The sequence below is a fragment of the Pseudonaja textilis genome, chromosome 11, assembly GCF_049901715.1.
Source record: "Pseudonaja textilis isolate UNSWEBS1 chromosome 11, rPseTex1.2, whole genome shotgun sequence".
Lineage (NCBI taxonomy): Eukaryota > Metazoa > Chordata > Lepidosauria > Squamata > Elapidae > Pseudonaja > Pseudonaja textilis.
The window spans coordinates 20205451-20264832 of NC_142000.1; the positions used below are offsets into that span (position 1 = coordinate 20205451).

General features: G+C 40.9%; 1 protein-coding gene and 1 long non-coding RNA gene across 3 annotated transcripts in view; one reads left to right on the forward strand and one right to left on the reverse strand.

The window, feature by feature from the left end:
• Positions 1-929: 929 nt before the first annotated feature.
• On the forward strand, positions 930-30618 carry CRISPLD2 (cysteine rich secretory protein LCCL domain containing 2). The gene is made up of 15 exons (XM_087940721.1): positions 930-1069; positions 10054-10377; positions 15048-15166; positions 16254-16386; positions 16535-16650; positions 18098-18198; positions 19212-19340; positions 20096-20156; positions 21679-21745; positions 22220-22350; positions 22578-22621; positions 24800-24872; positions 25461-25536; positions 28501-28634; positions 29579-30618. The coding sequence occupies exons 2-15, from the start codon at positions 10129-10131 to the stop codon at positions 29631-29633; spliced, it is 1488 nt and encodes a 495-aa protein (XP_087796847.1). The 5' UTR covers positions 930-1069; positions 10054-10128; the 3' UTR covers positions 29634-30618.
• A 20122-nt stretch (positions 30619-50740) lies between these two features.
• The window catches only part of LOC148124857 (uncharacterized), a 14447-nt gene continuing 5805 nt past the window's right edge, over positions 50741-59382 (reverse strand). The window contains exons 2-3 of one of the 2 annotated variants that reach the window (XR_015744989.1): positions 58168-59382; positions 50741-51336 (exon numbers count right to left, since the gene is read on the reverse strand). The exon at positions 58168-59382 is cut by the window's right edge and continues 17 nt beyond it. This is a non-coding gene — a long non-coding RNA (uncharacterized LOC148124857). Of the gene's footprint in view, positions 51337-55254; positions 57578-58167 lie in introns of those variants that run through there. The other variant, XR_015744990.1, reaches the window with a different exon arrangement.

The window sequence follows — 59382 nt, forward strand, 5'->3', positions numbered from 1 at the left end:
CATTAGTGCTAGAACTTTTAACTAGATTGGCTGGCTGGGAAGCTCTTGTGGACGAGAGTTTAACCAGAATGTGAAATGTTTCAATTGATTTTATGAAATGTTTTTGATGTGAGAACTCAAGAATGGAACACCGGACGCAGAATGAGGAGGAACAGAGATCCGTTTGACTTGGATGACCTCCATGAGAGTTTGGGTTTAGAGTAGTCCAAAAGAGCCGGCTTTACTCCTATTTGCCTGCCTCTCTCTCTCTCTCTCTCTCTCTCTCTCCCTCTCTCTCTCTCTCTCTCTCTCCTTCCAACTCCGTTATTCTATTATATTCTTTCTTTTTCTTTCTTTCTCTCTTTCTCTTTCTCTCTTCCCTTCCAACTCTGTTATTCTATTCTTTTCCCTTCCTTCCTTCCTTTCTTTCCCCCTCTCTCTTCCCTTCCAACTCTGTTATTATATCCTTTCTTTCTTTTTTCTTTTTCAATCTTTCTTCTCTCTCTCTCTCTCCCCTTCCAACTCTGTTATTCTTTTATATTGTTTCTTTTTCTTTCTTTCTCTCTTTCTCTTTCTCTCTTCCCTTCCAACTCTGTTATTCTATTCTTTTCCTTTCTTTCCTTCCTTCCTTCCTTTCTTTCCTTCTTTCCCCCTTCTCTCTTCCCTTCCAACTCTGTTATTATATCCTTTCTTTCTTTTCTTTCTTTCTTCTTTCTCTCTCTCTCTCTCTCTCTCCTTCCAACTCTGTTATTCCATTCTATTCTTTTCTTTCTTTTCTTTATCCTGGCAGACTGAAGGGAAGGGAAGGGTTAAAGAAACTTCTCTCGAGGCTATCTCGGCATCCTCGACCCCTTTGGCTTGTCTCCAGGGATATCTGATGAAAAAAAAGGGGGGTGGGGAAAAAGCAGAAAGAGAGGGCTATATAAAGGCGGAAGAGTCGGCGATCTCCTGCAGTCTTCCACCCAGAGGTTTTTTCGCCCGTCGCCCGCCTCTTCTCCCCGGCTGAGCAGAGAGACGGACGCGCGTTTCTTTCGCCCCGAGCGGAATTCCGAGGATCCGATCAAAGCAAGTTTTCCCTTTCTTTGCAGAGGTGAGCGCCCCGTTTCATTCCTCTGGCCGGGTGTAGCTGAGCGGAGCTACTTATTTCGAGCAAGATTTGCGTTTTCCTAATGCAAAAGATCAACCATAGGGATGCTGTTAGATGCATCTCTCTCTCTCTCTCGCCCCCCCTCTCTCCCTCCCTCCCCTTTCTTTCTTTCTTTCTTTCTTTCTTTCTTTCTTTCTTTCTTTCTTTCTTTCTTTCTTTCTTCTCTCTCTCTCTCTCTCCCTCCTCCCTCCCTCCACCCTCTTTCTTTCTTTCTTTCTTTCTTTCTTTCTTTCTTTCTTTCTTTCTTTCTTTCTTTCTTTCTCTCTCTCTCTCCCTCCCTCCCCCTTTCTTTCTTTCTTTCTTTCTTTCTTTCTTTCTTTCTTTCTTTCTTTCTTTCTTTCTTTCTCTCTCTCTCTCTCTCTCTCTCCCCTCCCTTCCTCTTTCTTTCTTTCTTTCTTTCTTTCTCTCTCTCTCTCCCTCCCTCCCTCCTCCCTCCCTCCTCCTCTTTCTTTCTTTCTCTCTCTCTCTCTCTCTCTCTCTCTCCCTCCTCCCCCTCCCTCCCTCCTCCCTTCTTTCTTTCTTTCTTTCTTTCTTTCTTTCTTTCTTTCTTTCTTTCTTTCTTTCTTTTTTCTTTCTTTCTTTCTTTCTGTTGCAGGAGAGAAAGCAGACAAGGCAAGGTTTGCGGATAGAAGCCCCCTTACCAAACCCCACATTTTAGAATCATACCGAAGATTCAGGAATGTGTTGACTTTAAAAGGAGGATGCACAAGGTCTCTTTCCATGGGGCAACTCGACAGTACAGCCGAATTGCAGCTTGCTTAATGAGGTCGAGTAACAAAGCCAGGGTCTCTGCATCCAAGCAACTTCCAGTCCTGTTTCAGCTTTGCTTAAAGTTTCTTTCATTTGGTTTGGCGGCTGCCAGGTCGATGTGTTTGCTTATTTTCTAATTAGCAAGGCACGCCCAGAAAATAGGTTAATTCAGTCAACGGGTGGAGCATCTTCTGTGGACCTATCTTGAGCCAGTGGAAAGAGTGTGGCAGTTTTATGCACAAGTATCAAGTTATAACAGAACAAGGATCAGATCTTTGCCTGCTTTGAATGGACCCATTTTAACCTAGTGGGCTGTAGAGCAAAATATAGAATTGTCAGTCTTCATGATCATTTTAATTTTTCCAATTTCCTTCTTCAACTCGAGAAAACAGTGCTTGCTTTGTCTGTCCGTTGCATTGGCCTAATCCTAGACTAATGTACTTATTATAGAAAGCCTATTCCATTCAATGGGACTCAAATTTACTCAGTAATTGCAATTTACATCAAATAGTGGTTGAAGTACTTTATAAGAGGTCCTTGGCGCTCTCTGAGCTTGATTGCTTTCTTGCAGATGTCTCATTACCCAAACTAGGTTACTTCATCAGGGAGCCATAAATATTTCCTTTAAAAGTATTTTATGGTTGGAGAGGATCTGAAGTGAAGGAAAAGTTGGAGAAGATTGCCCAAGAATTTAAACATTTTAATGGAAAAACTGAAGCTACAACCCCAAGTAGATTGTTCTGTGAGTTTGGATGGGTAAGAACCTGATTTCTTTTGTAAGACCTTCTTCTCTTCCTGATTATCTAAGCAGTTCAATCAGTTGGTCATTAAAGAAACATTTGGATCTATGTTGTTTGCTTTATGTACCAATTTCAAACCTTGAGAGCAATTTATCCAGCCGTTTAGTCCAACGTTGAAAAAGAGTCAGTGTTGTACAGCTACTGAAGACAAATCGGTGTTTCCTGTTTATCAGCCCATAGAGACAAACAATCTGTTTAAAATAGAAGTTTAGAATTCCCCAAATTAATGCTTCTTCTATCTCTGTCTCACACACAAACACAAAATTTTAAGGACAACGTAGACCCAAAATGTACATTGCTTTGATGACAATGGATTGACCTGATTAGATGAGATTAGAATCAGAAGAAAATCTTACAAATGAAACCAGGTTCTTGCCCATCCAAACTCACTGGCATCTCCTTTTGGCTTTGCCAACTCCATGGGAATCATTCAGAAGGCCACTTCAGGCTTTGTCCTTGAGCACTTTCCCTTCCCCTGCTGGTGAGTCACAAGCATGATATGTTTCTTAGCATGTTCTGTCTCCTCTAACTGTCCTAACCAAGAATGAGGATGATCACATCTGTTAATAAATCTCTCTGAAATATTTTTTCATCCCTCCCATCCAACCCCCAAATGTTGTTTGAGGCTTGTTACCTACTTACTGCCATGGGGAGGAGTGAGAGAAATAGAGAAGGCCAAACCATGACATTTCCAAGCAAGATTTCCTTTGATTTCCAAATGGAAAAGAGCTTCAGCACTGATTGACCACAACAAGGATTTCCCCCTTTGATTAGACCTTCTTGATTAGTTTTCCACTTGAGCTCCATATTCTGCCTCAGGGGGCATTTTATTCCCCCCTCCCCCCCATGGATTCATGGATTGCTGATCAGTCCCAGATGTTAAGAGAGCATCTGTAGCAAGAACTCCTTAAAACAAATACAGCTGGACTAGAATGCAGCATGTTCCTTCAGAAGGAACTTAAGGTCCACCTTTCCAAATTCCAAATCAAACAAACATTTGTTGGAGTTTTTATTTTTTAAAGAGATGCTTTAAATCTGGTAACAATCTGTGCAAAATCTAAAAGCTGTAGATTTTCCAGTATTGTTGAATATGACATTGTCACCTTGTCTTTGGTTATGGTTACTGTTCATTTGACCTCTTTTTTCTGGGCCTAATCCACATGGAGGAAAGTAAGGACCTTCATTTCTGAATAGCAATAGCACCTAGACTTATATACCGCTTCACAGTGCTTTACAGCCCTCTCTAAGCAGTTTACAGAGTCAGCCTCTTGCCCCCAATAATCTGGGTCCTCATTTTGCCCACCTTGGAAGGATGGAAGGCTGAGTCAACCTTGACCCTGGTGGGATTTGGTCTGCCAAATTGCAGGCAGCCAGCAGTCAGCAGAAGTAGCCTGCAGTACTGCATTCTCACCACTGCGCCACCGAGGCAGAAGAAAATGGGGAAAAAAATGAAATCTAGAAGGGGCCAGAATGACCAGCAAGGGCCCTCACCAAAACAAAACAGGTATCTTGGCAAAAGACCCAGCGATTCCATTTGCCAATATTGGCCTTGTCTGAGACTCAGGTTTGTGGGCACTGACCCATCTAAATTGTCCCACAAGGGAGTAGAATGCCATCTAAGGGAATAAAATGGACAGTCCTATGCATCTGAAGGACTGTCACCAGGCTGGAGTAGATTGAGTTGAGGTTGATGGGTCAATAGTCTGATTTGGTACAATCCAATCTCCTGAATTTCTGGACAGTTGTGAACTATCTTGGCAAGAAAGAAGGAAGCACAGCCAAGCTGGGGACGTCCTTCTCCTGAGGGCTGAATATTGAGATCATCCTTCTCACTATGTCTGTAATGCTAGAGTCAACCCTGCCTATGATGCAGGGCACTTGACATGATGCAGCAAATAGGGACTCCATCTGGATATGTTGGGTGTATGACCCCCGTATTGTGCTACATATTTGGCAAACCAAAAACCCTGCTGGGGCTCGGTGACCCAGAAACTTAAGAGCATCTTTGGACTCTCCAGCTCTTCTACAGACAGACATTCCTGCAAATCTGAGAGCCAAGAGCACTCAGTGCCTGTTCTCCTTTATCATGAGATACAAGGCGGGGCTCCAAATCTCAGCTTGAAGCTAGTTAGTGGCGTTATCTTAAGCTGCCAAGAGAACAAGTGATTCCTTCCTTGCCAGGTTGAAATAAGTTGGCAGGTAGATATGTCTGCATGCTTTTCAAGGCCCCACTCATGAAGTTCAGTGACAGGAGATTTAGCTCCAATAAATCCAAGCCTTTCTTGACAGAGAGGACTGTCTAACCATAGAATTTTCTAACGCAAGTCGTTACTGTGGCTCAGGAGGAATTTTGCAAGGGAAGTCCTCTTCGGTTCTTCGAACCCTATGGTGGTCATCCTCTTTGGAGAATTCTGGGAGTTGAAGTCCACATATCTTCAAATTTTCAAGGTTCTTTGGCTTCAACTTTGGTGGTTGAAAAATTCTGGGAATTGAGGTCCACAGAACTTCCAAGTTGCCAAGGTTGGGAAATCCTGCTCTAGGAGACTGAGCGTACTATAAGAAAGGAGTGGAGCTACAAGTCAAAAGGGGAGGAATTTGCCTGAATCAAAGGCAAAACAAATCCCATACTTTGGGTCTAACAATGAAAAAGTCCATAGAGTGACCTCAGTTTGATCCTCTGATCCTTTGGACTCTTGGCTATGCCAAGGAATGTGGGCCTGGCTGATGAAGCATCCTTTGCTTGGCAAGTAATCTTACCCTTACATTTAAATCATCTGGTGGCCAAAACATCTGGTTTTGACCACTGTCAGTGACAGGTCCTGGATGAGAATGAAGCTTGCAGTCGTCCTGGCTGACCCCAGTGTTTACAAGTCCTTTTCCGCTGATTTTTATTAGTGGAGCCCAAATGACTCCCTTGTGCAGCATGGTATTTGGTGCATTGTGTAAATTACACACTTGGGAAACAGCTACTCACTGGGTGCTCATTCATGGAGAGCACGTTGTCTTCTGGAGCGTTCCTGCTCTGACGTGGAATGATTTCCATTTCGAGGTTGCTTGAAATTGGTCCACCTGGAAGACATCGACAGGTGGAAGGAAGCACATTTCAACGCAACCAGAGACATTTCCTTCTCCTGAGAGGTTTAACCGAAGATGATGCCAAAGAGGGGCTGATCCAGCCCCTGGGAAGGGAAAGGAATTAAAATTTGCCTTCCAATTTCCTGAAAATGTTCTTCTCCAAAGAGTTTCAACTGTTTCTTCCTTAGCAGATCTCCAACAGGCTTATCCAGCAGTTTCAGTGATAGGCAGCCTTGCCAGGGTGCCAGGATATCACTATCGTCACACTGAAGCATTGTGGGAAATTAAGACAATCCCTTCCATCCTTGCTTTCGTTCGCCAGGGTGGATAGGATCATTGATGGGAAATATCTCTGAACTGGGAAAGAGGGAGAGAGAAATAATTCTCCTCTGAGGGTTTGCTCCATCAGATACACAGCTGACCTGCCCCTGATAATATGGGGGGATCTGGATCCTTTGGGGCCTCTAAGAAGTCATTAAGGACTTGATTTCTAAAGGCTCATGTACCTTATATATATAGAGAAAGACAGAGAGAGGGGGGAAAGAGAGAGAGAGGGAGGGAGGGACAGAGGGAGAGGGGGAGGGGGAGAGGGAGAAGGAGAGAGGGAGAGAGCGCTAATATGTTTTGTGTATGTATGCATATCGTATTTATGTGTGTATGTATAGTGTCTGTATGCATATATAATGTGTATGATATGTATTATTTTATACACTGCATATATGTGTGTGTGTGTATGTATAGAGTATGTGTGTGTATATATGTGTGTGTGTGTGTATATATATATATATATATACACACACACACACATACAAATTGTGTGTGTGTGTGTGTGTGTATTAAAAGCAAAACTATAATGACGTGGGAAAATACCTGAACAAAACTGAATACCATACATGTAAGTACCCGCAAAAACTTAAGAATATATAAGAATATATACATACATACATACATACATACATACATACATACATATTGCATATAGATATATATTGCATATAGATATATATTGCATATAGATATATATTGTGTATGTGTGTGTAAATGCTGTAAACGCAGGGAACCTGTGAGCAGATTAGGCCACAAGGCAGCCTTGTGGGTGCTTGGCATAAGAGCATCTATTTATAAGCCCCCTAACTCTGAAAGTCAGAACTGTTCCCCAAAGTGGGTCAGACTGTCTACCAACAGAGCGGCTTGAGGTTAGCCACAGAACATTTGCCTCTTGCTAGGCAGGAGCTGACTGGGTGGGAAGGGTTGAAGAAGAGTGGAGAAGTTACAAGAACAAAAGAGAGAGGGAGAGAGGGAGAGAGAAATAGAACTAATTTCTTTTTTAAAATGAGGTTAAGACAGTACTTCATCATTTGAGAAAGTAGGCTGGGTAGTTTGGGTGGGTGGGTGGGAGATCAAATGTCAGCTGCCTAGATTTATATGTACTTTTTGGATTTTGGAGACAATCATTGGGAATCATGCTGAAAGTCGCCACACAGCGTGTAGAAGCCAGGAGGCCCCTGCAGGGAACCAGTTTTAAAAAGGTTTACTCAATGGGGCTTGGGTTGGTGGTGGAGGAATATTCCACTTTCTTTTTTTTTTTTTCTTCCTTTAAAAAACTCCTGCTCTTTTAAATACGTCACTTAGCAAGAAATGTTTCTTGCTAATGTTTGCTTTGAATGTACAAAAATGCCAGCCTTGATCATAGCCAGCCAGCTGGGAAAGGCTCAGATTTAAAACAAAACTATCTTCATATTCAAAATATTCTCAGCCAGCAGAGGAAGGCGGGGGGGCGGGAAACCCCATTTCATGGCTGCATAGTAGAAGTAAGTTGAATTCTCTGCTCAGAAGACCAAGAAAGAAGAAGATTCAATAAAAGTTGGGGTTTCTATCACAACATGATTTATGAGTCTTACCCAAAATCTAAGTGAAGTTTTCTTATGAACACGCACAGGGGTTGCAAAGTGTCACTTTTCTCTAAAGGAGGAGTGTCTAATCTTGGTCATGGCTGGCCAGGGAATTCTGGAACTTGAAGTCCTGAAATCCACAAGTCTTAAAAGAGGCCCAGGTTGGACACACCTTCTCTAAAGCATGACTGCCTGGAGAATTCTGGGACTTGAGCCCCTTCCTGAAGTTGCCAGGATTCATGGTTATAAAAGAAGTCCCTTACACGAGATCATTCATTGGTTGACCTTCTCTGTTAAACTTGTTTGCTATAATCTTTGGTAGATTTTTCTCCTGGCTTGGACTCAACACAGGGACTAACGCCATGCTGAAAAGTGTTTCGCAGCTGTTTTCTACTCACCTCACTCAACTTGATGGAAAATAAAATTTATTTCCCCCTCTTCCCAAGAATGAACTGCACATAAATGCTAGATGGGAGTTAGTCTCTGATGTTAATTGGAAAGTGGCTGCTGAGAGGAGAATAGGAGTGTCTGGTCTTCCAGACCACATTCTCCTGGCGTTCTCCTGCATCTTCCTGACTGATCATGTCTTGATTTAGAAGATATTCCTCTGCACCCACGTTCCAAGTGACTAACCGTGCTTTCGTTAAAAGAGGATGGAATTATTCCCAAGATCTCTTTTCCAAGCAGGGCACAAAAAAGGCCGCAAAGGCATTCATGGCTTGAGGGTGGGAGGGAGTCTTTGTAAAACAACCCCCCAAAACTAAGATGAGGGCAATGACTATGTGAATAGAACCCTGCCCCTTTGTGTCACATGGATCTGCTTCACAGTGATGAAGATCAAGGTACCAAGAGAAGGGAATATTGGTAGCTCGGGGTTGAATTGTGGAGTCCTTAGTCCTTGATTTTTGAAGAGCAAGGGGTCTGAAAACTCAAACCCAATCAGAAATGTAGACTATATCTCAAAAAAAAAAAAAAATTAGCTCAGAAATGCCACTCCCAGAATGTCTAATGCCTGGAACATTCTTAAGAAGAGGAAGAGAAGCTTTGGGGAAATCAAAGATAGTTTTGGATGCTGAATGACTTGAGGCTGAACATTGTAGAGCCCTCATCAAGAATGGAGCTAGGATGAATGTTTTGAAGATGTTTGAGCTAGAACTTCTGTGCTACCTCCACTGATTTTCCACAAGTTCCACCCATTGCACCGGGGACAAATGGAACCTCAACTCCCGTCATCTTCAACCACATGCCAAACATCTGGATGACCATGAATGGCTAGGAGACCATGCTGCTCTTCCTGGAGGGACAAGATAGGGGAAAGGGGGCTGCAACATCACTTTAGCTCAGAAGACAGGGTCTTCTCTTCTCTTCTCTTCTCTTCTCTTCTCTTCTCTTCTCTTCTCTTCTCTTCTCTTCTCTTCTCTTCTCCAACAAAGGAGCCTATATAAAAACTTGTGCAGAGAGCTGTGACACACCCTCTTCAGACTGAAATTTCTGGTGACATCTTGCTTATGCAGTCAGGGATCCCTGGGAGCTGGCAAGGTCTCTGTTCTCCTTTGCTGCCGAGAAGACACAGCTCACAGCTCATAGTTGACCCCTCCTAACTTCTATTTGGGAAGGTCCAATGTGCCATTAATTAGGATTCTGGGGACACAGTAATATTTAGCAAGCTCGTTCTCCAGTGGGTGCCCGCTTGCAAACCAGCAAGATTGAGACTAAGTATTATTCAAAATGAGTATAGATCTACCTTGTCCTTGTCCTTATGGGCTGGACCCTTAGACCAGTGCTTCCCAAACGTTTTTCTTCATTACTTCAAATCGCTTATCAGAAAGTCATTTTTACTCAACGTAGGTAAATCCCTTTTGTATCAATGTAAGTGTCCCTGTTGAAATTGGGTTGGTTGGTTGCTAACCAAAGAAAAACTACCTTTTATCCAATTTGGGGTATAATTTACCCTAGTTTAGGAAGTTCTGTATTAGACCAGTCAGTTCTTTCTTCCCCACTCACCTGTGAAATGTATTATGAAGGTAAATGTTTCATATTTGTTTAAGAAGGAATCTTCTACCTATCTCTTGTCTAACTGTCCCAGAGACATAGAGCTGCAAGGTTCATCTTCCTGAAACACAGTATTCTAAGACAGGATTCTTCAAACTTGGAAGCTTTAAGACTTGTGGACTTCAGCCTCCAGAATTCCTCAGCAAGCCATGGCTGGTTGATGAATTCTGGGAGTTGAAGTCCACAAGTCTTAAAATTAGAACCCCACCCACACCCCACCCCTGTTTTAAGCTTTTTGTTTGAATGAGTAGGAAACAGGAATAACTTGAAGGAACACCATTCATCGTTTGAAAAGCTTGCTCGTTGCAGGACTCAAAATAATCACATTTTTTTTTCATTCTCTCTTCTTGTATTACAGGTCTATAAAAATACTGCAGAAGTGTTCCCTTGGAAGAGTATTGTTTGCACACCTCTTATTTCCACCGAGCAGAAAATGGCTAAGAATCCTAGCATTCCTTGGCTCATCCCACCAACTCTCCTCCTCTTCCTGACTCCTGGCATCCACTCTTTCTTCTTGCCTAATGCCACCCTTTTGGAAAACATCCTTAATCAATACCAAGGTGGGCAACCCCACGCAAGGGGAAAGAGATCCATTTCCAGAAGTGACCAAGATGAAATCCTGATGCTTCATAATAAATTGAGAGGGGAAGTCTACCCTTCAGCATCCAACATGGAATACATGGTGAGTTCGAAAGGCTGGAGGTGCATAAATCCATAGCCATCGGTGATACACTGATTCTGTGCAGCATTTTGGGAAAATCAGATGGAACAAGAAAGGGAGATGCGGATGAAGTTAGCATGGTGTATTGGGGATGAGAGCACCCAAGCTTTGTTCATAGATTTTTTTATTCTTTCTAATCATTCTATCTATTTGGTTTCAATATCTCTGTTTTTTTTTGTTTGATTTTATGGTAAACTAACAGAACACCTCAACAGCTAACAGCATAATAAATTAGAAAGAAAATAGACAGAAAGACAGTGCACAGATTAGAGTGATAGATAGATAAATAAAGATTGATAGATGATAGATAGATGACAGGTAGATAGATAAATAGGATATATTTAAATAGAGAGGTAGAGAGAGAGGAAGGTAGACAGGTAGAGAGATGATAGATAGATAGATAGATAGATAGATAGATAGATAGATAGATAGATAGATAGATACTGTAAATAGATAGACAGACAGACAGATGGATGGATGACAGCAGCTAGCCAGCCAGCCAGCCAGCCAGCCAGCCAGCCAGCCAGCCAGCCAGAGATGATAACCAGACAAATGTAATTTTCTTACATGATTGGAAAATTTCTCATGAGTAACTCTTTTGGGACCCCCATATAGCATTTTAGGTCCTTCCATCTGTGAGAAGAAGAGATTTCTCAAGAAGAAATGCTTGTGAATCATTCCATTCCATTCCATCTGTCAATGTAGCCTAGAGTTTAACCTTGTTCCACTCTCCTTTGAGGACACTTACTCATCCCAAATTCCAGAGCAAGAAATCTTCCCTCTAAGCCTTTCCTAAAATCAACTCAGGTTGTAGTTACTTGAGTCATTTCAATGAGAAAGAAACCATCTGTCCAGAAGCAGCTCTTTCTAGGGTTGAACGCTCAACCTTGATCCTTAGGAAAAGATCCTAGGAACATTAATATCTATATTTTGTTCATGGTTGCATTCTGGGAGTTGAAGTCTACCCATCTTAAAAGTTGCTGAAGTTGAGAAATATGGCCTCTACTGTCCTGCCCCCATCGGAGTCTGAATTTGAGGAGGAAGACGAACAGCTGACAGGGAGTGGGAGTGTGGCTCCGTTGGCTGTGGAGGAAGGACAAAGTCCGGCTGGGCAGCACAGGGGAGAGGGAGTTCAGACGAAGACCCAGGTCCACCCCCTCTTCATACTAGGGCATGCAGAGAGGAATGGAGAAAAGAGCAACATGGGTTGCATGGCTTATGGAAGAGGAAAGGGTCCTGATCCCCTTCATTAGCCACACCTGGGAAGAGAGTTTAAAACAGATGCATGCTGAGTGCGGTATCTGCTGGGAACAAACGAGAGTTTATCTAGTGTTGACTTTGGTTATCTGTTTTCCTGGCATCCTCCCAACCATGTTGAGTTATTGCCGTGACTTCATGTCTGGAATTTTACCTCATCTTGCTTTGATTGGACTTATAGTTACAGTTTTTGTTGACCATGTTTTGGACTTGATTCTCTGCAGCCAAAGGCTGTTCCTGGGAGAGTTTTTTTTCTAGCCCAGAAGGTAACCAGGACATTGGGAGCAAAGTTGGAGCTAAGAAAGGGACTCCTACTGATTATCTGACTGTGTTGCCCATGTGCCACGCCCCGGGTCATCACATCTACAGTATACGTTTGTATTTTTCATTTATTCATCCTTGTCCAGTTAACCAGGGAACCAACCCTGTGAGATGATGCTGACCCCTCTTTCTCATGCTTCTCTTGTGAGAATTGGGAATGGAAAAATGGCAAACGTACGGAGAACATTTTACTATAAAAAGAGCTCCTATCTTTACAAATAGCAACTTAAAAATCTAGAGACTGGAAGGAGAGAGAGAGAGAGAGAAAAGAGAAAGAGAGAGAAAGAGAGAGAAACCCCACACACTTCTAGCTTCAAAATATTTCCAGTCTTTTGCTATTTATCATTCTAGGTTTGTCAGCAAGAGAAGAATGCAGGAACCCTTTTTCAGAAGTTTGTGTATGTTGTTCCTGGCGATTATTATTATTTTTTAAGAAAAACAAAGATTTTCACATGTTTATGTGACCATGCAAAGGCTTTTGATGGAACATTCTTCTGACGTAGGCCCACTTCTCCAGACGCCAATAAAAAGATGATTAAAGATGATTTCTGTGTGAGATTGCAACCAAATACTGCAGGCGTGTGTGTGTGTGTGTGTGTGTGTGTGTGTGTGTGTGTAAGGAAAGAACAGAATGTTTTCTCTGCCTGTACAAGATATCAGATCCATTCTAAATATATAGGAGGGATCCCACAGAGCTAAGATTGATTATCCCCCTTCTGCATTGATAAATGGCCTGCTATGAGTCAAACTATTGGAGCCAGTTATTCTAGCAATTCGCAGTCTTAAGCAAGGGACTTTATAGCTCTCTGAGGGCTGAACCAAAGAAATGAAGTTGCTTTTCTATCCTTGGGTTATAGGACCTTAAATGATTTTAGGCCAGTATTCTCAACCTTGATAACTTGAAAGTGAATGGATTTCAACTCCCAGAATTCTTCACCTACCATATGTGGATTCTAAGTCCCAGAATTCCTCCTCCAGCATCCTTGGACTTCAATTTCCAGAATTTCCATTCATCAGGCTGGCTGGGGAATTCTGGGAGCTGAAGTCCATGGATGCTGGAGGAGGAATTCTGGGACTCGAAGTCCACATAGGCTAGGTGAGGAATTCTGGGACTTGAAGTCCGCAAACCTTCAAGTTGCCAACTGGCCTAAATTCATTGAAGCTCCTAGAAGCACCTTCAGCTCGCCAAGGTTAAGTAAACTTCATCTAAGCTAACATGAACCTGTTGAGTTATTTTAACCAACATTCAACAGTTATTTTAAACAGCAATCTTATGCTGATTGGGGAAAGAAGCAAGGAGCTGGAAAATCCCTGGAGAAGACCACAGGGAGGGACGAAAAAGTCAAGATGGTGACCACAGCTTCACCAATAGATTTTGGAGGTTCATCCCTCCACACATTAAAGAGGTGGGGCTTTAAGTGCATGGTCATGATTGCCCTGACCACTCCACTCCACAGCCCTCCAGTCCCACAGACTTCAATTCCTCCTTTCCTCCTTCCCCCTTTTATGATTCATTACAGCCTTTAATAAATGATAATCTACATCTGGGTTCAAATCAGGATTGGACTTAGAAGCTTTCACTATAGTAGCAAAAGTACTTTCAGAAGATGATCGGGGAGGAAGCAGATTCTTTTTACAGAAGGAACAAGTTTACTTATTCACAGGGATGCCAGAAAAAAAAGAATGACCTCACTCTGAATGGCCTTTACAATAGAATACTTACAGTAGTGCAAAGCCAATTCAGAGTGATGTCATTCTCTGTTGCAGCCTGTCTTAACATTGGATTGGTGGTTCTTAATTGTTGGGGATCCCTCAATTATTTCTTTTAATGAGTTACGCCATAATCCTTGATGAGCTAGGATTATTGTCCAGGAAGATGCAGCTTTCCCACTCGACTTTCTGATACTAGTAAAAGAAGTGAGCAAAAATGTATGTTCTTGTGTTTTGAAAGTCCACTTGGTGCTTCCATCTCCTGGGACAAGAATTTCAAAACAACCCCCTTCTCACAACCCCCTGCGTAGGCTGATAGCACCCATTTCCCCTCTGGGCAGTGCTTGTTCCATCCTTTGTAAGACTAAGGACAATCTCACTGCTTTTAGGAAAGTCAACACAAGTGTGGAGGCCAAATAAATGTATTTTTCTTGGCATTTGTGACTCCTCCAGTTCTGCTCCACAGCCAAAGACTCTTCAGGTTAGTGTCTATTTACTTGTCCCACCTAGCCAGGTCTTCGTGTTTGGCTTTGCTCTGTACCTTGACCTCATGTGTGTGGTTTTCTTTGCCTTCTGCTGGAGATCCTACAGAATATAAAAAGAGCTCCCAAAGATTTAGTTGAAAAACCATAGTCTCTCCTGCGGCTGGTTCATAATCCCCCCCTTCATAAAAGTTGTCAGCAATTGGAGCAGCATATGAGCCTAATTAAGTAACGAATAAATAAAATAAGTGCAGCCATATCTATCTAGCAGAGCTTAGAAATCCCAGCCTGAATCCCAGAATTCAGAATGCAGCAAGTTTTAAGGCTTTTTTTTGTTTCAAAGTGTTGGGAGTTTTTTTTTCCTCTCCACTCCTTTGAAGGCTGTAAACCCAAGAACTGCTCTCTGCAGAAACTCAGATAATCATGGCATGGTTTGATGCCCCCCCTACCCCCCCAATATTTCCAATCTGAATTTCAGCTAATTTAAAGAATGTGCGAGAACATCTTTCACAGTCATGCTCTGGATAAGAAAATCCACGTTCAAAGTCTGCCAAGAAACAAGGCAACCACTTTGATCCAGCAAGGTCTGTTTTAAATTCAACACCCTGCTAAACACGGAGTTGCACGTTTCATTGCTAATTTTATGTACATGTTGGAGCAATGTTTCTCAACCGTGGCAGCTTTAAAATGTGGGGACTTCAACTCCCAGAATTCCCCTATGATATGAGGACTTCAACTCCCCAAATCCCTCAGCCCGCATTGGCTGGCTGGAGAATTCTGGGAGCTGAAGTCCACACATCTGAGATGTTGACTTTATATAAGTTAACCTATTAGTGTTTTTCTCTCCGATGTCTTCTTTAGAGATGGGATGACGAACTGGAGAGATCTGCTGAATCTTGGGCTCACCAATGCATCTGGGACCATGGTCCTGCCAGCCTGCTCCCATCCATTGGCCAGAATTTGGCTATTCACTGGGGAAGGTAAGACTGCAGACTCCCGCAAGCTACAAATCTTGAGATGGTATGTGTATGTTTGACCAACGGAATGTGCTTGACATAATCCTGGTTGAACATTTCAGCCTGCTGCTGTAATCATAAGAATTTATGCTTTCTTTATGCAGTCGTGTGTTTTTTGCTAGTTCCTAATGAATTGGCTGGCAATAGGTCTTAACTGAATGTTTGGCTTGGTTTCAAGACCTGTTTTCAGTCCATTTTTATGACTTCCCACATTCATCTTGACGTTGAAACACAAACAATGCATCTGGATAGGCACACTCACACATGCACAAATACTCATTTATACAGAAACATGTGTGTTTATGGCTGGCTAGGTGTCATGCCCCTGTCGGAATCTGATTCTGAGGGAGAGGCAGAGCAGCTGACAGGGAGTAGGAGTGTAGCTCCATTGGTTGTGGAAGAAACTGGGGAAGGGCAAAGTCCAGCTGAGCAGAGCAGGGAAGAAGTAGAGCAAAGGAGAGGGAATTTGGAGAAAGACCCAGGCCCACCCCCTCTTAATCTTAGGGCATGCAGGAAGGAACAGAGAAGGGAGCAATGTGGGTTGCGTGGCTTATGGGGGAGGAAAGGGCCCTGATTCCCTTCATTACCTGCAGCTGGGAACACGGTATTTAAAAAGGGAGTGCACGCAGCAAAGTTGTTGGGAGCAAATTGTGAATTATCTGGTATTGCTGAGGCTTATCTGGGGTCCTGGCGTCTTCCCAGCTGTGTGTGTTTTGCTGGCCTTTCAAGTCTGCCATTTCTTCTCCTGCCCTGTCAAGTTAATTACTGCAGAGTGATTTGTGTGGATTTTTAGTTACAGTTTGTTTGTACGTTGTTTTCGGACTGAATTTCCTCCACTTAAAGGCTGTTCTTGGGAGAGTTTTTTTCTCCAACCAAAGGCAACCTGGACATTGGAGGCAAAGTTGGAGGTATTAAAGGGACTCTTCCTAGTTATGTGTCTGTGTTGCCTTTGTGCCACGCCCCTTTGGGTCATCACACTAGGCACCCTGAGCAAAGAGCTGGTTGATGGTCTTCTTTGTTACACTAGAACTTCTACCCATTTTTTCCTTAGGCCTCGTCCTCCAAGTTTCCACGTCCAGTCTTGGTATGACGAAGTAAAAGATTACACCTACCCATATCCCCATGAATGCAATCCTTGGTGTCCCGACAGATGTGCAGGATCTATGTGCACGCACTACACCCAGGTAAGGCCAGCTGAAATGGAGTCTTAGAACTAATGGCTTTCCCCTCTCTCAAGCGTGACACTCAGATGGGCAGGGCTATGTTGAAGCGCAAGAGGAATTGAACCCGGGAATTGGCTTCAACCAATTTGCTTCTTGTGTTTCTTTCCAGTTGGTGTGGGCTACAACCAACAAAATTGGCTGTGCCATTAATGTCTGCAAGACGATAGACGTGTGGGGAGACGTGTGGGAAAACGCGGTGTATTTGGTCTGCAACTATTCTCCCAAGTAAGGCTACAGGGGGGAAGGAGAACTGTCTCTATGGATTTGCGTCAAAAGTTTAGTCAAAAAATTAGATAGATAAGATAACTTTTATTGTCATTTTTTTTACTGGGAGCCCACCGGCATACATTACAAGTGAAATTCTGTTACCTGCTCTCAAAAGTAGTATCTATCTCCCCATAAACATATTTACTACACAGATACACATGCTTACACCCATCCAGCCACCCACACAAATACCCACTCACATATATAAAAATCACTGTCTATTTTTGAATACATAGAGGAAAAAGAAAACTTGAGAGTTCACAAGGTTGATACTCTATGGAACAAAATTGTGATTAAATCTGAATGTTGTGCCTGGGATACATGAAGCCTCCCCCCAGAAGGTAACAAGGAAAACAGGTCGTGAACAGGGTGTGTAGTGAGTCAATGTTTCCCAAGACCACTTCTTCATACATCCAGCACAATTGTTGCATTCCATAATATATAAGCCGAAGCCAAGATTTCATGATGTGGCTTAACATGGTAGTTTAAGACGTTTAAGTGACATGTTAAGACATTATAGTTAGGTTCCCATGACACATTGCACCACAAACTGTCCACCCCATTTTTAGTCTAGCTTCACATGTTGGATGACCTCAACCTTAAAGTTTAGATCTTGGGATGTGGCCAAAATATTAGAACATCAGGACCAGTTGGAGAAACTCCAACAGGGCAAAGCTTATCTCTAGGTTCTTTGATTTAAAATTTTAGCCAACGGATTTTAAGTTTTGCTCAACCGCTGCGATTTGAATATTTGCATCAAAACGGTTGCTTTTCCTGCTTGAGATGTTGGGTCCCTGATGGGTCAGGGACAATCTTTCAATCTTGAAAAGGCAGATGAAGTGTCAAGTGACTTCTGCCTGTTAAAGAGGAGAGTTTAACACATGCAAGCACCACGTGAAGCTAATGTTCCCAGACGCTGCCAAGGTTTCTCAGTCACACACAAGAGCTAATATTTATTCATCTCTTGGAAGAGACCTGGGAGTCATTCTCAGCTGGAAGATGTTGTTGACCAGAAAAGACCTTTGAGCATTCAGATGGGTTTCCTTCCCACCCAAAGGGATTTAGGAGAAAGAAATTGGGGTGGTCTTGAATAGTGGTTTTGTGGAACGGGTGTGAGGACTAATGCCTGGTTGGTTCTGAGGCATAATATTGGTGCTTTCATCTGCCAAAGTTCTCCTCAGAATGTCCCTGACCTATACATTTGAGGCAAAATGTTCCCAGATTAACATTAATCTATCAAACCATAGCCAGAGTGTGAACATTTTTTTTTCATGGATCAGAGGTCTTGAGAACATAACAAGTCAGGCACCAGGCCTAAAACAGTCCCCAGAGACGATTTTGTATGTTGTGAGCCAAACACGGGATGAAAGAAGATAACAAGGAACATTTTGTGTGAACTTTTCAGAGGCAACTGGATTGGAGAAGCCCCATACAAAAATGGCAGATCGTGTTCTGAATGCCCACCAAGCTATGGAGGAGGGTGCCGGGCTAACCTCTGTTATAAAGGTACGTGATCTAGTAGCGGGCAAACATCGATCCTGGTTTTGTTCAAAGTTGTCCTCTTCACAAATGAGATGGGTTGCAACCTTGCATGGATGCATCTTGTGTCATGATGATGCAATGCTTGTTGAGTCATTCTCAGCAAATGGTTGGCTTCTCTGGACATCCCTAGATGTATAGATGGACCACCTGAAGAAGGTTGCCATAAAGGTTGCCATCTTCATGGTCTGGTCTTTTGTGCAAGAGTTTGCATCTCCTCTGGCTTCTGTAAATGTCCCAGGAGGTCAGAAGAGGAAGCTCCCACTCTGGAGCTTTCCAGACTAGGATGTGGGCATCTAAGTTGATTCCAGATTAATAGAAACATATATCTCATAACCAACACCAGGAGTGGCCTTTTCTGCTTCTTCTACCAAAAAAGGAAGCCCAATGTGAATTCCTGAAATCCCCAAGAAATAATACAGCACCCTGAAAGCAAGGTAGAAGGTCTGGAGCCTCTTTTTGCAGAAAGAAAATTGTTGAGATAGGAAAGGAACAATTTGCTCCAGTATAAATTTGGGTGGTATATTCTATTAGAAAGCCATTTCATGACTTCCTAGCTAAGACTTGTGTTAGCTTAAACCTCCTGCTCACATGCTGATCTAGGTAGATCCACCAAGCTAACTCTCCACAATTACATTCAGTTTTTAGACTTCTTCCTGAAAACTCAAAACTGCATGTTGCCCGATTTGTCTAAGGCATCCACAGGTGACTAAAATCTCCAGGTTGCAGTTGCAACCTTATGAGCATGGTGCCATCTTGATTTTTTTTTTGACCTGTTTTCTTCCCTTCCCTACCCCCATGGATGCCTTGGTTTCACACTTATTTATTTGAGGTGAGCTGGTTTCAAAATTGGGGGACAAAGTCACTGAATCTCCTTAAAGGAAAAAACAAGAAAGTTTCTCAACTCCTAGTTTCCATCTTCTTTGCTAATGGCCTTGAATAGTAGTAACACACAGCTCTTTTTCACTCTCTAACCAAAGAGAAAGTGGTTGAAAAATCGGAGACGGATCGGGCTAATGAAGTGGAGTTACAAAAGTTTCCTGTCAGAATAGAGCCCAAATCTGTCAAACCTACAAAGGAAAAGAAACCCACAGAAGTGAAGTACATGAGTAAGTATTTCTATTTTCCAGCATTTGGGAGTTTGCAAATGATTACTCAGGAATACTTGTTGCTTGACTAAATAGGAGAAAATTCAGCAAGCATTGGGCTATTTGGTAAAAGGAAGATGGGTTGGAGATTTCTGTGGTTAAATGCCTACCTTAGATCAGTGTGTGTCTTAAATTTGGCAACTTTAAGACCAGTGGACTTCGACTCCCAGAATTCCCCAGTCAATTCTGGGAGTTGAAGTCCACCCATCTTAAAGTTGCTGAGGGGATAACATGGGCTTGACTTTGGCCACCTAATGAGAAGGAAGGACTCCCTGGAGAAGAGCCTCATGCTGGGAACGATTGAGGGCAAAAGAAGAAGAAGAAGAAGAAGGGGACTGCAGAGAAGGAGGTGGCTGAATGGAGTCACTGAAGCAGTCAGCGTGAGCTTAAATGGACTCCAGAAGATGGTAGAGGACAGGAAGGCCTGGAGGAACATTGTCCATAGGTTTGTGATGGGTCGGACATGACTTCACAACTAACAACAAGATAAATTGATAGACCAACTCCATTTACTAGTATAAACACATGTTGTAGAAGATGCCAGAAGTTCATCAGGATGGATCTGATGGTCATCTGGAAACTTCTAAGGCAGGAAAGAAGACCTCACCCTATATCCCAAGATCTAAATTTTTCTGTGCAGTGTTACTTAAGGGCTGCAGGTAGAACCTGCTTTTATAATGTTTTCTTCACAATTGTGTATCTTCCCATTATTCTAGCTCAAGTGATCAAGTGCGACACCAAAATGAGGGATACATGTCGAGGATCCACATGTAACAGGTGCACCACATTTATTATTTCTTTTTACCCTTTGACCTGTGGCAATGTTCAAATATAACATTCCCTCTGATGTCCTATCAATCCAAAAATCATGTAGAAACAGTCCACTCAGGTCTTTTCATGGAAACTCCAACTCTTGAAGGAAAGGAGGAGCTTCAGTCTATCTTCAGCAAGGGCCTAGAAATGATTCATTGCCTGTTCTAGCTACCCGTCCTTATGTCTATGGAGTTTCTCAGTCATCCAGGTCATGGTTGTCTCAAAGGTGATTTTTTTGCAACAGGCAACTGGACTTTCATTGTTTTCTTTTAGATGTTTCGCTTCTCATTGAAGAAGCTTCTTCATTTCTGACAGGATGGCGGAGAATGGAAGGAAGATGACTGCAAGGAATATAAATCCTTCTATCCTCCACCATTCAGTCAGAATGTCATGCTCCTATCGGAGTCTGAATTCAAGGAGGAAGATGAACAGCTGGCAGGGAGTGGGAGTGTGGCTCTGTTGGCTATGAAGGAAAATGGGGAAAGGCAAAGTCCAGCTGGGCAGAGCAGGGAAGAGGTAGAACAAGGGAGAGGGAGTTCAGAGGAAGACCCAGGTCCACCCCCTCTTCATCCTAGGACACTCACAGGGAGGAACGGAGAAGAGAGCAACATGGGTTGCATGGTTTATGGGGGAGGAAAGGGCCCTGATTCCCTTCATTAGCCACACCTGGGAATGAGTGTTTAAAACAGATGCATGCTGAGTGCGGTATCTGGTGGGAACAAATGAGAGTTTATCTTGTGTTGACTTTGGTTATCTGCATTCCTGGCATCCTCCCAAACATGTTGAGTTATTGCCATGCCTTCATGTCTGGAATTTCTTCTCCTGCCCTGCTGGACTAATGACCTCCTCTTGCCTTGATTGGACTTATAGTTACAGTTTTTGTTGACCATGTTTTGGACTTGATTCTCTGCAGCCAAAGGCTGTTCCTGGGAGAGTTTTTGTCCAGCCCAGAAGGTAACCAGGACATCGGGGGCAAAGCTGGAGCTAATAAGGGGACTCCTACTGATTATCTGACTATATTGCCTTTGTGCCGTACCTTGGGTCATCACACAGAACTGAAGAAGCTTCTTGGGGGAGAAGCGGAATGTCTTCAAGGAAAATAAAGAAAGTCCAGTTGCTTTTGTAAAAAAAAATAAAAATGGCATACCCATCCTTATATTGGCATCAATCTTTCACCATTTTCCTCTGACAAATGTTTGTCTCTCTCTTGGAATGGGTATCCTTCCTCTATGTCATGCTTTTAATTACAGTGCAGTTAAATGAATCAAATCCAATTCAAATATTAGCTGAGAATGCTTAAGGAAAGAGCTGGTAAAATCTACACCAGGAATGATATATGCTCCTCAGCCTGGCCTTTAAAGTGATGCTGAGGTCCATAACGTTTGGTGAGCACCAGGTGGAGAATGTTTGCCCTTGACCAACAATATGAGTTCAGAAGGCAAATTCCAAAATTCCTTAATGATTCCCTTTTTCTTCTTTTGGCTAGGTATCTGTGCCCAGCTGGTTGCTTGAACAGTAAGGCCAAAGTATTTGGATTCCCCAAATATGAAAGTGTAAGTTTTTTAAAATAAAAACCCTCCACATATTTCGGGGTTATGATTTTCAAAGTCAAAATCTTTGCTTTGGTAATTGACCGATAAAAAAAAAAACATTTAGAGCTTTAACATTTATAATCCTTTCAGTCCAACCTATAAACTATGGAAAAATAACTGGAAATTATAATTGCCATCATCAAACTATAATATCAGTACACTACTATGATCTGTATGGGTATCTCAAAAATTTGGGGAATATCATTGGATAAATCATCCATAGCTTTATGTTCTCAACATTTAATTATTTGTTGGGCCAAGCTTTCTCCTTGGGTGACATTGTAGGCTTTTTACACAATGGCTAAAAAACATAACACACCTAAAATATCCCAAAAGGGGTACAGTTTCACTATCTTTACTTTAAAAAAAAATAATCTTGACTTGCACACGGCCTTGTGCAGTTTCATAGGTGGTTTCTTCCTTTCTTCCTTCCAGGCATCCAGCATATGCCGAGCAGCTATTCATTCCGGAGTGTTAGATAACAGAGGTGGCCTAGTAGATATCACTAGGAAAGGAAGATCAGACTTCTTCGTAATGTCTATAAGAAACGGAGTTCAGACATTCAGGTAGTCCCACTTTCTATGTCCCAAAATAATCTAGTCATGTCAAATCTCTAGCTATGATTTGTTGCATCTTTGGTTCTGCTTGTCAGTGAATAAGAGCTGAAGTCTTGCTTAAGTGGCAGACACTATTAACTCTGTCTCTTGTAATGTTATCTAGAGATTTAATTTTAGAATGACCTCTTAAACACTGAATTCATACCGGGTTTTTTTTTTTCTCTCTCCTTTGACAGCAAATACAAACCTTCCAATGGTTTTGCTGTGTCAAAAGTCACAGGTAAGTTTCTTGTCTTCATTGAGAAGAAAGAATTGGTGTGATTTCCTCCAGAATTCCCCTGGATTAAATCCTTTTCTAGTAGTCAGTCAATCAAATGAGGAGACAGAAGTGAGAAGATAAATGGGGAGATACTGTAGTGGAAGAAAGAGAGAAAGGGAGGGAAAAAGAAAATAGGGAGAAAATATAAAACAATGGTTATGTATGATGGATGTGTAGAACAATAATAAGGATTTTTCTTCAGTTGGTAGCCTTTCAGTGGGACATACTTCAGTGGAACAACTGTAAGAAATAAACAAAATTAAAGCAACGCACTCCTTTTCTTTATGGGCACTGAAATCATTTAGTCTATGCTGAAGTCCATGAGAGCCAAAAGGGTTGAGAAACTATGGAACAATATATATGGAGCCACCAGGTTCTGGTTTGTACCGTTTTACTCTGCATTCAGAACTCTTGACTTTGACTTTGTAACAGTCCATGGAGATTCTCAGACATCCAGGTCCTGGTTGTTCCAAAGGTTCTTTATCAAGAGGCAACCAGACTTCCTTGGTTTTTCTTGAAGACGTTTTGCTTCTTATCCTACCTAGAAGCTTCTTCAGCCAAGGAGCGAAACGTCTTCAAGAAAAACCAAGAAAGTCCAGTTGCTACTTGAAAAAGGACCTTTGGGAAGAGCTTGTGATAGATGTTTTGCACACCTTTTCAGGGAAAAAAAAGAAAGAGAAAAGAGAGGAAGGAAAAGGGAGAGAGAAGTTCCTGTAATCCAAAGAGATCCTCCGCATCCCTAGATGGAAAGATATTTTTGCAAAATTGGTTGAAGGGAAAACTTCATGTGAACCTTTGCTGAAGCGAATCCCTCACTGACATTCCTGCACAGGCCCAGGGTTTTGTACGTTCAAATGACCCGCTAACATTTTTACATGTTAGAAAAGCATAGTAGACATAAAAGCAACATACCAGGCAGCCTAATGATCAGTTTACTTGGAAATCAAGCAATCTTCTTCCTCTTGCGTTTGTGTTCTTTCTCTCTTCGATGGTGGAGATGTTTGTTTGAACAAGCGCAGAAAAGTCCTAAGAACAGCAGGATATATCAAGCAAGAAATCTTCCAGGGAAAATATATATATATATATGAATTGATCTTATTCCCCAAGTACAATAATTTTCCGCCCAGTTATGGTTACGATCCAGGCAAAACACCACACAGCTTTGATTTGTTTTGGGGCCAGGCTTCTGTTTGTCCGAACAAAGGCCTTAGAATAAAAAAAAAAAAGAGAGAGATGTTTTAGAAGCAGTGCCATCAAGTTTGAAGTTGACTTTCAGCCCGGAGGAACCCTGCAGGTTTACATGACAAATGAGGCTACTTCAAACAGATGTTGGTTTAAACAATCCCCCCCTCCCATTTTCCTGTAATTTTGGCAGATCTCCAGGATTAAGGAAAAAGCAAAAGAAATATCTTGAAATGTCTCTGCGCTCAATATTTTTATAGGATCCCCTGGTTAATGGATCCCTTAACTCTTCCCCTGCCTTCTAAGCTGCATCTTAAATGGCGGGATTTAATTTAATTTTCTAATTTCTAATTTTCCATGATATAGAATTTGGCCAAATTTAAAATGTATCTAGAGTCCATTGCCTAGTGCAGGGGTCTTCAAACTTGACAGCTTTAAGACTTGTACACTTCAACTCCTAGAATTCATCCTCCTGCCATGTTAACTCAGGAATTCTGGGAGTTGAAGTCCACAAGTCTTACACTTGCCAAGTTTGAAGACCCTTGGCCTAGTGTTACGGATAAATTGACTTAGTCCTCAAGTTATTTCTTGAATGCTGTGCGAGGCAATACAAGTGTAAGCTAAGGCATTAGGACACTTTAATGCATTTACCAACAACTATACTGGAAAGAAGATGTAATAAAAGGTTGTGTAAAGATTAGCATTGTGCAAATTATAGCTCACTTTTATAAAGACCTTTCTACATTATTCACATATTTGAATGAATATGTATGAAACCTATTGAATATATTGAAGAAATATATATGAAATACAGTCACTGAGATGATTGCTTAGTATATTGTATCTTTCCCCCGCTAATTTAATTAATTTGGAATTTGTATATTCTTGACTTTTGACCACCGTTACAAAGAAAACCCCAAATCCATACATATCTTGTATCTATTCTTAATTCCACAGTGCAGACTCTGGATTGTTACACCACAGTTGAGGAACTGTGTCCATTTAAGAAGCCAACTACTCATTGCCCAAGGTAAGTGGTGGACTCTAGTCATGGATATTTGAAGGGATGGATTGCTCAAACTTTCTGTTGGAAGAGTCACACTGAAACTACTAGTAATAATTTTTTTCTGGGAAACCAACCAATCTAATCGCTGCTGCTATGGGCAATTGAGAAAAGAAAGTGTTGCCTTATGATAGGGCATTTCAGATCCATGTGGGAAGACATCGTGGCTGCTTGGTAGAACTTCCCACAGTTTGACTTCAGTAGATGTTGCTGGTCAATGAGAATCCCAATAGAGGAGAATTTTTGTAGCTCAGGGTTGAAATGAGAGATGGTCCTTGATGCTCTTTGAACTTGAGTGTTTCCTTGAAGACATTTCATTACCAAAACTAGGTAATGTCAACAGACTAGCACTGAGGATGTTGTCTAGGTTGGGTAATGAAATGTCTGCAAAATAACCATAATCAGAATTCCCAATGGATGAAGCTGATAGAGATACTGTGGAACTCATTGCTTCCAAGAGCTCCTATTTAGGGTGCTTTTTCCCTTTCTTACTGGGTCATTTTTTACTAAACCAGTGATTCAAATCATTCTTCATCTCCATCTTTCATCTTTCAGGTCTTACTGTCCAGCTTACTGCAAAAATGAGCCAAACCACTGGGCTACAGTATATGGCACAAACATATATGCTGATGTAAGTAATCCTTTCTTCTTCCTACTTAACAAAACCCAGGATGCTGGCTCATTCTTTTGATGATTGAGGATTTGGGTAGATGAGTGTGTCTCAACCTTACTAACATGGGTGGCCTTCAAGTACCAAAATTGCCCAGCCATCCTGAGAAATCCTGGGCTTTGAAGTCCACATGTCTTCAAGTTGCTAAGGTTGGGAAATGTTTCTATAAAGGATTGAGGACCAAGCTGAAATGTTGCAGTTGAGGACAGCTCCAGATAGATGCCATGGCTTCTTCCATATGGCCCACTCATAATGGTAGACATTATCTATTTTGAATAGTTTCTGCTTGCTTTCCCTTAAAGTACACACAGGGGAGGGGATAGTGATAGTATCTTATGAGAAAAACAGTGACAGAAAGAAAGAAAGAAAGAAAGAAAGAAAGAAAGAAAGAAAGAAAGAAAGAAAGAAAGAAAGAAAAAGAAAGAAAGAGAAAGAAAGAAAGAAAGAAAGAAAGAAAGAAAGAAAGAAAGAAAGAAAGAAAGAAAGAAAGAAAGAAAGAGATAACAAGGAGACAAAAAGGCATTGGAGAGGAGCGGAGAGCCAAATCACATCTTCTTGAGAACTTCTTCAGGTTGGACAAGGCCATTAGTTAAACAAGTGGAATGCTTCCCTCTTCAGTTGTCCTCTCCAACATCTTCCCGGCAGAAGGTTAAAGAGTTCCTCTCAAAAGGCTAAGCATGAAAGTCACAATCCATCCATGCCTGCAATGGAACAAATGTGCAAAGTAGCCAGCACACACTGCTGGGTATCCCTGCTTCCCATTAATGTCTAGAATGGTGCCAACAAATTGTTGTGCGTTCTAATTTCAGTAGGCGTCCAAAATAGCTCTTAGCAATTCAGCACAGGACTTCTGGCAGGCGAGGAATCCAACAAAAAACCCCAAAATCTAAAAAGAAAAGACAATCCTTGGAATTCCAGCCTGGTATTTCTCATGGAATACTGGGATATCATATGAATACAGAGCCGCTTTCTTAAAGTTCTTTATACCCAGGATAGAATAATCCCTTTGATTTATTTTTTTCCCCCTGTTGCTTTGGATTGTATTTGATAAAAAGCTCCTTTTGCACACTTAGAATCTTTCCTGCTTCTTGTCAACCACTTCTTGCCACCGGTTGCTGAGTATCTACGGATAGGAACTGGTCTTTTTGGCCTGCGATCCTGGTTCAGTTCGTAGAAGAGGCTAAACTGTAACATGGGCTTTCTGTGGTTTAAACTTGGAAGAAGGAAAGATTCTAGAGGCTACGATGCATAAAACTTAGTTGCTGACTTATTATAAGAACCCTACCGGTTTTGGAATGAGAGAGTTCTCCTCTTCCGGGAAATGACCTTCTTACTTAAATGTTTGCAAATTGGTCACCACGATAAGAGAATTCTGCTGCAGAGGAGAAGATGGGCCAGAAACCAGGAATGGAAGTCAAGCAAAAAGAAAGAAAAAAAGATAGATAGAGGGGGGACGGGGGGAAGGAAAGGAAAAGGAAAAAAAAGGGAAAGGAAAGGAAAGGAAAGGAAAGGGAAAGGGAAAGGGAAAGGGAAAGGAAAGGAAGAGAAAAGAAAGGAAGGGAAAGGAAAAGGGGAAAGGAAAGGAAAGGAAAGGAAAGGAAAGGAAGGGAAAGGAAAGGAAAAGGGAAAAGGAAAGGAAAGGAAGAGAAAAGAAAGGAAGGGAAAGGAAAAGGGGAAAGGAAAGGAAAGGAAAGGAAAGGAAGAGAAAAGAAAAGAAAGAAAGGAAAGGAAAAGAAAGGAAGGGAAGGAAGAGAAGGGAAAGGAAAGGAAGGGAAAGGGAAAAGGAAAGGGAAGAAGGAAGAAAGAAACAAAGAACGGAATGGAATGGGATGGGTGTGTTGGCCACAGGAGTGATGAATTTCAACAAGCTGAGCATCCTGGAAACCAACCATTTAGAAGAGAATTTGGAGAATGAGGTGTTATGGAAACTCTGCCTGAGTTCCTTAATGACAGGAAGTGGTTCTCCAGCCAGTTTCCGATGCTGTGGAACGAAGGGTTAGCAGGCACTGGAAACGCAGCAGCTGTAAAAAGCTCACGCTGTTCTCTTTGACCATATATAGAAAAGGCTCAAATCAAACTGGCATGTGAAATCCGAGAAAGCCGCCAACAACAGAGCAGTGACCAAGATGAAAAATGGGACCCAGGGAATTGACTTTTTATGGCTCGGGAAGGGGTGGAGGTGCGGGAGAACTTCAACCATGATGTATGTGCGGGCCTGGAGAAATGCACCTCTGAATGTTCCTTATGTTCTCGTATGTTCCTTGCGCCAATTCCATGGCATCTTGGTCACAGTAGGAATTTTGAGGCCTTGCACCCTCTGTGAAAGTATAATGTTTGAGTTGTTTTCTTTCCTCTTTTGGGCCATTTGTAGATCTAACATTCCAAAATTCCATGTCTCAGGAGCAGTTTTCGTTTTCCATAGACAGACTCAGAGCTTCAGAGCTTAATATAGAGCCACGCCTAGGCTAATTCTAGTTTCAGTTTCCAAACAGTCCTCATTGGCTGACTTAGTTGCTAGGCCTATTCATTGGCGGATGTTGTTACCATGTTCTCTTCCAGTTCATGAATATCCTCTGACAAGACAGACAGACAGACACACCCACACACATATACACAATCAAATATCTTTGATCTTGGAGATTTGCAAGTGTGTTCTGGCGCTTTTTTTAAAAAAATGAGGACTCATTCCACCCCCACCTCCCCAGTTTAGAAACATGCTTGGGAACCATCTGCTTTTTGGTCTCATGGAAAGCTGGACCACTGCTTGATGCTGGCTGTTTTCCAGATTTAAAATCTGGCTCTGGCCTGAGCCACTTTAATCTGCTCTTCTGCAACATGTAAAGTGATCGTGGCGTCCTAACTGGGGGATTTACGAGGAGGCGACAGGAGCTTGGGTGTTACAGGGCTTGTTCTGCTATGTTTCAGAATTCCAGCATCTGCAAAGCTGCTGTGCACGCAGGAGTCATCGGAGACAGCTCTGGCGGTTACATCGATGTGATGCCAGTCGATAAGAAGAAAGTCTATCATGGATCCTTGAGGAATGGGATCCGATCTGAAAGGTAAGGCAAAAAACATTTCCAGCCCGGTAGAAGAAGAGGAAGAATAAAAACTACCTAAAACGTAAGAGATAGTTTATCTCGAATGAACGTCTGGAGAGCTGAAGATCTGGAAATGCAAATTTGGAGTCCAGAAATAGAAACAGAAATATGAACCGACTGCCTATATAAAGTGCTCGTTTATTTATTTAGCATCTGGCAAGAGACATGGACCTATAGTGGTTCAAATGTTAAATGTCCAGTCCCCCCAGCCATCCAAGGACAGGGTGGTGGCCTATGTTGAAAACAAAATCAGACATTGGGCTGGTATAAGCTCTTGATGGACGTTCGGACACAATGGGATGGCTATTTTGTTGAGAAGCACCACAGGAGCACACTGAGGGGTAGAGACAAGACCCCACTTAAACAAGGAGTTCTGCCCGGTACCATGTTGGGTACGGATCCTAGTTGGAGTTGACCAATGCTGGTGAGGAAGGTCAAAGCCTGGCATCTTTTGTGTGTAGGGTCATCGACGTAGCTACCTATATCTGGGCATTCAGCAGCTTCCCACTGTGTGTGTTGATGTCAAAGTTGTCAGACAGCTGTTGAGCGAGTGCCAGGGAGGGCTTCCTGGGTTTAAGCCTGCCAACTGATAGATGAGGAAGGTCAGTGTGCCCAGGGAGAAGTGGGTTTCTCGTCATTTTGTGGCACTCCTTCGCTAAGACTTCCTGCCATCGTAGGGCTGTGGGTGCAAAGTGGCTCAAGACCAGGAGCCAGCAAATAGGAGTAGATTTAATCTTAAAGTGCTCGTCATCTTCACCTCTCCCTAGAGAAGCGGAGAAAAAGGTTCTCCAAAGCAAACAAGAAGTCAACCAAAAAGGCCCAGTTGTCAAAATATTTCTTTTATGCTTATGTCTTATTTGCCGTTGTTTCTACTGGAGCTGATGTTTTTATCCTTCCTTTGCCAGCTTAAAGACTCCCAGGGAAGGAAAAGCTTTCCGAATCTTTGCTGTGAGGCAATAATTTTCCCAAGACGGCGAGACTCTTTGGGGAAAGAGACTGCAGCCTTGTGTGTTTCTCCTGGGGTGAGAGATGTTTGCCCCTCCTTGGACAACGCCGAAGCCTTCTAAATCCATCTTCTTTTGGAGAAAAAAAAAAAAGATGGTGGCAGGAATTGGAACTTTCTCCATCTTGACAGCATCTGCTCACTGTTTTATTTTCGGACTGTTGTTGTTTTACTTCCAAATGTTTTGAACCTTCAAGAAGAAGGAAGATGGTTCAAGTTTAGGAGAGAAGATGGTTGAAAAACTGGCTTGCGCCACCCTTCCTAAATACAATTTTGCCCTCAAACTATAGGCTGTTGGGGTTCTCGTAAAATACTACTTCCAATAGGTGGATGTTTATCTGATCAGAAGGCTTTGAATGAGAACATAAAAAGCATTTAGGTCACCCCAAAGGTTAAATTTTTGAAAAATTGGATCAAAGTCAAGAATATACCTAGAATCCAAGTCATTCTGTAATACTATGAATGGTATGGTGGTTTAGGCAAGGTTTAGACCACACTAAACCAATAACATAGATTTCTTTTGATGGAGACTGAGAAAGAGGTATGGAATTTCCAGAGAAGAATCTGCTTTCGCAAAAGAATGGAAAGTTGCTATTTCTTTCAAAACAAAACTTAAATGGAACAAGTAGGTTTGCTGGCCAAACAATTGCAGAAAGTTAGGAAAAAGGAGTTCAATTATCATCAAATTAAATCCTTGGGACTCCTGTCTTGGCACATTCTGATTCATTGCATGTTAGTTAGCATTATTTTATTTACAGATGAATCCAACTTATTTTATTCAGCAGAGCTGTTCTCGCTTAGCTAAGCAACGGTTGCCAAAAGTTCATCTTTATTTTGCTGGAATCAAAAAGGGTTTTGCTTTGCTTGTTTATTTGTATAGATTGGAAGTTTGATATATTAAGTTGGTCACAACATGTATATAATGAAGTCCTGTTAGAACGATTCTGTTTCCTGATATTCAGTACGATTCCTGTAGATCATAGTCAAGTCTCAAACGTTGTCCTAATGAAATAGTTGCAAAGTCGTCCTCTTTCAATCCAAATATTTGAAGGCTTCTTAAGGACTTATCTTTCTTCTAAAACCTTGAGCCCAGTCTTCATTGGAAGCCAAAGAGGTGCTTCCTATCAATCTGACCCAAGGTTGGCCTTCGAAAATTGACCTCTGATCCCACCACACAAAAGGACAAATGTTGTTCAATGTGCAATTTCTATTTATTTAAAGTTCTTGATTTTAGTGGCCCATGGCTCTGTTAAAAACCCACACACAACACCCTTCAAATCAAACACGTGATGCAACGGTTCCTGTAAGCGGGGTGGATTTTGTGGCCTTGCCAACTGTGGTGCTAAAATGGTGCTAAATAAGATGTTTTTGATTCTACACCTGCTCACAGATTCACACAGAAGGAACTAGCTGATTTGCCCTTATTTGTTTCGGGTTTTTTTAACCATTATGTCTGGAGGGAAAAAACAACTATAGTCACAAGTAGGACTCTAAGGCATCCTACTGAGGTAGGTGGTTGGATGAGATGGCCCATTTTCTATTTAATCTTAATTATCAGGTGTCCAAGAAGAGAGATAGCGTGTTCATATTGTTTTACCAAGATCCGTGGTGGCGCAATGGTTAGAATGCAGCTTTGCAGGCTAATTCTGCCCACTGCCAGCAGTTCTATCCTCACCGGCTCCAGGTTGACTCAGCCTTCCATCCTTCCGAGGTTGGTAAAACAAGGAGCCAGATTGTTGGGGACTCTGTAAACTGCTCAAAGAGGGCTGTAAAAGCAATGTGAAGTGGGATATAAGTCTAAGTGCAAAGTGCTTCGTTAAGGTCCTCTTTTTATGGTCCTGAGAATTTTGGCAAAGTGTCAGGAAATGAAATCACATTTTGGAGGTATCCCGTGTTTCTTGAGACATCAGATAGGGTAGACTTCTACATGCAAAATGTGCACAGAAATAATGGGGGGACGGGGAAGAAGCTAAAACCTCCTTATGCAAGGTCATCCCAAATGCAAGGTAATCTCCAGTTTACTAAATGATACCCAACCTTTGAGATATGTTGCTTATCAAAGATACTTAAGAACAGAGTTAGGTGCCATTTCTAAGCCAGATTCCTCTATTTCTGGAGAGCAATTTTGACCTGGATGCAAAGAGAACAGATTGTTCAGATTTGTGGTCAATCCGGATTGGTCTCTAATATGTGAATTCATGCAGGCTAACAGAGGTGCAAGTCTTGATTCTGTTCCTAGATTCATGCCTTTAGACGCATCCAATTGAATCCAATGATTCAGGCCACTTGTTTGGAATTTTTCCAAAATGTGTGTATGTGTGTTTCAAGAAATGGTTCAATAAATCAGAGAGGGATGATTGATGCAGGCCCAACAAACAACGTCCATGAGAGACGAAGTAACAGGAGGTGAATAAAACACGGGCATTTTCACGCTTATTGAAAATATATTGAAAACCTGCTTAGGAATCCATTAGTGTTTAGATTTATTTTAAGATCCTTCTTAGCATCTTAACAGCAGATGTGAGGTAGATTACAGGTTAATGGGAGTTGGAAGGGACCTTGTAGATATACAGCAACTCGATAGAGGAAAAGAATTTCCCCGCCTGCGTTAAAATTTATCTTTTTTAAAAGGCATATATAGATCTGCGTAGGTCATATCTGCAGGCCACACAAGCCTGAAGTTTTTGTATATTTGCTTTTTTTTCTATGAAAAACGATGTATTTTTTACTGTATCTTCTGTAAAAAAAAGAAAAGAAAAGTTCCGTCAAGGGCTTGCACAAGCATTTTAATGGGCAGAATGATTGTTTTTCCTTTGGATAAATATATTTTTCTCCAGATTCTTTCTATCTGGGGAAGGAAACCATTGTCTTATCATTTTGTGTTATGGCATTTGTGGAAATAAAAACTTTAGAACCACCTGAAGCTTTGGCTCTTATTTGCTCTGTCTGTGCAAACTTTGCCATACAGGGTAGCTCATATAACTCACAAGTATCCAATTAGTGACCGTTCAAAGCTGCGACAGTGACTTATTACTGATCCTCAGACTTATAACAGTCAAAGCAACCCCCAGGGTCACATGATTGAAATTTGCGTGCTTGCAACTGGTGTGTACTTAAAACAGTTGCAGTGGCCCTGGGACCACATGATTGCTATTTGCAACTTCCCAGCCAGCGTCAACGAGCCAACTCAACGGGGGAAGCCAGATTCGCTTAAGCAACTGCATGCTTCGCTTAATGACCCCAGCAAAAGAAAAAGGTTCATAAAATCAGGGCACCACTCACCAAACGCCTTATCTAGCGACAGAAGACCTGCTTCCGATCTGAGGACTCTATCTGTACATATTTACTTTCCGATGAGTGTGGAGATGGAGAAGGGAACATCTGGGATTTGAGAAGATACAGCTGTGGGTGACAGCTGACCTTGTATAACTTTTGCATTCTGTCTTGAAGTTGAAAGCTGATGCTTGCTCTGAATTCAAACTGCAGGAGAGTTAACTCGACAGCTAATAAACACAAGCAGCTTTTGGAAGTTATTCAGGTTTTGGGTTCCTTTCTAAATATATATATATATATTGCTGGCTGCAGAATAGTCTACCACCAGTCTGCAGGAATGCCGCATTCGAAGGCAGTTCAGACATATAGATAGATTAGACAATTTGTTCAGGGAGGAATAAAGATATTTAGCCCAATTGACTTTGTCATCGCTGAGCTATTGTAAAACGTCTTTATCTTAAAAAATAAGATGTTCCGAGCCAACTTTTTTTCCCCCTCTCCTGTTCATGCAATGGGAATGGAACTCTTTTTCATTCCCCAAGAGCAGAGGTCTGCATCATCTTAAAATGTCATAATTTGACCTTCAATGCAGACAGATCAGATTGTTCAGATCTCTCATCAATCCAGATTTGGTCTCTGGTGGAAATTCACACAAGAACTTAAGAGCGTCAGATGGAATCAGATACTATAAATCCATTCAAACCACTTGTTTTTCATATTTCCAAACACACACACACACACACACACTCTCTCTCTCTCCCTCTCTCTCTCTCTCGTGAAGCGATTCAATAAATTGGAAAGACATGATTTACACAGGCCTAACAAGCCATTGTTGATTGTTCACTACCCAGAGTCACTTGTTGGAACTGGACAGCTATAGAAATAAAATAAATATAAATCAAGTAAACAAGAAACAGGTAAACTGTATAGAAGGCAATTTTTTTAAAAGAAAAAAAAAAGCACGATTTCCCTCTTTTATAACATTCTACAGGTTCGAGCCTTCCCACGTTCCATTTTCACCAACTCTGTCCCACAAGAAAAATCAGGAAAAAGCAAATAACCAGGAGAGAAAGCTGGACTAGACACGTACAAAGCATTTTGATTCATTTTGTGTTTGCATCTGCCTGGATTTTAAGAGACCTCCTGGAGCTGTTAATATTGCATTTCTCATTTCAGGACATCTCTGGGATAAACATTTCCTCTGTAATAGAGAGGAAAATGGAGGAGGAAAAAAAACCCTTGTCAGAATGTCAGAATGACAGTGTTGGAAGGAATCTTAGAAGTCTTTTAGCTCAACCCAATGGTGACAGCAATCAACTAATGGAACAGATTGATGATCCAAACTCTGTCAAGGACCTTGGAGTACTCATCTCTAATGATCTAAGTGCTAGAGCCCACTGTAACTACATAGCCAAAAAGGCATTAACCAAATCCTGCGTAGCTTTTTCTCTGGTAATATCACACTACTAACTAGAGCATACAACACATTTGCGAGACCAATACTCGAATACAGCTCATCAGCCTGGAACCCGCATTACGGGTCTGATATTAACACTGTTGAGAAAGTCCAGAAATATTTCACAAGAGTTCTCCACTACTCATTGCAGAATACCTTATGCCACCAGACTTGAAATTCTAGACCTAGAAAACCTAGAACTACGCTGCCTTCGGCCCGATCTAAGTATAGTATATAAAATCATACATTGCAATGTCCTACCTGTCAATGAATACTTCAGCTTCAACCATAGCAACACAAGAGCACACAATAGATACAAACTCAAGGTAAACCACACCAAGCTTGACTGCAGGAAATACGACTTCAGCAACAGAGGGGTCAATGTCTGGAATACTGTACCTGACTCTGGGGTTTCTTCCCCAAACCCCAAAAACTTTAACCTTAGACTGTCTACTACTAACCTCACCCCTTTCCTAAGAGGTCTGTAGGGGGCGTGCATAAGTGCACCAACGTGCCTACCATCCCTGTCCTATTGGTTCTTTTTATTTTTCATGTATGTATCGTTTTGTGTATTCAAAACGATGTTTATTCTTATACCTGTTATCTTGTAAGCAACTGACAAATCAAATAAATAAAAATAAATAAATAAAAATAGATTGCCGTCAGAGGTTGTAGGTGCTTCATCACTGGAGGCTTTCAAAAAGAGACTTGCCAACCATATATCTGAAATTATATAAGGTCAATTGCTTGAGCAGAGGGGTTAGAAAGTCCTTTCCAACTCTATTATTCTATGTTCTACCTTCTAACCCTCTACAATTCCAGACAAATTGCTATCCAGTCTCTTCTATTGGCTATACTAGTAATAGAGTAATTAAAAAAGAAAGTCATATCTAACCCCACTTGGTGTAAGTTTACTCTGATATGCAACTGTGATGAATCCCTGGAGAATCACTGAATCCATGCTGGCTGGGGAATTCTGGGAGTTGAAGTCCACAAGTCCTCAGGTTGCCACGTTTGGAGACACACACACACCCACAATAATATATCTACAAATACTGTAAAGTCAATGCTACATTTTTAATAGGGAGACCTTCTGACCCATAGTTGGTAGGCAGGTTGAGATAGGAAAGAGAAATGGGCGTATGGGGAAAAATGCTGGTTGAAGAAAAGTTTGGGTAAGCTCAGCCCATTAAGAGCCAAACTCTTCTTGATCTTGGCTCCTTGCAGTAATTTCTAGAACTCTTCCAGGTCTTAAATTTTGATGCCATCACTAGTAACGGGAAGTATGTTCGTTTCTTTAAAAATATTGTTAAAAATAATCCACAACGGGATTAGTTTAAGGTTGCTTATATAAACTGGATGGTGGGGACAAGAGGCAAGAAAGCAATGAAATTAAATGAAATTCGTCACTGGCAGAGTAACGGGACATCTGTTATTTCTCATTTCTTAGGGGGCCCCCTTGATCTGCCCTCCTTCCGCATAGAATGGAGTGTAGGATTTCACAAAGTTTGAAGGGGACCGTGTTGAGATGTCACGAAACACATATAAACACAAATATATGCCCGTACAGTTTTGATTTTTTTTCCCCCTTTTCTTCTTTGGGGAAAGTGAGACTAGAAATTCCTCTAACAAAAAAGAAAGAAAAAAAGAGAGAGTTTCTCCTGACTCGATAGATGTTTTTTTGGCACGCATAATCATGTTGAAGAAGCTGAAGAAGCTTCTTGGGTGAGAAGTGAAACGTCTTCCAAGTAAAACCAGAAAATCCAATTGCCTCTTGGGACAAAAAAGCACCTTTGGGACAACCACAACCTGGAGCAGTGGTTGCCAACTGGTGGGCCAGGGACTACTGGTGGTCCATGAGAAAATTTTGGTGGTCCGCAGAGAAATGTCTCCCCCAAAGCAATTAATCCAGGCTGCGCGGGAACGCAAGGCTGCACCGCCCACATGGCCTGCCCAACCACTGACCCCCACCCTTCAGCCGAGTGCAAACCTTACCTTGAGTAGATCCACACAAGCTGGAACTGGAAGGTAAGACCAATGGTGGGGGAGAGAAATCCACCCTGGGGTGGCTTGCTGACATTGGAGGGAAAGTCGGTCCCCTATTCCAGAGCTGCAGTAGTCACAAGACTGGCCCTTTGGTCATCCCGGAGTAGCTGCTCCTCCAGTCCATGGCAGGCCGGTGCACCCGGGTGGAGGAGCAGCTGCTCTGGGATGACTGAAGGGCCAGTCTTGTGACTACTGCAGCTCTGGAACAGGGGACCGACTTTCACACCAATGTCGGCAAGCCACCGTCAGTCAAAATTCATATTAGTGGTACGTGGGATTTAAAATTATGAGTTTGGTGGTCCCTGAGGTCCAAAAGGTTGGCGAGCCCTGACCTGGAGGACTGAGAGTCTCCATAGACGTTTTTAGTTGTTTTCCTTGAAAAGGTTTTGCTTCTCATCCAAGAAGCTTCTTCAGTTCTGGGTTAAGGTTGAACTGAAGAAGCTTCTTGGGTGAGAAGCACCAAGAAAGTTGAAGAAAGTTTTTGAAGGAGGGCTGAGGGGAAAACAGAAGCTTTGGGCTTCTACCTGAACTGGCAAGCTGAGACTATCATGGCTGAGTGACTTCACTCTAAAGCATCTGGATGGACAGGTGTTTTTCCACTTTCTGTTAGAAAAAAGCAAGACAAAATATCAACCATACTCAAGACCCAAAGAGAGAATCAAGCAGCTTCCAGTCATCCTTTCTTTGATATCTTCTTCTTCTTCTGGAGTTCATGAAGATTACAAAGGACCAAATTGACAAGTTGACAAGTGCCTTTTGAATCGTAGACCCCAATAAAAAATGGCAGCCGTTACCAGTCTTCCCTTTTTAAGACCGGTTTGTTTTGGACTTATGCAAATTACATAAAGTTCAGAAATGATCTACACATCACTGGTTCAAGCACGGAAGAGAAACAGCTGCGTGGCAGATGTTTCCTGATAGAACTCTATATGTCTTCGGATTATGACTTCGGATTATTTATGTCTTTCGAAAGAGATTGTGCATCTGTATCTTTCTTCCTTGGGTCAAGAAATTTGGCGGTGTGATCTTCGCTCCCATATTTACTGTGGAGTTTAGAATTTCATGTTTGTTGGTTTATTCATGCCAGAAGCATCGCAATTAAAATAAGGCATATGATATGTTATAAAATTTTAAATATAAAACACATGATTGCCCAGACAATTTTCATGGGTGATATGAAAGGAGCCTCCCCGAAGAATGTATGCTGTTCATACATTCTGGCATTCCCTGGGCAACGGCTTGTAGATGGCTAATCCTTTCAATCCAGTAGCTACAAAGCTTAGACTTTCATGAAGTAGGCACCACATTGCCTTCTCTCCCAACTTAGGGCTGGAAGGGACGTCAAAGGTCTTCTAGCCCAACCCACTGCTCAAGGCAAAGGTCTCATACCATCCTAGTCAAATCACTTCGTGAAAGTCCTAACACCATATTAAAAACAGCAGTTTGGTTGAAGATCTGGCCACTTTCTTCATAATTTGCAACCTTTATTTTTTCATTTCCTCATTTCAAAATGGTGTAGACTTATAGCTTGCTCTACTTAAAATGACTTCTTAATCAATCTATGAAGTAAAGTTGATTCCCACCTCCCCACCCCACAGTTAATACTGTCAACTCATAAAATATTTCTAGGGTCTTTTTAGAGTTGTCAACAGAAAGGGAGGGGGAAGCAATGTGGCAGCTTGCAAACTTGGCAGGTGCATTCCACAAATGTTTTCAAAGATAATAACTAGGTGACTGAAGTTTCTGCCGCACCAAATTCTAACTGGAGACCATGATTGATGGCTCTTGGCTATGGACGTGTCCCATTGGAGAATATGAATTACGATACACCCAGGGGGTGGGGGAAAACCAGGGTCAAAGGTGACAATGAATGTCTGCACCCAGGCAGTGCCGGCATGTGTACTCCTAATAAATCTTATTTAAGTTTTGGAAGTTCATCATGATTTAGCTGAAGCAGCCTGACAGCAAAATAGCTTGAAATAGATCTATACTTTCTTTGTCGGTAAGCTATAAATTTAACACAAAGCATCAAATAGTTGCAAAGTCTTTTGGGTTTCTGCTAACTCCAAAACGTTTGTTGATCACCATCCATCACTGTCCACTCTGATTCTAGCCTCCATTTTTGACCGTTGGAGAAAATGAGTTCACGGCAATATGACACTCAACTGGACATGCTGAGAATCATTTGGAAACATCTGGGCAGCCCCCACATTTTTTGCAGCTTTCATGTCACATGTAATTCGCCTGACAAGGTCCAGCGACATGTTTCAATTGATGCAATTAAGTTTTGGCAGGTTGTTTTTTTTTTTTTTGGAAATAAAAACTTATAGAGAAGTGAAGACTTCTCGGGAGAATTCTTTCATAAGTCACCTGTTGGCCGGCAGTGAAGCCCTTGAGTCACTTCAGGATGAGGAAGATGGTTTGCATTCCTGTTTGTTTATATGGAATCTCCTTCCAGTGCTAATTGGCCGTCCTCTTAAATATGTGTTTTCAATTTTTCCTCTGAAATAGGAATTAGGACACACTGCCAGCTCAGATCTGTTCTCCCCCCCCCCCCTCCCCGGCCGCCTTCTTGTTCTAGCTGTTCAAAATTACTTGGATAACAACTTTATTCGCTCTCTTGCAAAAAAGTCAAATAATTATTGAGAACGCCTGTCTTACAATTTCTCTCTCTCTCTCTCTCTCTCTCTCTCTCTCTCTCTCTCTCTCTTTGCAAGAGTCAACTCCAGCAATTACAAGCATTGTCCAGTCTATTAAGAATTATCTCAATTCTTTTCTTCAAAATTACAAAAGTCAATTCAGGCCACTATAAAGATCTTTCTGCAAGCTCCTTCCATGTTTGAGAGTCATTGAGAGCATCCCTTGCCTGATAGTAAAAGAACGTTTACACAATTCGTTAATGATTGCCAAAAAAAAAAAAAAAAGGTTTACAGAAGGAATGGCTTAGGCAATGGGTCAGAAGAGCTGAGGTCATGTTTTGGTTCATCAGCATTTTCTATGATTGTTCTCCAGACTATTAAAGTCTGAGTTGGTCACCTTAGGTTTAATGGCAGTGAGAACAACCAACCCGTGGAACAGAAGTTGCCTTCGGAAGTTGTGGGAGCGCCATCACTTGAGACTTTCAAGAAAAGACTGGACTGCCATTTGGCAGAAATGGTGTAGGATCTCCTGCTTGGGCAGGGGGGGTGTTGGACTAGATGACCTACAAGATCCCTTCCAACTCTGATTATCTGTTATCTGTTAGTGGTGAAAAGCAATTTTTTTTCCAACATAAACATTTTCCTAAAAGATAAATGCTTTGAAATCATTGACACAATTACTAAATTCTGTGCCCAAGTCCTGAGTCTTCACTATCATTGGAGCCAACAAAAGTAATTTACTTAATAAATGAGATTGATTCTCAAGTTGGATTCTGTTGTTTTAATTTTGACAATTCTTTTACAGCTTTGGCCTGTAATCAAATGTCGGTCTATTCATTTAATCATAACAGTCAACTTTGAATTAGTGTAGATATTGTTGAAAAATCTATCATGCAGGAGCCATGCTAATGTAACATCATAGACTTATTAACTTGAGGATGAATTATTAACTTAATTAGCTTATGAACTTATTAATAATTATCCACAACATATGTAGTACTTCACTACATGATCCAGTTGACTGAATGTTCCTAACATGATTTTTCTAATGTTATGAATTTAAAATCCATTAAGAATGGAGCTTACTACAGTATATTTCATAAACATTGCGTCGGAATGCAGTGGTCGTGCTTCTAAGAAGCCAACACAAGAAATTCCTTAGGAAAAAGGATATTATAAAAGTATCTACTAATTTAGCATGAGATAAGGATTCTTCACTACTGGGTCACATTTCATAATGGACTTTAAAATTACCATGTGTTTAACCAAAGTGATAGCAGAGAAACAACTAATTTCCTGTATTCTTCATCTTTGCCTGTTGCAATAAGGCACCATCATTTGTCAAAAAAAAAGAGACAAAAACCTACATGATACTTAATCTTGTTGCTTAATATAGATCATGGACCAGATGGGAAAACTCTAGGAACTGGAAGTACTGCCAGCATACTGTAAATTATTGGTCTTTGATTTTCAAGTACTTCTTGAAGCCTGTTGCATTTAGACTGATGAAGTTGTTAGTCCTTCAGTAATTAATTAGAAAGTTCAGCAGCTGAAGAGCTCAATAACTTCCATAGAGATAAGGATTGGAGTCATAATTTCAGAAGGATGGATGGCTAGATAGATATGTAGTAAATACTTTTGCTGAAAATAGTTCCTGGAAGAAATTCATTTTTAAAGTAGAAGTTTTCTCCTTTCAAAGACAAGGAGACAAGGTGGCTGGTACTAAGTAATAGCATGATAAACTTGAGAATAGAATATTTGGGTCCTTGGTGCTCTCTGAGCTTAGTGGTTTTCTTGCAGATGTTTCATAACTGAACCTGGAAAAATCATCACTGATAGAAGGAAGCAGGGTTTACAGAGTGGAGATGAAGGAGAAAGGGGGGAGGAGGAGGAGGAGGAGGAGGAGGAGGAGGAGGAGGAGGAGGAGGAGGAGGAGGAGGAGGAGGAGGAGGAGAATGCTTCTGAGGTCTTTGGTGCTCTGTGACTTGGTAGCTTTCTTGCAAACATTTCATTACCCAACTAAATAACATCATCACTGCTAGAAGGCAATGAGGTTTGCGGACTGGAGGAGAAGGAGAACTGACCCAAGGTACAATAATTTTTGAAGCATCTAATAGTTATTATTAGAAGGCTCAAAATTCATCTAAAGTTGGTCTGTAAGGGAAATGTAAACATTCTTTGTAGCCACATGGCTTCTAAATTATATAGGTCAGGCAGGTGGTAGCATCAAATCTTTTATTCTTGAGACAGAGTCTGAAGGAATATTATCTGTTTTTTGGAAAGATATCATGGTTACACAATAGTACATGTAACAAACAAATTTTAAGCGTTTCACCCAATTTGGATGTAGCTTCTAGATAGTCAATGAAATGTAGACACTTGAGAAAAAATATCTCCACGTGAACAATAAGAATTAACCAGATCTCTGTACCTTCTTGGTGGTAAACCTGCTGATGTATAAACCAAACTTAAAGATACCATATGCAATACACAAATGTTGACGTGGCTTTTTGATGTCAGCCTCTGTGTACAAACTTGTGGATCGCTGAACTTGCAAATGGAGGGCACAAAATCTGCTTTGAATATCTCTGTAAAATTATGTTTAATTTATTGAACATTTCAATGAATAAATGTGTCTTTACATTTTTCTGGAATTCCAAGAGAGGTTTCAACAAATATATTCCTAAGAGGTCTGTAGGGGGCACGTATAAGCGCACCAACATGCCTACCGTCCCTGTCCTATTGCTTCTTTTATTTTTATTTTTCTTATATGTATCCATAACTATGTTTTTACTTATACCTATTATCTTGTAAGCAATTGACAAAAATAAATAAATAAAAATAAAATCCTTTTAAAAGGGGTTAATTGTTTGGAAACCAATTGATCAGTTTATTACACGTCACCTTTCCAGATTAAGCTTCCAAAAGTTTCCAAGAAGGATAAGCAAATATATAGGTAGAACAAAGCCATATTTATTGTATGAACAAAAAAACATAGGGAAACTCCAAAGCTGGCCTGTTACAGACTGCTTAAACCCCATTAGCAGGCTTATAAAAACAATATAGTTAAACTTCTCTCACAAGGAATGTTTTTCTTAAGAACAATCACACTCGTACATACAAGCTCATATTTTGTTAACAAATCTATTCATCTGGTCATCTGAGGCCCCAAAAGCATTTGTCTGTCTGGGGAGAATTGATGCTATAATCTAAAACATCTGGAGGGCGTTAGATTGGAAGAGGCATCAAAAGCCTATCAGAATAACAGAATTAGAAGGAACCTTGGAGGTCTTCTTATCCAACCCCCTCCTCAAGCAGGAGATCTTGTATCATTTCAGAGAAATGGTTGCCCAATCTCTTCTTAACAACTTCCAGTGTTGGAAAAACCACAACTTCTGAAGGCCGTTCCACTGATGACTTGTTCTCACTGTCAGAAAATTTCTCCTGAATTCCAGATTGCTTCTCTTCTTGATTAGCTTCCACCCATTGTTTCTTCTCTCAGGTGCTTTGGGGAATAGCTTGACTCCCTCTTCTTTGGGGCAGCCCCTCAGATATTGGAAGATAGCTATCATGTCACCCCTTGTCATTCTTTTCAAAAGTGGTTCTGATCGACCAATGGCCTTCAAAACCAGCCACAGCAACAACTTTCAAAAAATCAAGGTACTTTCCATTAAATCAACTCTTCCTCTGAGCTGTCCATACACCTACCCACAATGAAACAATACAATAGGTGTAACCTTCATGGTTGGTTGATGATATTCTACAGAAACATGTCTACACACAAATGTTTTTGTACAACTGAAAGAGCATTTAACCTCTGGCAAGTTGATGTGTAATTTATCACTCTTTCAACTTCTCTTTAAAAGAAAAGAAATATTGTCTTTCCTGACTGCTTTATTCATCATTAGGCCAGAAACTTGCATTCCTTTCTTGCCCAAATGAATGATATGAATTTCTTTGGTTAGTGTGGTTGATAGCTGCTGTCTTTCTCATTGGTTTACTTTCAAGAAGTTCTCGAGCGTTTGATGAAATCACTTTGGGAACCGAGAATCTTAAAAACTCCCTTTGATTGCTGGCGTTTAAAAGACTGAGCTGTATTTGGCATTCAGATTGGACAGCTGCCAAATGAAAGAAGGAGCAGGCCTGAATCTCATCCTGACGACCCCAGTTCATAGTTGTGAGGGGAAAAAAGAGGATTGATACCATCTTTTTGGCGCAATCGTGCCAGTTCACAGATATTGTTATTTATCTCTATAGTGTTCTGGAGATGAAGCAAGAACTCCATTTCTTGGCCACAAGTGTGTTAAAAAGAATCATAAAAACTAGAAGATGTGTGAAGAAGAGAGGTGAGGATGATCAAAGAGAGGTTGAGGGAGCCCAGAAAACGTGGATTTGTTCCCTCTAGAGAAAAGGTGGCCGAAGTTGGCATAAAGTTGCGAATAGAATAGAATAGAATAGAATAGAATAGAATAGAATAGAATAGAATAGAATAGAATAGAATAGAATAGAATTCTTCATTGGCCAAGTGTGATTAGACACACAAGGAATTTGTCTTGGTGCAAATGCTCTCAGTGTACATAAAAGAAAAGATAAATTCATCAAGAATCATAAGGCACAACACTTAATGATAGTCACAGGGTACAATAAGCAATCAAATCATACTAGGAAACAGTCCATATAAATCATAAGGATACAAGCGACAAAATTACAGTCATACAGTCACAAGTGGGAGGGGATGGGTGATAAGGAGTGATGAGAAGAGTAATAGTAATAGTAGTGCAGACTTTGTAAATAGTTGAACAGTGTTGAGGGAATTATTTATTTAGCAGAGTGATGGTGTTCGGGAAGAAACTGTCCTTGTGTCTAGTTGTTCTGGTGTGCAGTGCTCTGAATAGTGTCGTTTTGAGGGAAGGAGTTGAAACAGTTTATGTCCAGGATGTGAGGGGTCTGTAGATACTTTCACAGTCCTCTTTTTGACTCGTGCAAGTATCCAGGACCTTGATTGAAGCCAGGTTGGTAGCCATTGTTTTTTCTGCAGTCCTAATCGCTCTCTGGAATCTGTGTCTGTCCTGTTGGGTTGCAGAACCAAACCAGACGGTCATAGAGGTGCAGATGACAGATTCAATCATTCCTCTGTAGAACTGGATCAGCAGCTCCTTGGGTAGTTAAAGTTGTGCTTAAGAAGTTGGATTAGGAATGCAATATTGTACACACACTACACATGTACACTCAACACCAGTCCTAAAGGTGCTTTTTCGAAAAGGTAACTGGACTTTCTTGATTTTTTTTTCTTTTTTTCAAAAACTGAAAAACTTCTTGGATGAGAAGTAGAACATTTTCAAAGGCAACACCCCCCCCGCTCCAAAAAAAAAAAAAAAAGTCCAGTTGCCTTTTGGACAACCAAGACCTGGGAAAATGAGAATCTTCATAGGCATTTGGTTTCCTTGATTTTTGCCACAGGTGGTCTAAGACCACCATTCAAGATGCTCCAATTTCACAGGTATCTTTGTAAAGATCCCACATTTGGAAGCGTTTTCAATGAGAGATTATTCCTTTCTCGCTGCAATGGAAGCATTTGGGGCTCCTCAGATCTGTTTTATAGCACTCTGCAGCTGTCTAAGGAAATGTAAGCTTCAGGATTTCTTCTTCAATTAATCCAAAATGTTTTCTTTTCTGTGTGGTTTGTTATAGCACTGCTTGTGTGAAATTAGGAACATCTTGCTTTCACTAACATATCTCCAAAAGATAAAAAGATATCTACAATCAAAACAGGATTAGATTAATTTCAGGAACAGACATTTTGATACCTAAGGGGTGAAATATCTCTTTCAAGATGGGAATTTTTAACTCTTTGTGTTGGAAACTCAAAGAGCTGTACAAAGAATGAATAATTTAAGGCAATTTTCAGAATCCAATTATCTTTGCTCAAGCAGGATAATGTGTGATTTTAGGTAACCTCTAATTGTCCTTTTATTCAATCCCATAGCTTGCTGAATGCAAAGTCAAAGCTTAATTGAGATAAGTCTAAAACCACTGTAGAAGGTTAGCACCCCCCCTCTCCTAGAAAATATTACAAAGGCAGAATATTATATTCCCCTAAAAGAGAAATAGAAATCTTAAGGGAGACAGAAACTCCGAGCTGCAGCTCGCTACCCCCAGCAGATATTGTATTTGGTGCTCATTGAGAAGGACTGGGCCAGACTGTCTATAAAATAAAAGATGTTCAGTGATGGGATTAAGACATGACCCACCAGGACATTATAGGATTATCTAGCAGCAGGGCTCACTGCATTACAAAATCACCTGGGGACATTACATCAGCCCAAGGTTCAACCAAACTTAATTCAGACAAACATGACTCCACATGTCCCCCTGAGAGTCTGATTACAGCCAATAGAATACATGTTCTTGCCACAGGAACAGGAAGCTCAAGGGCAAGGCCCAAGAGAGGGTATAAATAACCCTCACTCTCCGCTCCATGTGTTCAATTGTACCAAGACCTCAAACCCATGTGGTCCTGTTCATCAATAAACCATCTTTTCAATCACTCTCCATGTTTCCAGTGTCTTTGTCCCCATGTGGAGCTGAACCAGATGGATATTTCTTCCAGCACCACGGAGATCTGAGTGACCCTGAGACTTGTGTTGGAAAAAAAAACACAGAATAATATTTGTGACAAAAGGATTAAGAGAACGACCACATAGAAATCCTTTTCAAGAACGGGAGAAAATATCTCTGTACCATTGCTCAGATTTGGATATGAACAACTTAAGTGACTTATAAACAGAAAAGGATGTCTTAAAAAGCCCATAAAAACAGGAGGATGGAAATGGATAAACACACATACACACACATGCACAAACATGTTGTTCCGTTTCTGTTCAAGTCTTTGTTTTTAATTTGATGTTCAAGACAAAATGTGTTCACAAAGCAAAGTTTATATGCCACATAAATTAGATGCATTTGTAAATTTCCCTAATAAACCCAATTGTGCAATGTCGCTTTGATTTATTAGTGAAACCACCAAGTGACAAAAATAGAATCAAGGAACACATGACTGATCAACATAATGCATATGAAGAACAGATTCCAGAGCTTGGGGTTCACTGAGACATGAAATCTAATCTACATCTACAAGCAATTTCTAAGTACTAAATGTTGATGATCAAGGTTGAAACTTCCTTTCTTTTTACCTGTGGATTTTTTTTTACACAGAGATGTCCCTTTCTATGCCCATCGAGAAAAATCCAATAAATTTAGTGGTTCATAAACATTCTTTCAGGAACCATATTATGCATCTAATCTAATAATAATATCAAACAACATTTCCATATCCCATTGGGAAGGACTCGATGGGTAGATCAAAATACCAAATCCAGTCTAAATCTGGCCAAGTGCATGACGAACCATAATCATGGATTATTAGCTAACGTCTGGGAATGATCAAAGTCCCAATCAGGAAAAACACCAATTTTAGTCAAAGTCCTGTCTAGATTCCAAAAGAGTCAAGTTTTTCTAAATCTAGAAGACCGAAAAAAGAAACAGGAATGAGTGAATGGATCCAGAGTTCATAAAACCAAAGCCAAATGACAACAAGTATTGTTTTCATCAGGAGACCTTTAAGATAGATCAATCAAATCTTCACTTCAGTTCAGCAGTGATTGATGACCTCAATCAGAGTAAGGAGCTACTTGGGACCAACAGGAGCTACCAAATGTAAGCCCGAAATTGACATATGCGTAGCCATTTTATTTAACCTTATTATATTGTATATTCCTTTTCTTTCTTTCTCTTTGCTGGTTACGGGGGGCGGGGCTTGCCACATTCCTAAGGCGGGAGGACTGGAGATAGAGTGTTGTTTAGGCTAGGTGTTTCTTCTTCCCGTGGGAATGAAAGCTGACCCTGCTTGAAGATTGAGGACGTAAGACAACGTTGAATTACTTCTATTGGAGAATGTGACTTTGCGGGGTTGTTTGTTTCTAAGTTCCAATATTATGTGGTGTAATTCTGGGTTGTGTCAGACAGACTTTGCCAATTTGATGCTTTCCTAAATAAAAGAAATGATTATGGAAGATGGACTTTGCTGTTTTCTTTTTGAATGGATTTCACGATCATCACTTGGATACGTGACACCAAATAGACCTCCAGTTCCATAAAGTCACCTCAGCAACCTGGCAGTCCTGAACCTGTTAGCTTCTTGATGTTCATCTTGATGTCATCGGTGATCCTTTGAGCCAGAAAGTTTAGACTGAAGTCTGAAGAAGCAGACTCTTGGTTTGGCTGGATCATCCCTACCTGAGACCTGTGCTGGGACCTGGTTCCATAGATTCAATGACTTCTGTAATTACTTTTTGGTCTTCCTCTGAGGCTGGTGGGGGTAGTCAAGGGAGACATGACTGATAGGAATGAAAGACCCAAATAATTGTCAAGGTGCCCGTCTTTCCTGGAAATGCTGAAAGGCGAGTTCACACCCTTGCTCGATTCTCAGGGAACTCTTTAAAATTAATCAAGGAGTTATTGTATATATTCTTAGATTATGCAATGTTTTCCAAAAAATTGTGTGCATTCAAATAAATTAGCATGAATCTTTGTTTTATGGAAGTTTTATGGAAGTTTGTTATGAAAGCATTAATATCACTAATGCTACTAGTATTTTTTATCAAAATATTAGTTGGAAAAATTAACTGTTGTCAAATGGGCATTTAAACTGTATTATTCCTTTGCTCTGGCAAAGCTAAATAGTTATGTAACTGTAACAGTAGGGAGGCAGAGTTTCTGGCATGAGAGAATTCCTCAGAAATGGGATATTAAAAATATTACCGCATTATCACTATTAATTATTGTCATGCTTTTTTAACTGGAAAAATACATTAATTTTCTCAGATTAAATTGAAGTATTTGTTTTACAAAGTTGATTGGAAAAATTGTGAGATTTGTTATGGAAGTAATTAAATTTGGTTTGTTTATTTTTGTATTCTAGGAAAATGAAATATACATTAAATTAAAAGAAAAATTAATATGCCCCATACCATTACATGAAAAATCTCAGCTTTTTATTTTATTGTAAAGGAGGTGGAAGGAAGGAAGGAAGGAAGGAAGGAAGGAAGGAAGGAAGGAAGGAAGGAAGGAAGGAAGGAAGGAAGGAAGGAAGGAAGGAAGGGTTAAATTAAATAAGGAATAGGAATGAGGGGAAGTAAATTGAAATAGGAAGGGAGGGAGGAAAGAAAGGGAAAGGCCTCATATAACTCATATTGTGGTATATACTTGAGATTTCTCAAGACCATCATCCTAAAAAAAGTTGTATCAGTGTAAGATGGAGAAAAACCAAGAGAGCTAAAGAAGCACCTGCTCTTCGAGAGACCAAGATGGATTGAGGAACACTGTCAAGGCTTTTTTCTCTTATAGAAGACTGAAACTTTTCCAAATGTGATTGAATACCATCTTCCTGAACTTCTGAACACCACCAGATCTTTAAGGGGGCAAAGAACCTATCAATCTTTATTGCATGGACATCTGTTTATGTCCCATATAGACATTTTCAGAAAGGGATAAGGAACATTCCTGCTAGCCAATATCTGACCAACATCTGATAATCCAGGCAGGCCAATGGTATTCTTCATATAGGGTCCTGTATCCATACCTGCATGGAGCGAACTTTTAAGCAAAGAAGGCCTGCAATGGTATTTCACAGTAACAATTAGGGAAGAGGATAGCACCCAACATATTTAAATGGATTGCAAATTGGGACATTCTGTCCATATGCTAAGATTGGGAGAACGAAATGTGTCCTGGAATGAATCATGGACCAGATGAATTTGCCAGACCTTGGAATCCTAGAGAGGGAAGATGCGTCATGTAAACTCAGTTTCTAGTGAATTATGATGTCATTTTTATTATCTTCTGTAGAAGAACACCCCAAGAGTTAAGACCCAAAAGTAGATGTTTTTGGTCCATGCGAATCTGTTCTCTGCTGACACCATCAGTCCAGTGAGTCAAGACAGGATTGATAGAAAGGTGTCAAGAAGCTGCACCTGCACAAGGCAGTTTTTGGATCAGGACATATTTCTTTCTTCATCTTTGGTCTTCCTTCCCTTGTGAAGTGAGGAAAGAATGGAAGCTACTTTATTTCCTTGAAGTGTGAAAGTTAATCTTGAACTCAAACAATTTCCAGATCTTACCTTCCAGATGTTTCATAGAATCTGAAACAATTGTGACATAGGACACAAAATTGAGATGAAAATGGAAGTTAAGAAGCTCCACTGACATCTAGACCAGAGGTGGGATTCAGCCGGTTCTGACCAGTTCTGGAGTACCAGTAGCAAAAAGTTTGAGTCATTCGGAGAACTGGCAAATCCCACCTCTGACTGGCCCTGCCACCATCTATTCTCTGCCTCCCAAGTCCCAGCTGATCGGATGGGTCTCCTTTTGTTGCCCTGCACAGGAGAAAGGAGCTGGAAAGCAGGTTAATGGGGTGCAGAGGAGGTATTCAGCAGGTTCTGACCAGTTCTGGAGAACTGGTAGTGGGAATTTTGAGTAGTTCGGAGAACTGGCAAATCCCACCTCTGACTGTCCCCGCCAACTCCATCTATTCTCTGCCTCCCATTGAGTCCCAGCTGATTGGCTGGGTCTTCTTTTGTTGCCCTGCATGGGAGAATGGAGCTAGAAAGCAGGTTAGTGGGGTGGGGAGGGAATGGAGATTTTTCAATATCCTTCCCCTGCCACGCCCACCAATCTACACCCACTGAGCCACACCCACAGAACCGTTAGTAAAAAATTTTGAATCCCACCACTGATCTAGACAGTTTCTACTCTTATACACTCCAAGGATGCTTCCAGCTATTAGATGGCTTGTAAGTGTTTCTTTGGCTATGCTTTAGCCGTTGCAGCTGTTGTGCCTTTATTAGACATAAGAAAGTTTTTAGATGTTACTGAGCCACAGTTTCCAAACTCTGCTTCGTTTTAAAGTCCTCTTCTCACAGAAATGCTAGATCTCCTTTTTTGCTCTACTCCAGATGAGGAAGTCTTCCATTTTCTCTTTTTCTGTTATCTGTGAGACAGGAATATCAGGCACACAGAAAGAAGTAGCATGGAGAACAGGTTGGACTAGAACTATTCTTCTAAGCTTCAGGTCTAATTTCTTATGTAAAATAATGGAGTATTAACCAACTGGGTGAAAACCTGCCTGCTGTGACTGGTAGGGACAACTGCTGACAATTCATAGGGACTTTGGGGAGGGAAGTCAGGAGTCACAACTTGGGAGAACCAGTAAGGCTGCTATAGGCAATTACCTTGGTTACAACTAGGATTATCCTTCTTGGTGGAAATAACCCAATAACCAGTTTGTCTGGGCACAGTCAACCAGGAGACCAGACAGTCTAACACACCATGCCATGTTAGCTAAGAATGATATGGGATTTTGAGTGTAAAATTCTTTCAAGAAATGGTCCTGGTAATTTCCTTGCTGGAGAAATGATTAATGTGAGCTCCTGATGTGCATTGGCGTAACTATTCGTTTGCTTCTCTGTAATTTAGATGTATGAATTTCATCCAGCACAGCATTAATTCTGGGCAACCTACAAATATTAACAAAAGGAAACAAGCACAATACCTAAAACCAGAAAATGAACCTAAATGTGTGCGTGTTGGGGAGGAGACAAACATATCGCACAACTAAAGGAGACAATCATTGGTATTTAATCCCACCAACTGAAAAGTTAATGGACAGCATCTTTGCACACTATTACGTCACCGAATTAAAATACCTGGAACTGAATTCAGAATTTTTCCAGGTACTTATAGGCAGTTGTGAAGCAATGTTTAAGTCCACAGACGCTTGGTTAAGCCAACAGTGCCTGGGTGGTTTCTTAACTTGGGTCTTCTGTGAAGCAAGTGTGCATTTCTGCATAAGGAACAGTTACACAACTGTTATGTAACGTTACACCACATCGTGGAACAAAGCCACAGAGCTGTGTTTTGCTGCACCCGATCCAACAATGCTTTGGTTTGTTCCAGCTGTCATGCACAATGTCAAATGGTTCCTTGGCTCGAGTTATCCAAGAAGTTCACTCTTCCTTCTCCAGAGGAAGCTCCTCCTCCTCCTCCTCCTCCTCCTTTTCTGAGGTCAGAAACTTTTTTCCAGCAATTTGGCAGAAAGAGATGATGGCATCATTAGGGAGATTGCATAAGGATCTGACAAAGAGTGATAAATGAGATCCTGGACTCCAGACGGGTGGAGAGAAATCACTTCTGAAAAGAAAAAAGGGAACAAAAAGCGAAGATTTACTTTTCTCTCCTTATTTATTTTCTTTCTATCAGAAGAAATACGCTGGTTATGTAACTAAAGAGACTTCAACCTTCTGGAATAATGGTCCTGTTTCTCATAGAGCTCGGCCGCATCTTTTTATCAATTTTATTTCAGATGTTCATGACGGAGATCTATGAATATACATTGAAGGAAGTCAGGCCTCCCTTTTTTCGTTTTGTGGGATGGGTATGTGGATACAAGGGGCAGGAGGGGAAACGCTCATAGTTTGAAAGTTTTCCTACATCTTGTTTTATGGAGATCCTCAGTCATGGTTGTCCCAAAGGTGTTTTTTCAAGAGACAACTGGCCTTTCTGGTTTTTCTTTGAAGACATTTCACTTCTCCTCCAAGAAGCTTCTTCGGCTCTTCTCCAGGTTTCCTGCATCTTCTGCTTCTTCCGACATGGTTGAGAAAGCTTGTTCTTCACTGGGATGTTTTCCAAGGACTTATGACCCAAGAAAGACCTATACCTAAGTTGTTGTTCCTAGTCCTTTTCCTGAACCCACAGAAAAGCATCTTATCTCATCACCGTGGTTAGGCAACAAAGGGTTGGTGGTGGGAAAATGGAACACTTCAGTTGATGGTCTGCTTGATTGAAGGATAGCGAAAAGATTCTGTAAAAGGACTAGGTTATCATTCTAGCTTTTTCCCCTTTTCTACTGAAACCAAAAATGAAAGGTCAAATGACTGACTTCCATAACAACTGTGTGTCATTTTTGATGGCATACCAATTGGATCACAATGACACCATCATAAAGCTTCTACTCTATTCTACTCTACTCCACTCCACTCCATTCTACGGTTCTTCTCTTCTCTTCTCTTCTCTTCTCTTCTCTTCTCTTCTCTTCTCTTCTCTTCTCTTCTCTTCTCTTTTCTCTCTTCCAATAGAGAAAGAGAGAGAGAGAGGGAGAAAGGGAGAGAAAAGAAGAAGAAGAAGCTGTCCTGTCACTGTTTATGATGCAGGATGTCCGATCTGCTTGTTTTTGCACAAAAATTAAGCAACAGGTTTCCTTTGATTTGACAATGTCAATCAAATATTTCACCAGAACGTGCGTCAAGAATAAAACCGAGCCTGACTGTTGCCTGGTGGTGAGGATATAACCCAACTGCACTTCCCTTGGGATATCTTCCTGGATCACAGCTGCTTAGAAAGATCAGGCAGATGCTAAGATTGGTGGTTCTCCAAGAACATGTTAATTACCGTCTGCCAGAGCTCTGGAATGCATTCCTTTCCACAATGGGATCATGGCACAGATTAGTTTTGATCTGCAGACAATCACAGGTTCTGCACAACTTTGCAAATTTGGAAGAAAACAAAAGGAGAATCACTCCAGGGATTATGTGACCATAGAAGTGGAATGGAGACAAACATAGGAGTTATCCTTTCTTGAGGCCTTTGCAAATGTCTATTTGAAGGCATTCAGGTGGAAAAGAAAGCTCAGCAGGTATTGGGAACTGTTGAAAAATGTTCAATTCTTTCCAAGTAAACATAAATTTGAGAACGGTGGGAATGGTAAAGGGCTTCAGCCCTCTTTTCCCAGACTAGGCAAACTGTGTGAAAATAGAACAGAATGGAATGTCTTTATGGAGAGTCATCCAGGCCATGGTTGTCCCAAAGGTGCCTTTTCCTTGAAGAATTTTTGCTTCTCATCCAAGAAGCTTCTTCAGTTGGGAAGATGATAGAAGGAGAGGTTGACAAAAGAAGGACGGAGCTAAAAAAAACCAAGCCAGATTTGACCAGAGGGGGCAGAGAAGATCAGTCTAGAAAAAAGTCACCTCCTGTATCCCTCTGGAGAGGCCATTGGGTTGTGGCTCAGAAAGTTTCTGATGTTTCCATTCTAAGCCTTTCTTCCTTCCAGTTGCACGACCCCAAGTGGAAGGTAAGCAGCCTACTCTGTGCATCCCTCTGTGATGCAAACACACCTGGATGCTACTTGAAGAGAGAACTAGAAAGACACAGAAACTCAAGATGCTACTTCATTACCTAGAAGAAAAATATATTTTATTTATTTATTTTATTTGTCAAAAGCTTACAATATAACAGAAACAAGAATAAGCATAAGTTTAAGTACAAGAAATAGGGACTAATAATTGGGGCCAATAGGACAGGGACGGTAGGCACGATTGTGCGCTTATGCACACCCCTTACAGAAGGAATGGGGTGAGGTCAACAGAGGTTAGTTTGAGGCTAAAGGAGTGGGGGTTTGAGCAGGTGACAATAGAATCAGGTAGTGAGTTCCAGACATTGACCACTCTGTTGTTGAAATCATACTTCCTGCAATCGAGTTTGGAGTGGTTTACATTTAGTTTATATCTGTTGTGCGCTCTAGTGTTGTTGTTAAAGCTGAAATATTCATTAACTGGTAAGATTTGTAACATATGATTTTATGTACTATGCTTAAGTCTAATCTTAGTTGGCGTAGTTCAAGGTTGCCTAAGCCAAGAATCTCAAGTCTGGTGCTGTAGGGTATTCTGTTGTGAACAGAGGAATGTAGTACTCCTCTGGTAAAATTCTTCTGGGCTTGCTCAATTGTATTTATGTTAGATATACAGTGCGGATTCCAGACAGCAGAGCTGAATTCAAGTATTGGTCTAACAAAGGTTTTGAATACCCTAGTTAGCAAAACAATATTACCAGAGGAGAAGCTTCGTAAAAATAAATTTATAACTCTTAAAACCTTTTTGGCAATACTGTTGCAGTGAGCTTTGGCACTTAGATCATTCGATATGAGAACTCCAAGGTCCTTGGCAAAGTGAGGGTCATCAACAAGGTCATATCCAGCTAGACTGTATTTGGTATATATATATTACTAATGTGCAAATCTATGCCAATGGTTAGTAGAAGGAGTTGGGAAGGATTTAAGAAGCCTGATTTGGCAAGTTATGCTTAGAACTTAGAACATTCTTCCCCTTCTCCTTTTCTCCCTCTCCTTCTCCTTCTCCTCCCTTTTCTTCTCCTTCTTCCCTTTCCCTTTCCCTTTCCCTTTCCCTTCCCCCAATCCTCCTCCTTCTTCCATAGTACCAAATACTGTTTAACTAAAGCATTGTTTCACAGCTGTATGGCATAACGTGACTTGCATGAAGAAGGCAAGAGCTAAATTTGCTTTAGTTTGCTTTTTTAATGAAATATTTGCATGTGTGAATTCAGCCACAAATGTCTCTTTCTTTCCAGGAGAGCTGTGCCAATTTTAGAAATGAACACCAATTGTGCAAGGCTTCAAACTCTGAACAACATAAGAGAGGTGGGCAGCAGAGTACTTTTCCACTGAATCCAGATAATGTTTGATTCACTTCTACTGGAAGGTTGTAAATTTGGAGTGGGGGATGTTCCCGTACTCCAATAGTATTTTTACTCATGGTGGTCTGGCAGAAGCTGATATGATTCCTCAGAAGGCATGGAACTCAGCAGCAATCATCTTCACAAATTCTTCCTGAGAAATCAATATCTATGACATTTTTTTCCCCTTCCAATCTTAGCACAGACAATTTGTACTTGTAAGAGTAACAGAAGAGGAACATCCAGGGTCAGAAAATTTCATTCAATGAAATGGAAAAAGAAAGCCCTGTGATATTTTTTTCCAAAGACAAATTAAGTATTTGTGCTATCAACTCTGAGTTTTTGTGTTTGTCTGTCCTTCGTTATGCAATAATCTCTCCAGCAATCTACTGTATAATCTCTTTGATCTCCCACCTACATGTCAAGGCCAACTAAGGACACCATAAGGTGAAGACATTGTAAGAGATGACCATTGTTATCCTAGGAGACCAAAAAGCCAGAGACACTGCAGAGGACCAATCAAGGAGAATATTTGTAGCTCAGGGTTGAAGTGAGGAGTCCCTGTGCTCTCCAAATCTGGTTGTTTTCTTGCAGAAATTTCATGACCCAACTAGAGAACATGATCAGTGTTAGAAGGGAGTCGGTATGTGGAGGAGGAGGAGGATTGTGTGGTCCTTGATGGTCTCTGAGCTTGGTTGGGTTTTTTTGTTTTTTGTCTGAAGATGTTTTATTACCCAAACTAGGTAACATCATCAGCTCTGAACTGATGATGTTACCTAGTTTGGGTAATGAAACATCTGCAAGAAAATAACCAAGCTTAGAGAGCACCAAGGACTTCTCACCTTGGAGAGAGAGGGAGAGAGAACAATCAGAGCTCACCTACCTTCCTTCATGGATATTGGGAGGAAATTCTAAAGATAATGAACTAAAAAAACAAACAGCTTTTTTGCAGGCAAAATGTTCAGGAAACCCGATTCCAGGTTAAGATACAGAATTAAAATGCATACATGTTGTATTGATAACCAACTTCAATTTCCCTTTTATTCTATGGTTACAATAAAACTCTCTTCTTTCTATAAACGATACTATAGAACCCTGCACACCAGAACAACTAGACACAAGGACAGTTTTTCCCAAACACCATCACTCTGCTAAACAAATAATCCCCTCAACACTGCCCAACTATTTACAAAGTTGGCACTACTATTACTATTAATCTTCTCGTCGCTCCTTATCACCCATCCCACTTGTGACTGTATGACTGTAACTTTGTTGCTTGTATCCTTACGATTTATATTGACTGTTTCCTAGTATGATTTGATTGCTATTGTACTCTATGACTATTATTAAGTGTTGTACCTGATGATGCCTGAATCTTGATGAATGTATCTTTTCTTTTATGGACACTGAGAGAATTTGTACCAAGAAAAATTCCTTGTGTGTCCAATCACACTTGGCTAATAAAGAATTCTATCTATCTATCTATCTATCTATCTATCTATCTATCTATCTATCTATCTATCTATCTATCTATCTATCATCTATCCTGTCTAATCATCAAACATTTTTTTCTGCTTTGCATAAAAAGTCCATAAGCTGTTCCAGTTAAAAATAAACATCGTTTTTCTCTCTGATCAAGGAAGTTCATTTAACCATCTCAGCAAGTTCCATCATCTTCCCGCACCTTTCCTTCATTGGATGGTGTGAAAGCCTTCCATCTTTGTGTATACAATAACCTCATTGCACTTACTATATACAAAAACTGAAAGTCAATTTGATTATATTAGTATCTCTCACCATAGTGAAAATGTGTAGCTCACAGTTACTGGCTGAGGGAATTCTGGGAGCTGAACTCCACACATCTTCAAGTTGCCAAGCTTGAGATACCCTGATCTATATGATACCAGCCCCTCATCAGGATGAAGATGATTTTTTTCATTCTAAAATTGGCCCCTGGGTATGGACTGAAAGAAAAACACACACTATGTTCTGTAACCTTCTGGTAAACCTAATACATCATTATTTAAGTGCTGTTGAAGACACTTGTTGAGAAGCATGGAGTTCAACCTTGTTTTGGGCCCTTTTTGAGACGCGAAGATATCACAAGAAGAGATCTCTACTCGTTGTAGAATACCTTAGGCCACCAGACTTGAAATTCTAGACCTAGAAAACCTTGAATTACACCGTCTTCAGTCTGATCTAAGTTTGGTATATAAAATCATACATTGGAATGTCCTACCTGCAAATGAATACTTCAGCTTCAACCATAACAACACAAGAGCAAACAATAGATACAAACTCAAGGTTAATCGCACCAAACTTAATTGCAGGAATTACGACTTCAGCAACAGAGGGGTCAATGTCTGGAATACTCTACCTGACTCTGTGGTTTCTTCCCCAAACTCTAAAAACTTTAACCTTAGACTGTCTACTATTGACCTCACCCCTTTCCTAAGAGGTCTGTAGTGGGCGGGCATAAGCGCACCAACGTGCCTACCGTCCCTGTCCTATTGTTTCTTTTATTTTTCTTATATGTACCCATTTCATGTATTCATAACTATGTATATATTTATATCTATTATCTTGTAAGTGATTGACAAATCAAAATAAATAAAATAAATAAAACAAGTGCATGCAAAGATGAGCTGTCCATTCAGCACCATACTCTCCAGGGAAAAAAGGGGGAAAAGAGGAGGAACTGGCTTGTGTGTTTCTTTCAAGATGATTGCACAATAGCAGTTTCTCAGAAAACTGGTCTTCAAATATCTCTGTTGGTGTTTGTTCTGAAGACGATGCTGAGCTGCCAGGAGTATTCTATGGAGAAATGTGGAAAACAAGTCAAGGTGAAGAAGAGTCTCCATGCATGTGGACAGAAAGGGCCTGCAATCAATGGTTGACCATCTTCTTCCTTGGGGAATGAGTGAAGGATGAATCTTCCGTAATGTATTTATTTATATTCCACATTTATTATTTTTATAAACAGGTCAAGGTGATGAACCTTATCTAATACCCCTTCCTCCTCCTATTTTCCCTACAAAATACAACACTGTGAATTGGGTTGGGCTGAGAAAAAGGGACTGGCCCAAGGTAAACCCACATGCCTTCCGTGCGTAAGGCAGGAACTAGAACTCTCCATCTCCTGGCAATTGGTTTGTCATGCCTCAGGCAGGACTAGAGCTCCCAATCTCCTGGTTTCTAGCCTGGTGTTTTCATCACTAGAGACTGAAGTGGCTCACTTTAAGATGGGAAAGCTCAAAGGCAGACATCCCCCAACACAAAATCTTGGGGTTGAGGCTCAATGCCGCGGAGCATTGAGTTCCCTAGGCCTCTTGTGTTCTATTGCGTATCTTCAACCATCAAGAATCTCTATTGATTCTTATATAGTTGATATGGAGTTAACCTAAACAGAACCACCTGGCTCTTGAATCAGAGACTTTTGGGGGGAAATCTGCCTGGAAAATGTACTTTAGCCAGTTCCCCGGTGTCATAATATCTTACCTCATAAATGCAGCTGATTGTGTAATTTAAAACACTCCCGTTCTTTAAAGCTCATTATGTTTCTTCTTGAGAGTTTCTATCATGGTAACATTTCAAGAACAGATTCCATGCTCTGAAGAAGTCTCTTCTTTGTGACTCAGAGGACCTAAGGGAAGGTGGGAGATGTGTTGATTTTGCTTTGGGATGTAAGAAAATAGAAAATGATGGTATTCAGACTGGACAATTGATAGCAAATGGGAGTGCTTCCAGCTATGTCTTAGGTCCAAATTTTACTGACCAATACATGGAAGTGATTACCCCAAAGTCACATTCCTGTGTTTCCTTGGGAACTTTAGCATCAATCAATCTTCTAAATGAGGTCATCGGACCCTGGGAAGCTAGGCCAGTAAATCAGTGCTGGTTCTTGTGTACATCTTCCCGGAATACATGTTTCTTTGTGTGTAGTTTTTGAGCCAAGAGCTGCACTTCAAAATAAACCATTCTTCATCTGTATGACAAGGTTCTATTGGACTGTGGTCACTGCACATGAATGCATACCAAAATATTTTCCTCCCATATTTGCACTATATTATAGTATCCTAAGTAAAACAAGCAAATGATACATATCTATATATTCTATTTGGCAATTTAGTCCTTGATACCATAAGGGTTGGTTCGCTAAAACTTGGAAAAGGGATTTATCCTATTCTGCTGATCGGGAAATGCAGTTCAAAAGGCAATTTCTTTGAGCAATGAGGGCACCAACTCTTGGAAATTAGAAGCATGCAACACATTTTTTTTTTAATATTAAAGGAAGTTAGCAGTGAATGAAAGAAAATAAATAAGAAAAAAACGTTGATCTTCTTTGTTTACCTGGACTATTATTTCAATTAATAAAAGCGAATGTCATCATCATCAGAGAAGATGGTCCTGGGCTTTCTTTTGCCAGTTGGGTCTGCCATACTTGCTCTGATGTGGTTGTTTTAGGTCTCTTTTGATCCAATGGGATCCATTCTAAGACTGCCTTGGTCCATCAGTTCTTCTTGCTATGAGACCAGCCCATTTCCATTGCAATTCTTTCACTCTCTTGATGGCCTCGTATCCTTTCATTTGTCCTCTAATCCAGGGGTCTCCAACCTTGGCAACTTTAAGACTTGTGGACTTCAACTCTCAGCCAGCTTGTCTTGTGATGCTGAGCATGTATTTTTCCATGGCTCTTTTCACCCTTCATAGTTT

Excerpts from the sequence above, each read along its gene's own strand:
- CRISPLD2 (XM_087940721.1), top strand. The coding sequence starts at position 10,129 with ATGGCTAAGAATCCTAGCATTCCTTGGCTCATCCCACCAACTCTCCTC. Across the intron at positions 22,351-22,577 it reads AACGGAGTTCAGACATTCAG|CAAATACAAACCTTCCAATG; the intron begins GTAGTCCCACTT and ends CTCCTTTGACAG. Across the intron at positions 25,537-28,500 it reads GCACAAACATATATGCTGAT|AATTCCAGCATCTGCAAAGC; the intron begins GTAAGTAATCCT and ends GCTATGTTTCAG.